Below are 72,089 nucleotides of genomic sequence, written 5' to 3'. Positions count from 1 at the left end.
GTCATTTATGTTGCATGGCAGTGGTGCGCTGAAAACAGCGAATCTACAAGCTCACAGCAGTGCTGTGACAGCACGCACCGCACTCGCTGTGCGTCGCTACGGGTCATATGTTGCATGACGGTAGTGCGCTGAAAACAGCAAATCTACAAGCTCACAGCCCTGTGGACAGACACTTAAGCCAAATGTATATGGTGCCCAGCCCAGCCCAGTGCTGCGCTACCATGACGCGCAGGACGCGCGTCGGGGAACAGATTGCCAAAGGACTCCAAAAAAAGAGAGAGGAAAAAAGGAGTCTGCTGCTCTCTGCGCACTGACCATCATTCATTACTGTCTAAAACATTGCTACAATGCAAAGTTTGTGTGAGTAGGCTACTTTAATGGCAAAACGTTGTGATGGAGAAAGACTGGCCAATAAAGGCCAGCTGGATCAGAATAACTCATTACCTGTTGCTGCCTCTTTTTATCCAGTCCGCATTTTGAAGAAGTAATCCATTATTTTGAGGTGCAAGGGGAATGCAGAAGGCTTAATCATAATGCAATACCATAATGGTTTAATGTCAGGATAGTGGAGCTGTTCAGTGGTCATGTCAGCAGTCCAGTCCAGCACCAGCTGCAGGACCTCTGCGCTAATTGGGTCGTTGACTCGTTGACTACAGACCTAGATGCGTCTTTGCTGGCATGCGGTAATTGATTATTTTGGAGAAAGATCCCCTTAGTATAAATAATAGTATCTATATTTTTTTTAAAAGGCATTCATACACTCTTGATATTTTTTAAATGAGGTTTGGTCTAATAGATCACAATGTGCTATTTTCTGGGTGTTCATAACAATTAAAAGAATAATAATAATAATTATAACATTTATTATAACATTTTGATTATTACCCCTATTATATAGTTTGAGAAAGAAAAATTTACCAAATAATGGCCCAGTGCTGGCCAGTGCCAAAATAAATAAAAGCCTGTTACCAATAGCCGCCTGGTCTCTTTTAAGCGCCCGGGGTCAGACCCCATTTTGCGGAATAAACGCCCGGGCTACTAATTGGGGATTTACGTATATATATATATATATATATATATATATATATATTTACCTCGAGAGGTAGTCTCAAGATATACTTAGATGACATATACCACCTAGATGACATATACCTATTCTTCTCTATATACCTGGAAACTACCTCTCTAGATATATATATATATATATATATATATATATATATATATATATATATATATATATATATATACCTTGACAAGGTATGAAAAAGTAGTCTCAAGATATATATATATACTTTCCAAATATATATAGATATATAGACCTGGAGAATTAGTCTTGAGGTATATATATATATATGTTACAGTATGGTTGGGTAACTCAGGACGGTAAGAGTAAGAGCGCTTGTTTTGTTGTTCACCACACACTAATCACCACCAGATGGCGACGAAAGCCCATAGACAGCCATTCACTAGTGCAGGCGCTGACGTCACTCGTTTGCGACTCTCTTTATTTACTAGCCTAGCTGGGCGGTGTTTAGCCATTAGCTTAGCCATTAGCTTAGCCATTAGCTTACTATGAGCGTTTATCGTGGGCTTGCCCAGGCCTTACGGCCTTACGGCCCTGGGTTGCATAAATATAACGATTGCATTCACCACGGCTTCGTAACTCGCGCGGCGCTCCGCCGGCCGCGCGGCCCAAGGTCCGCTGGCCTTCGCGCCGCTTGCAATGTCGTGGACAATCGAGAGGCTCCGCCTGGAGGACGTTGTTGTGGGCGACCGCTTGTTCCGCCCCGTGCGGCACCACGAGTGCTCCGTTTCTCGACCGTCCTGTTTCTCTAACAAACCGTGACATATGTATATATATATATATATATAGAGAGAGAGAGATATATAGAGTATATATCTCTATATATTTTCTCCAAGGTTTACATATTATATATATATAAATATATATATATATATATATATATATATATATATATATATATATATATATATTAAGGGTGCCGGAAAAAATCGATATGATATACAAATAGACAGATATCTCCATATATGGGCATATATGGGCATAAATGGACCCAGAACTATATCTGCAGTGATCTCCATATATGGACATAAAATGGACGCCGACAGACAGACAGATACAGATATCTGCATATATGGGCATAAATGGACACAGGCAAACAGATGGTCAAAACGGGTCCTATGACAACAGGTATAATGGGGTTTGCATTAAAGGGCGAGGCATTCATTCCCTATTTACATCGTTCCCGAGTTGGCCAGGTCGCCGACTAGACGCTGGGCCGCCCGAAACAGCTTCTAGTTCAATTAATGGGCGTGTTGGGGAAAAAAACAAAAAGTTCATAAAAATATTGTCTGATTTTCATTTTGTCCTATAAGCATGAGCAATATTGCCCAGTATTAAATGAAGTAGTTTTTTTTTTATGAATTTCAGCTAAATCAGTAAAAACGCTTAGCTGTTTCAGTGTTTAATGTGATATAGCAAAGCAGAAATGCAAACATTTACCATATATATCATATGAATTGTTTGGTATTGAGTCAAAGTCAATGTATCACGATGATTTGTTAAGTTAAAATTTATATTAGTGTTGTTTTTTTTAAACCAAATATCCCCCGGGTCAAAATGACCCAAAAAGAACGAAGGTGTAGTGAATCTGAACAGAACTTAAGGGTTAAATGCAAATGCAATACATAGGAAAAAGCTTAACATTTGCTGTATTTTGTCACAGCACAGCCTTACGTTTACTTATGCTGCCAACATTTGTATGCGTTTTTGTTTTGGTTGGGGGGTGTCTTGATGTAGCCTACAAATCACAGATGTTGGGACACTATGTGGTACTTAAATACATATTTTACACCTGACATGACCTTTTGTGCATTTATTATAGTCTTGGGGCGGCATAGCTCAGGGGTAGAGAAACCGTTATTAGAGCACGAAGGGTTCCCGAAGGGTTCCCAGTTCGAATCCGGGCTCCCCCTGAGTTAATGTCGAAGGGTCCTTGGGCAAGACTCTGAACCCCTAATTGCTCCCGGTGAGTAGGTTGGTGCCTTGCATGGTTTCCTCCGCCACCGGTGTATGAATGTGTGCGTGAATGGGTGAATGTAATGCACAATCTCTGTAAAGCGCTTTGGATAAAAGCGCTATATAAATGCACCATTTACCATTTGGGGAATTTTTCCAATTTAGGGGGGGGTGTGATAGCAGTTTGATTGATCTTCATCCATTTCTGGCCAAGGTACCTTTCATTACACAGTTGGCTGTGAGATGTGTTATGTATGAGACATAAGCTTTTAGCTAAATTTACTATGTGTATGTTTCAGTTTGCTGGGTGCCAATCACATACATTGAGGTGTTTTCTTCAACAAATTTGCTATATTTCACAATCTAAATTCACATATGAGAATACTAAGGCACCAATACTTGTTTCAGATGTTAAGTAGATGTATTTGAGAAAGATTTTGTGTTGCCAAAATCAATATAGTACATTTTACAAGCAAAAACAGGAGCGTTTTTTTGTTATTCACTTTTATATACAATTCTGGCTGGTGACAAAAGTCGTGCAGGTTTCGTTCGGAGAAGTCCACTGGGGTATTGTCTATGCAAAAATGCATTGGATGAGTAGTGCCCAGACGTGGGAACGAAATTCATTCTCTAAGCACTTTTCCTTATAACGCAATACCGCCTGCATGTCACTCACGTGTGTTTGTGACAAGATTTTCAGGCCGATTCGTCGTCTGAAAATATTCATGTATGAGAATTTTAGGTAAGAAAAAAATCATACAGCATATATTATGTACAGTATAGTGAATCCACAAAAGAGAGAGAGAGAGAGAGAGAGAGAGAGAGAGAGAGAGAGAGAGAGTGTGTGTGTGTGTGTGTGTGTGTGTGTACATGCACACGCAATAATATGGTATAACTTAGAAAATAGTACATAACTTAAATTAGTTAAGGAAAATGACAATGGTGATGAGCATAATGGGATGTAAATCAAGGAGACCAAACCACGGACTGAGGAGCAAAACATTGCTGTATTGTGCAAGAATATTTACAATATTTACAAGGTAAAAAGATACAAAACTAATTTTGACTCTCTAACTTAATTCATCTACCTATACATGTTAACCCTTTAAGACCTGAGGGCCATTCTACAAATGTCTTCTAAATCCTAACAGTTTTCTGAGCTCAGTGGTGCTCAAACTCTTTCATGTCAAGGACCCCCCAAATGATATGTATTTGGCCGTCGAACCCCCATCTCTTTTTTATCTAAATAAATCCAACAGTTTTACTGGTGTAAGAAAAGTAATAACATATTACTGTCATAAAATAAATCATATATACTGTCGTAAAAAATAAGTTACTAATAAATATCCTAGTATCCAGTAACAAACGATGCAATGTCCACACAACACTATAATGTTAATAATAATGTTAATATACGTCATAAAAAACAAGAGCAATAAAAAGTCATATTTCATCAGGAAATCCAAGATGTTGTCCAACAAATCCCAAGAAAATCATAAAACAAGTCAAGTCATCCTACAGATGTAAAGAAATAACAACCAGAAAATGTATGCTAAAGCACACTCCTTTATCTGTTATGGAGCAAACCCTGTTAGATTGAGTTTGGTCTAGTTAGGCTACAAAGTAAGTATTTGTAAAAAAATAATAAAACAGGACTTCTGAAAAGTATGACATTATAAACACAGCTACTTAAATGGAAACACTGTGCAAGTCTATCAACTAAACTCACAATCTATCAACAATGAATAAAGACAATCAAAAAATATAGGCATATTCATGAATACATACAGATTATCAGCTGTTTTTTTAAGGTGGGTGCACAAGTTAATTGACATCAACACTGATTGTGGTTTCTCTAACATTGTCTACAGTATTTGAATGTGTTACAGACAAGAGCAATGATTAAAGCCATAGTGCCATTTGGGTTGGGATCTGTTATATGTTGTCTTGTGCGCGCACTGTATTTGTATTTGTCTGCAGATTCCTGCTGCCGCTATGTGGGGGAGGGCTCCCGTCACTCTGTCGCCTCCAGCCAATCAACGTTCGGTCCGTCTGGTCCGCCGACTCCGCCTGTGCTATAAATAGCCTCATGAAGAAGCCCTCATGGCCACTGTCACTCTGTCACAAACTGCAAGGGTAGTCTAGAGACAGCGTGCCCAACGGAGTAGCCTAGCTTTTAGCCGCTTGCTATTGTCCTCTTTATTACTGAGTCATTTGTAAAGGTTGCTACTAGAGTCCACGTTTGACTGTGGTGAGTAGGGTAATGTATGGTTAGTAAGTATTTTCGCTGTTATAGGTGCACTGTGTTATCACTCAGGTAGGGGCAGGTTTACCTCACTGTGTATGTTTGGCTAGGTTCAGGTTAGAGTTGTCAGACAGGGAAGTATTTGGGGTAAGTAGTCAGTTAGGAAGATTTGGGGGTCATCTTTAGGTTAGGGATAGAACTGTATTTTTGTTTCTGTTTTAGGTGCCTGCCCAGCCCTGTCTCACCCAGTTCCACAGAGCAACCTAATTTACATTTTCTGTAACACTTATTAATTCTGGTATAATAAAACTACTTTTTGGCATTCAACAACTTGCTTTTGTTACCCCGCAAACACCCCTGGGCCCTGTGGGCGTAACAGAATGCAGTATTAAAATCATACAAAATTGCTGTTCCTCAACTATGAGGCGAACATACTAAATCTTGCGGCCTTATACTAGAAGTCGTTTTTCCGATGTCTGCCAAAAAGGTAACCATTTTTCCCCTGACAGATAGAAACTAAACAGTGGTAAATGTAGGTATTCTTAAAAAACTGATGTAATAGTATGCATTTACTCTGGGCATTATGCAGCAATTGGGGTAATAATAATAATAATAATAATACATTTTATTTATAAGGCGCCTTTCAGGGCACTCAAGGTCACCGAACAACAGTTTAAAAACAACAGTTAATACAGGAAACAATTTAAAAACAACAGTTAATACAAGAAACAACTTAAAAAATAAAATAAAAAACAACAGTTAATACAGGAAGTCACAGTTTAAAAACAAGCAAAATAGTTTGCAGCAGAGCAACTTCAGTCATATGCCTGTAAGTGTGCGTATTCCCTGTTGCTTTTCCAAGTTATGTTTTGTTGGTTTTGTTGTAGTGTTGCAATGGTGGTTTGGCTTATCCATGCTTCTGATTTCATGTTTCAATGCTGGATTTAAGACAACAGGAAGATAGGTGAGAGGTAGAAATACTTTACACATTTATAAGCATGTTATGCATCCTTAATTTGTTACGACCAAATAAACGGTTTGTCTGCGAGTAAGTCCAATGGGTAATTTATGTGGCCTTTTTGAGCTAGCTAAATTAATGTGAAAACGTACTCCATTAGACATACAGTACAACAATGTATTTATTATCGAATAGGCCCTAACGTGATTAAAAGAGACTAAAATGACCAATGCATATTGATAATTTAGCAGCAAACGGTTACATTCATTCTGAGGATACGGCATTACTTAGGCCAGTGTGAAAGGAATGACAAGTCATGGACACAATTAAAATCTCCTTTAGACAGCAGCATTCAACAGTTGTTTGCTCACAGTTCTGATGAAAATGAGATATAGGGCTGTAAATGCAAGTCAAGTAGCATCCACACTGATTTGGGTGTCACTCCAGGGTGAAACTACAACAGAGACACACCAGAGAGAAACCCTATGACCTCCATTGAGTTCAGTGTGGTCGACACCTTCTCTAAAATGTTAATGACAACAGCACAAGTCAACTCGATTTCTGTTTGTGTTATTACTGCAACTCAATCAACACACTGTACTCCTATAAACTCCACACAAAACACCACTTGACTTTGAATGTTTATTTCAAACAAAAGCATACAAAGTAATTCAAACAAGTATAAAGTATTTGTCAAATGTGAATACCACAGTCTGAAAAGTGACAATATAAACACAGCTAATTAAATGAAAACACGGAGAAAGACTATCAAAGTTTGAACATTTAGTAGAGATTGAGAGGTTTGCATTTAATAATACACCACACTTATAGGCCTATAGCACTTTTCATACCCAAAAGTCACTTTAAAAAAGAACAAATCAACATTTTAAGGTAAAACAATAAAGACTAAAACAATAAGCCTAAATCAAATCAGAAAGGTTTTGAGGGAGGCTTTGAACACAACACGGAGTGACTTACAAAGGCTGCAACTGAAAAAGCCCTGTCACCCCAGGTATGTGAATGTGTTTTTACCAAATTTGTAGGACTTCATTTGAAGTAAAAGTTTGAGTATGAAACATATTCATGCACATTCATTTGATGAACAATAACTTCACGCATATTCATTTGAACTTAAATGCCATCAGGTAAACATCCAAATGAGCATACACATTGACATTATGCTACTTTAAAGTTGATTTTACTCAACAAATCAAGACCCAATATGGGCAGAGACCATTCAGTGCTCACAGTAAATTTATGTCGATGTGTCGTTCCATTCAAATCAGTCACTTCAACATATTCTCTTGTTCCAACACATCATTTGCAAGATAAATCAAAACAACCTATATCCTGTGGCCTTAAAAAAGAACGAGTTGATCCTGTGTCAATGAAAAATGTAACCATTGTTCCTCCTTCCATACATAAACTCAAAAGTGGCAATCCGGGAGCTTGAGCAATCATATTAACCCTTACCAAAAAGTAGTAAACTTCAAGTTTACTTTTCTAAGTATACTTAAGTCAACTTTGAGTATATTTCTTAAGTATACTTTAAGTAGAAGTATACTGATATTTATGTACAAGTAGTATACTAACAAATGTACTAGTTAGTGTACTAGTTAGTATACTTACAGTATACCTACCGTACTAAAAGTAATCTGAATTGGCCCACTTTTGAGTATACTTGAGTAAACTCTAAGTTTACTTAAAGTATACATGAAGTATATACGAGTATACTTAAATTATTGTATTCATACACTAGAATTGTGCTATTCCCTTACTTAAAATAAACCATTCATATACTCAGAGGTATACTTAAGTACACTACCTATTTACTTGAATTGCACTTCTCTTATACAAGAGGTATACTATGGTCATACTTGAACTGCACTACATTTAAATTTGAAGTATACCATTTATATACGTAAAACATACTATGCGTGAACTTAATGTACACTACTCTTTTACCTGCAGTGTACTTGAATAGCACTTTTATTGTACTTGAGGTATACTAAGGTCATATGAACTGCACTACTTGTAACCTTGAAGTATACCATTTATATACTCAAACTATACTATGCATGAACTTAATGTGCACTACTCTTTTACCTCTAGTGTACTTGAATTGCACTTTTCTTATACATGAGGTATACTACGTTTATATTTGAACAGCACTTTTTTCATACTTGAAGTATACCATTTATATAGTCGGAACATACTATGCATGAACTTAATGTACACTACTCTTTTACCTGCAGTGTACTTGAATTGTACTACGTTTACATTTGAACAGTACTATTTCATACTTGAAGTATAACGGTTATATACTCAAAACATACTATGCGTGGACTTAATGGACACTACTCTTTTACTTGAATTGCACTATTCATATACTTGACGTATACTACGTTTATATTTGAATTGCATTCATTTTAAACTTGAAGTATACCATTTATATACTCAAAACATACTTGATGTACACTACTCTTTTACTTGCAGTGCACTTGAATTGCACTTTTCATTTACTTGAGGAAGACTTTGGTCATACTTGAATGGCACTTTTCTTTTACTTGAGGTATACTATGGTCATAATTGAACTGCACTACTTTTAAACTTGAAGTACACCATTTATATACTCAAAACATACTGTGTGTGAACTTAGTGTACACTACTCTGTTACTTGCAGTGCACTTGAATTGCACTTTTCATTTACGTGAGGTATACTATGGTCATCCTTGAACTGCACTACTTTTAAACTTGAACCATACCAGTTATATACGCAAAACATACTATGCGTGAACCTAACTTACACTACTCTTTACTTGCATTGCACTTGTCTTATACTTGACGTAAACTACGTTTACATTTGAACTGCACTATTTTCATACTCGAGGTATGCCATTTATATACTCAAAACATACTATGCGTGATTTTAATGTACACTACTCTTTTACTTGCAGTGCACTTGAATTGCACTCTTCTTTTACTTGAGGTATACTATGGTCATACTTGAACTGCACTACTTTTGAACTTGAACCATACCAGTTATATACTCAAAACATACTATGCGTGAACTTCATGGACACTACTCTTTTACTTGAATTGCACTATTCTTATACTTGAGGTATACTATGGTCATACTTGAACTGCACTACTTTTAAACTTGAAGTATACCATTTATATACTCAAAACATACTATGCGTGAACCTAATGTACACTACTATTTTACCTGCAATGTACTTGAATTGAACATTTCTTATACTTGAAGTATACCAGTAATATACTCAAAACATACTAGGCGTGAACTTAATGGACACTACTCTTTTACTTGCATTGTACTTGAATTGCACTTAGCTTATACTTGACATATACTATGTGTATATTTGAACTGCACTATTTCTATACTCGAAGTATACCATTTATATACTCAACACATACTGTGCGTGAACTTAATGTTCACTACTCTTTTACCTGCAGTGCACTTTAATTGCTCTTTTCTTATACTTGAGGTATACTATGGTCATACTTGAACTGCACTACTTTTAAACTTGAATCATACCATTTATATACTCAAAACATACTGTGCGTGAACTTAATGTACAATACTTTTTTACCTGCTGTGCACTTGAATTGCACTCTTCTTTTACTTGAGGTATACTATGGTCATACTTGAACTGCACTACTTTAAAACTTGAAGTATACCATTTATATACTTAACACATACTATGCGTGTACTTAACTGACACTACTCTTTTACTTGAACTGCACTTGTTTTATATTTGACGTATACTACGTTTATATTTGAACTGCACTATTTCCATACTCGAGGTATACCATTTATATACTCAACACATACTGTGCGTGAACTTAATGTTCACTACTCTTTTACCTGCAGTGCACTTTAACTGCTCTTTTCTTATACTTGAGGTATACTATGGTCATACTTGAACTGCACTACTTTTAACTTGAATCGTACCATTTATATACTCAAAACATACTGTGCGTGAACTTAATGTACACTAATCTTTTACCTGCAGTGCACTTGAATTGCACTCTTCTTTTACTTGAGGTATACTATGGTCATACTTGAACTGAACTACTTTAAAACTTGAAGTATACCATTTATATACTCAACACATACTATGCGTGTACTTAATTAAAACTACTCTTTTACTTGAACTGCACTTGTTTTATATTTGACGTATACTACGTTTATATTTGAACTGCACTATTTTCATACTCGAGGTATACCATTTATATACTCAAAACATACTATGCGTGAACTTAATGTACACTACTCTTTTACTTGCTGTGCACTTGTCTTATACTTGACGTAAACTGTGTTTATATTTGAACTGCACTATTTCCATACTCGAGGTATACCATTTATATACTCAACACATACTGTGCATGAACTTAATGTTCACTACTCTTTTACCTGCAGTGCACTTTAATTGCTCTTTTCTTATACTTGAGGTATACTATGGTCATACTTGAACTGCACTATTTTCATACTCGAAGTATACCAGTTATATACTCAAAACATACTATGCGTGAACCTAATGTACACTTAATGTGTACTTGAATTGCACTTTTCTTATACGTGAGGTATACTACTTTCATACTTGAATTGCACTATTTTATTACTTGAAGTATACCATTTATATACTCAAAACATACTATGCATGAACTTAATGTACACTACTCTTTACCTTTCAGTGTACTTGAATTGCACGTTTTTTATACTTTACGTATACTACGTTTATACTTGAACTAGACTATTTTCATGCTTGAAGTATACCATTTATATACTCAAAACATTGAATTGCACTTTTCTTATACTTGAGGTATACTATGTTTATACTTGAACTGCACTATTTTCATTGTAGCGACGGGGTGCAACTAATTAATATTCGAACACAGTTCTGCATAGGTATTAATATTAATGGTTAAAGAAAGACAGAGTGTGAAATATTATAGCTTTGGAAATGGAGGACTGTATATTCTGGAGTTGAGGTTATGCCGACCACAGGGCTCCAGTCAAAGAGCAGTAATCAATGATGACACTTGTTTTTTTATGTGGTTTTTATAAAGGAGGTAGTTGGCGGACACAAACATACACAATGATGAATGGTAGCCTATCTGAAAATATAGAAATAATACATAAGGATAAGGAGACAATAAACAATATGCAGTAGTAACCTACACAAACATAGCATATTACTGAAATGCCATGCACTCATGTGCCAGCTTAGACCCAGCATGCACTCACACACAGGTTAGACTAGGGCCTGTTAGCTTAGCCACTGAAGTTTAGCTAGCAAACACAATTACAAAAACAAACTTTTTAAACCACACACAGATCAATTCTGACACAATGAACTGTTACCACATGAACCATTATTGCTCTGCAGGACAGAACTCACTTTGTCAAGAACGCATTCTTATGTGCATATGTTTGTGTGTGGCTGCACTCATGCATGTAAACAGTTGGGGGAATGTTTGGTGTTGCTGAACTGTCTGTAGATTTCACTCTGAATGTGTAGACTTGCCGGTCCCATTATACACCTACAAATGAACAGATAAGGCACATTAGTTATGGGAGTCAACAGTAGTAATATACTTTGAATTGACAAGTAGAATACTCAAGATTTGTGAAGATAATGTAAAGCTGTTATTTGTAAAACCCTTACCTTTGTCTGTCTCCTCCTCCCAGGGTGGTGTTCGGGCAAAAGAGTTCCCTCCGGGAACACGCACACTATTTATAGTCCTGGGAGGGTGAAGCCAAGTGGGGGGTGGATAGAGGGGAGATTGAAAATGATTCTAATGCATTTAATAATGTATGGTGGGTGTACACATTTAGTGGGCATAGTGGTAATTGGAGATATGAATTAAAGGAGCATATCCATGTGCTAGTGTTTTAAGTACTTTTGTATTATTAAATGCATTAGAATCATTCTCAATCTCCCCTCTATCCACTTCCCACTTGGTTTCACCCTCACAGGACTATAAATAGGGTGTGTGTTCCCGGAGGGAACTCTTTTGCCCGAACACCACCCTGGGAGGAGGAGAACATCAGACAAAGGTATTATCATCACAGATCTTGACATTCTACTTGTCAATTCAAAGTATATTACTACTGTTGACTCCCATAACTAATGTGCTTTATCTGTTCATTTGTAGGTGTATAATGGGACCGGCAAGTCTACACATTCAGAGTGAAATCTACAGACAGTTCAGCAACACCAAACCCCATCACCACCTTTATTGTCCCCATTTAGAGCAGGCATGCCTCAGGTACCCTCTGATCAGGACCCAGGTGACACTTTAGTTGAGGCAGTTGTTTGGGCACCACTAGAACAGAGGACCCCAACTGTTTACATGCATGAGTGCAGCCACAAACAAACATATGCACATAAGAATGCGTTCTTGACAAAGTGAGTTGTTTTCTGTCCTGCAGAACAATAATGGTTCATGTGGTAACAGGTCATTGTATCAGAATTGATCTGTGTGTGGTTTAAAAAGTTTGTTTTTGTAATTGTGTTTGCTAGCTAAACTTCAGTGGCTAAGCTAACAGGCCCTAGTCTAACCTGTGTGTGAGTGCATGCTGGGTCTAAGCTGGCACATGAGTGCATGGCTCATTTCAGTAATATGCTACATTTGTGTAGGTTACTACTGCATATTGTTTATTGTCTCCTTATCCTTATGTAGTATTTCTATATTTTCAGATACCATTCATCATTGTGTATGTTTGTGTCCACCAACTACCTCCTTTATAAAAAACACATAAAACGCCATCAAGTGTCATCATTGATTACTGCTCTTTGACTGGAGCCCTGTGGTGGGCATAACCTCAACTCCAGAGTATACAGTCCTCCATTTCCAAAGCTATAATATTTCACACTGTCTTTCTTTAACCATTACAATACTTATTAATTAGTTGCACCCCGTCGCTACAATGAAAATAGTGCAGTTCAAGTATAAACATAGTATACCTCAAGTATAAGAAAAGTGCAATTCAAGTATGTTTTGAGTATATAAATGGTATACTTCAAGTATGAAAATAGTGCAGTTCAAGTATAAACGTAGTATACGTAAAGTATAAAAAAACGTGCAATTCAAGTACACTGCAAGTAAAAGAGTAGTGTCCATTAAGTTGACGCATAGTATGTTTTGAGTATATAACTGGTATGGTTCAAGTTTAAAAGTAGTGCAGTTCAAGTATGACCATAGTATACCTCAAGTAAAAGAATAGTGCAAGTAAAAGAGTAGTGTACATTAAATTCACGCATAGTATGTTTTGAGTATATAAATGGTATACTTCAAGTTTAAAATTAATGCAATTCAAATATAAACGTAGTATACGTCAAGTATAAGAATAGTGCAATTCAAGTAAAAGAGTAGTGTCCATCAAGTTCATGCATAGTATGTTCCGAGCATATAAATGGTATACTTCAAGTATGAAAAAAGTGCCGCTCAAATATAAACGTAGTATACCTCATGTATAAGAAAAGTGCAATTCAAGTACACTAGAGGTAAATGAGTAGTGCACATTAAGTTCATGCATAGTATAGTTTGAGTATATAAATGGTATACTTCAAGGTTAAAAGTAGTGCAATTCAAATATAAACGTAGTTTACGTCACGTATAAGAAAAGTGCAATTCAAGTAAAAGAGTAGTGTCCATTAAGTTCACGCATAGTACGTTAAAGTATAAACGTAGTATACCTCAAGTATAATAAAAGTGCAATTTAAGTACATTCAAAGTAAAAGAGTAGTGTACATTACGTTCACACATAGTATATTTTCAGTATATGAATGCTATACTTCAAGTATGAAAATAGGGCAGTTCAAGTATAAACATAGTATACGTCAACTATAAAAAACATGCAATTCAAGTACACTGCAAGTAAGAGAGTAGTGTACATTAAGTTCACACATAGTGTGTTTTGTGTATATAAATGGTATACCTAAAGTATAGAAAAGTGCAATTCAAGTACACTGCAAGTAAAAGAGTAGTGTACATTAAGTTCACGCATAGTATGTTTGGAGTATATAATAGTGCAGGTCAAGTATAAACGTAGTATACGTCAAGTATAAGAAAAGTGCAATTCAAGTACCCTGCAAGTAAAAGAGTAGTGTACATTAAGTTCACGCACAGTATGTTTTGAGTATATAAATGGTATACTTCAAGTATAAGAAAAGTGCAATTCAAGTGCACTGCAAGTAAAAGAGTTCTGTACAGTAAGTTAACGTAGAGTATGTTAGGAGTATTTAAATGGTATACTTCAAGTAAGAAAATAGTACAGTTCAAGTATAAACGTAGTATACCTCAAGTATAAGAAAAGTGCTATTCAAGTACACTGCTAGTAAAAGACTAGTGTACATTAAGTTCATGCATAGTATGTTTGGAGTATATAAATGGTATACCTCAAGTCTGAAAATAGTGCAGTTCAAATATAAACGTAGTATACAACAAGTATAAGAAACGTGCAATTCAAGTACAATGCAAGTAAAAGAGTAGTGTCCATTAAGTTCACGCACAGTATGGTTTGAGTATATAACTGGTATTCTTCAAGTATAAGAAAAGTGCAATTCAAGTACACTGCAAATAAAAGAGTAGTGTACATTAAGTTCACGCACAGTATGTTTAGAGTATATAACCGGTATGGTGCAAGTTTAAAAGTAGTGCAGTTGAAGTATGACCATAGTATACCTCAAGTATAAGAAAAGTGCAATTCAAGTACACTGCAAATAAAAGAGTAGTGTACATTAAGTTCACGCATAGTATGTTTGTAGTATATACATTTTGTGTAAATAAATATGGTACCCCTCAAGTATAAGAAAAGTGCAATTCAAGTACACTGCAAGTAAAAGTGTAGTGTACATTAAGTTCACGCATAGTATGTTTGGAGTATATAAATGGTATACTTCATGTATGAAAATAGTGCAGTTCAAGTATAAATCTAGTATACCTCAAGCATAAGCACTACAGGTGCACAGTGTAGGGCAACTACCTCAAGCAGCCAGTGTGAGAAATATACAAGTATACACCCACAAGCCAGATACTGTATAAGAACACAGTACTATAGAATATAGGCTGCACTTGAAATGAAGGAAAAGTATACTTAAACTTTTGCTGTGTACTCGTCAGTATAAACTAAGTATACTTTTGTTAAGTATATTCCTGATAGTACATTTTAAGTAAACAGAAAAGTATACTTACCAAAGTATTAGTTTAGACAAAGTATACTTAGTTCATAACAAGTATACTCAGAGTATACGTAAGTATACTACTTTTTGGTAAGGGAATTCCCTGTGGTTTGTTGGAGTTGTGAGATTTCATCTTCACCTGAAGTCCGGAGTCCACAGTAAGATCTGGTCACACATTGAGATCCTGGAGGAGTTGTGGAGAAATGCAAACTACAAACCCTTCTTATACTAGAGAGCCTAGGCTGGGACCATTTACTGCTTTGAATGATTGGCTAAGAGGAGAACAATACAAAGAGGAGAACAATAGAGGGTACGGTATTGATATGCGGCAATGCCTACTGAGTGGCAAAAAACTACTTTCTGGCATTGATCGATCCAAACAGAAAAGTCCTATCTTATTGCATTTATCAGGGTTAAATTCACTTTGCCACTCGATCTGCCATTCAGTTTATGCATATGCATACCCTCTATACAACACTCTCTACCAATCAACACCTTACCTACTGCCAACATGAACCTACATGTGCTCCTTCCAACCCTCCTCCCACATACATGCTCCATGAAACCTTCTCTTGAAACTGGTGACTTTCTGCCCAAAGAGAACTGAGAGCATCAATCTATAGATGGATTGATTTGTAACAATAATATGCAATTTGTATTCTTAATTCCTATAATATCATTGGCAATACATAACTAATATATCTATAGCATGCATGACCATAAGTACATGCTGAAGTATGTTTAGAGTACATACATTCATGATACTGACACAACTAGTATCTTCAATCAATTAATCCAGCGTTTCTCAGCCAGGGCACACTTTTCATAGCCAAAAGATCCCAGGGCACACTTTTCGTGTGTGTGTGTGTGTGTGTGTGTGTGTGTGTGTGTGTGTGGCTATTTTCAAAATGTTTGCCACCAGGTTTTTATTGGAAGGAGGCACATGGGAGGAAACACATCTTTATATTAAATATAAGCTTATCTCTTATATAAGAGACCAGGGAAATCACTTTAGGGAACACTTCACAAATGATGTTTGACTTTGTAAAGGTCACTGCTATTAAGTATGCATGCCCTGCTGTCATTTACATGTTAAACAAATTAACGCCCCTCTCTTATTCAGTGTAAAATACTTCATCGCATTCACTACACTAAGGCTCGGTTGTCTAAGATCTATGAGAATGTCTCACCAACCTGTGACAGATGTCAACATGCACCAGCAGACCTCATGCATTCGTTCTGGCTTTGTCCATCCCTCTCCAATTTTTGGACACAAATTTTCATCTCTCTATCCGAGATCTCAGGGGAAAATGTAGAACCTTGTCCTGTGGGGGCGTTATTTGGGGTATTCCCATCATTACCCTCCCTTCCTAAAGCTATGAAGGATGCCATGGCCTTTGTCACCCTATTGGCTAGGAGGCTTATCCTGTTAAAATGGAAATCCCCTGTCTCTCCCTCACATACGCACTGGATGAGAGATATTCTGTACTTTCTTAAATTGGAGAAAATTAGGCTTTCCTTGAATGGCTCGAGTGAAAAGTTCTCGAAAATATGGAGTCCTTTCTTCCTATATTTACATAGGATACGCTTCCCTTTCATTCCAGATTAAAGCACTGTGCGAGGTCTGGTGATGTGTTGACTCTGAAAAATGTGTGTTAGGTCGGGAGCTTTGTCGGGTATACTGTGCAATAATTCTACCTGTATGGTTAAGCGGACTGAGGTGTCTATTTTGTATGTTCATTTTATTTTATTATTATTATTATTGTTGTTATTTCCTTTTTTGTCTTGTTGTTTTTGTAAGTGTTTTTTTTTTTTTTTTCTTTGTTTCTCTTGTGTGGGGGGGAAAAATTATATATATTTCAGATGTTTCTTTGTGATAATGGGGATATATTAAGCATTTTTATAACTTTTTCTTGATTCATACAATGAATGCTTGTTAAAAAACCCAATAAACAAAAGTTAAAAAAAAAAAAAAAAAAAAATTAACGCCCTCCTGTGTGTAAGAGTGTGATCTCCACCTTGACACATTCAAGGCCATTCATCTCCACCTTGACACATTCAAGGCCATTCAAGTTCCTATAGAAACCTACTTACTACATAATTCCTCTAAATTCATTCAGAACAATACAAACTGGTGTGGTGAAGGAACAATGAAGGAACACACACACACACACACACACACACACACACACACACACACACACACACACACACAGAACATACATTGAATGGTATCTGCCCATATTGGGTCTTGATTTGTTGAGTAAACTCAATTTGAAAGTTGCGTAACGCAACATAGTCTCACTCAACACAAGTCATGTGTGTTGAAGTTTGGTTACAACAGGGCAAGTCAGTATGTGACTGCCACAAGTCACAAATGTGACTGGGGGCCAAGTAGGCCTGGGGCCAATTCTGATATCTTCACAAATTGGTACCACCCAAGGTGACCGTACATTTTTTACATGTCTCTAGTTAACATTTTGGTATGATAATCCTTTCTGAGACCCAGCTTAATTGATGTTATCAGCTGCTAGAGTCGGTCTCACAGGAGGAAAATACCCAGATTTTTGTGACTGAGGTAAGTCACTGTGTGACTTTAGGCCTGGGGCCAATTCTGATATCTTCACAAATTGGTACCACCCAATTTTACATTTTTGACTTCCTACATGTCTCTAGTTTACATTTTGGTATGATAACCCTTTCTGAGACTTTCTATACAGGAGGAAAATACCCAGAAATTTTAAGCAGAATGTGAGGGGTCTAACTAGGGATTTGTCATGATGCTGAATCCATTGCAAGCATTTGTTTTGCACAAAAAGCATTCCTTGGGCTACAAATGGCCCCAGAAAACGCCCACAAAACTGATGAAACTGATGAAAAGTGATCACTCATCACTTTTCATCACTAAACCATCATTTTCTGGGGCCATTTGTAGCCCAAGGAATGTTTTTTTGTGCAAAACAAATGCTTGCAATCGATTCAGCATCATGACAAACCCCTAGTTAGACCCCTCACATCCTACTTAAAATTTCTGGGTATTTTCCTCCTGTATAGAAAGTCTCAGAAAGGGTTATCATACCAAAATGTAAACTAGAGACATGTAGGAAGTCAAAAATGTAAAATTGGGTGGTACCAATTTGTGAAGATATCAGAATTGGCCCCAGGCCTAAAGTCACACAGTGACTTACCTCAGTCACATTTTGACTTGAAAACAGACTTTTCTGACATCTCTGTGAGAAAGTTTGGTGAAAATGTGCAGCGAAAATAAACTTGTGTCTCGCCCCAAAACTTTATTCTCAGTGGAATATGCAATATTTTACAATATTGCCAGCATTAAAATGTGTTATGATAACATTTTCACTGAGAAACCCTTGTTCAGCCTCCTTTTTTATTTTTGTAAAAAGTTCTTTAGTTGGTGGTTATATAAATCTAAATATTGTTTACACTTAATTGCAGATATTCTTTTTAGCTCATTAGGTTATCGACTCTTAAAGGTCTTATGACATCAAATTTCATTCACTTTTTTTCTGTAATCTGTAGTTTTTTTAATTACTGGGCTCAGAAAGGTGAGTTAATTTGTCTCTGAACGCATCCTCATCCAAGGGAGGGTGAGGTTGTAGGGGATGGTGTATCATCCCCTACTGTTGCTGTTGATTTACATTGTGTTTGCATCGGTCCAATGCACCATTTACCATTCACCATGTTGGTTGTTGCATTCACCCTCTCTTACAACCACACCCTCCCCTGGATGATAATGTGTACGTCCAGATTATAGAAAAAAACACTGAATGTTGAATGGTCAATTTGGTGTAATTGAGGTCAGGAAACATGACAAATCCTAATAATAATTAAAAGAAAAACACTCTTCTCTTATGGGGGTCCCTGGCATATCTTTTCAAATGGGGGACCGCTGGTCAATACGTATGAGAACTACTGATCTATCTAGCCTATATATTATCACATTTAGTGATGCATTGCTGATTCAATGTTTTGGGGGTACGCGAATTTCACCAAGTCTATGTGAATAATTAGTCCTGGAATGACATCTTTACAAGATATTTTACTGTTACCATGGCCTAGCGGTAAAGTCAAGGTACACAGTCTTGTGTAAGCTGGTTAGAATCCGGTCAAAGGAATGATTGAAATTAGCAGTGTTTCTCAACCACTGTGCCTTGGACCTTTGGTGTGCCCTTTGAAATTTGACAGTGAAGTCACAATTTAAGGACTTGTAAAACCTTTTTATGGAGCCCCATAAAACCCCCCTAAACAAGACCCTAATCCGTTCATTCACTTCAGGGCTCCGTACCTTTTGAATACCTCAAGAAAAAAAAAGAAAAAAAAAATCAAAAGTAATCAACAAACTATATAAAAACTGGTAAACATTGGCCAAATTGTAAATTAGAAAGAGGCAAACATTTTGAAAATAGCCACACACACACGCCGTATATCTAGGTGTGCCCTGGGATTTTTTGGATATGAAAAGTGTTCCCTGGCAGAAAGAAGAAAAAAAAAAGTTGAGAAACCCTGGATTAATTGATTGAAGATACTAGTTGTGTTGGTACCATACAGTAAACATACTTCAACATGTACTTATGGCCATACAGGCTATATTATTTATGTATTGATATTATAGGAATTAAGAATACAAATGACATATTGGGTCTTGATTTGTTGAGTAAAATTAACTTTTGCATAATGTCAAAGTTTATTCTCATTTTGATGTTTACCTGATGGCATTGAAGTTCATATTTCATTCAATTCATAGGCCTGTGTGTCAAGTTAATATTCATCAAATGAATATGCATGAATACGAAGTTTCATACTCAAACTTTTACTTCAAATTAAGTCCTATATATTTGGCAAACATACCTGGGTTGACAGGGCTTTTTCAGTTGCAGCCTTTGTAAGTCACTCCTTGTCACCCCTCAAAGGGGACGGGCCTCCATTCCGAAATCCCACCATTCCGAAACCCCACCATTCCGAAACACCATCATTCCGAAACACCACCATTCCGAAATTTTAATTATTTTAACTTTCACCCACTTTCACCCACCTCCACCCACTTTACTTCACCCACATTCACCCCCCCACCCACCTCCAGCACTTTCCCCCTCCTCCACTCACTTCCTCCCATCTCCACCCACTTTCACTCACCTCCACCCACTTTAACCCAGCCACCTCTACCCAATTTCACACACCTCCACCCACTTTTACCCCACCCCCCCACCCACCTCTACCCACTTTCACCCAACTCCACCCACTTTCTCCCCCATCCACCTACTTTGCCCCCCCCCCCCCCCCCCCCTCCACCCACTTTCACCTGACTCCAAGGGGCAGGAAAGTGGGTGGAGTTGGGTAAAAGTGGGTGGGCCTGGGTGAAAGTGGGTGGAGGTTGGGGAAAGTGAATAGAGCTGGGTGAAAGTAGGTGGAGGTTGATGGAGTGGATGGAGGTGGGTGAAATTGAGCGGAGGTAAGTGGGGGTGGCTGAAACTGGTTGGATGTGGGTGAAAATGTGTTGAGGTGGGTGGGGATGGGTGAAAATGGTTGGAGGTGGGGAAAATGGGTGGATGTGAGTGAAAGTAGGTGGAGGTGTGGAGGTGGGTGAAAGCGGGTGGAGTGGGTGGATGGAGGTGGGTGGGGTAGGTGAAAGTGGGTAGAGGTGGGTGGAAGTGGGTGGAGATGGGTGAAATTGGGTGGAGGTTGAGAGTGGGTGGGGGTGGGTGAAAGTGGGTGGAGGTGGGTGAAAGTGGGTGGAGGTTGGTGGGGGTGGATGGAGGTGGGTGAAAATGAAACTGCATATTCGGAATGGTGGTGTTTCTGATTTTTGGAATGGTGGGGTCTTATAGAACAATGGGAAACCCCACCATTCCGAATAATGTAAGTCAATCTTCGGAATGGTGGGGTTTCGGAATGGAGGTGTGTACCCGCCTTCAAAGCCTCCCTCAAAACCTTTCTGCTTTTTAGACTGATTTAAGGCCCATTCCCACTGGGCCAGATAACAGATAAAAAAATCTCTTTCTCCAGATATTTTTCCATTCAAAGTGGATGGTAGATACAGATAAAAAAAAATATCTATCACAGATATTTGCCACAGATACTTTTATCTGTGGCAAATATTTTTTTTATCTGTATCTACCACCCACTTTGAATGGAAAAATATCTGGAGAAAGAGATTTTTTTATCTGTTATCTGGCCCAGTGGGAATGGGCCTTTAGGCTTATTGTTTTAGTCTATGTGTAACAAAATGTTAGTTACTCTATGGAATAAATACCGACAACGCCACTCCCTATTGTGAAAAGCGGGAGAAACTTTTAAAAACAACTATATTTGGTTCTTTTCTGTGATCACTCAGGTGTTGTGTTTCCAAATAACAGATTTTTGTTAAACAACAGTGGGGGTTTATTGTCACAATATAAAGGTGCCAACAGCAACAATTAAGAAATCAAGCAATAATAAAATCCCCCAACTGGTGATATTAAAGTAGAAGGCTGATTACAGTGGTTACAATATAGGGTTGAATACAAATACAATGGCAACAGTAAAACAGCTACAAGAGATGCATCTCAATAATAAAAGCTCAACACAACATAGGAAGGGATAAAAACAGGTTCCTAAAAGTGTCGCTCTCAATAAATAATTTACTTAAAAACTAATCAAACACCGGAGTAAAACGCCTGTGTTTAAAACAAGCAATTAAGAAAATACAGCTTACCCTTAAAACCACATAAAGCAGAGGTAAGTATGACTTGTATGAGAGAGCTGAACCTGTTAAAATCTATTACAAAACTTTACAAAAAGATCAAATCCCTTCCGTGTCTGTCGTGTCTCGCTTCCAGCAGTGTCTGGTCCAAGTGTTCACAATCCTTTTGTCTAGACAGACCCCACACAGCGTGCACACCTGCAACGGAGAGCATTAACATTTTAGTTGAAGGTGTGCAGTGTGAACACATTTAACAGGATTTCCTGTTAAATATGGGCTTAATATGTCATCTGGGTCTATTGTTCTGAAGGAATTTGCTATACCTTTAGAACAGATTATGACTGATTCACACATTGGGACATGAATAGAGGGTTGTTTGTTTTACATGTAAATGGGAGCAGGTCATACAGAATGGATAGCATTGGCAGATAATTGATAAAATGCAGTCCACTTTTAAATGCCATATATTCTTTAACAATGTATGTAGCCTACAGTGTTTTTGGTCACTTCAATCATCATCACCATTGCCAGGCTTTATAACACCAACAGAAAGTGGTTGAGTATGAGCTGTTATCATTAACATTTTAGAGAAGGTGTCGACCACACTGAACCCAATGGAGGTCATAGGGGTTCTCTCTAGTCTAGTGTGTCTCTATTTTCACCCTGGAGTGACACCCAAATCAGTGTGGATGATACTTAACTTGCATTTCCAGCCCTAAATCTCAGTTGATACTTGTGCCTTAATGATTTATTCTTGATAAATCACATTTATCACACATTTTTTGGCAGATGACGTGATGTACAATCACACATATATATTTGTTTGCTTCTTCGCTATTGTTATGTCTAATTCTATTATTGCAAAAGGAAGTCGCAGCAATCTTGATTGGCACAACATTCTAAATGTCTCTCTGGATATAGATTCACATATTAGAACATGCCAACTATGTTCAATAGATGAGGTCCTACATAATAGATGGCAGCGACATTTACAGGCAGAAGACCTAATGTAGTTTACGTTTTACTTAAAATATTGTGTTCATGGTAACTTCAGTCATCATATTACATTCTCGAGACGAGTACACAGGGGAAAAACGGAAAACAGCACAACTCAACTCAGATTATTAGACGGTGAGCTAGGGGGGTTGGTCGGTATCAAGGAATTAAGGGAATTAATGCTCATAGTGATTTTTTGTGATAGTATACATGTCTAGAGTTAGAAAATATGTGATAGCCTTGCACCAGTGGTAGCTTTATGGGTGCTATCATGCATTTAATTTTATAACACTAGGCGAAAATTGCATGGGTCAATATGAAAACATACTGTTTAACCCCCCTATACAAACAGTTTCAACTAGTTCTGGTACCTCTAAGCATGCTTAAGAACATAGGAATTTATACGTCTTAAAAAGCCATAATTTTCAAGAGGGCGTCCAAGATAGCTGCCTGGAACTTAAATAGCGTTATGATACTGTTCAAATGGGTGCATCTCTCCATTCCGACATGTCTCCTTTCCTACAGACACTAACCCTATCTCTTACCCTAACCCTAATCTTAACCTCTATGGAAGTGTTGCCACTCCGACAATAAGAAGTCACTGTCGGAGTGGCGACATGTCGGAATGGAGAGCGCCCCCCTGTTCAAATATAAAAAGGTGGTGTTGGTTATCTACTCACCAGTCTGGCATAGCTGGTAGACTGCCATAAAGAGCAGGAAAGATGCTGTTGTGATGCACGTGGGTGGAGTTGACTGATGCCTTCCCCAAAATGTGCAGAAACAGTTAAGCCCCTTTTCCACTGGCCCAACACCACACCACACCGCCCACTTGTGCCAGGTTTTCCACTACAAGGACCTGGGTAGAGTGGTGTATTGTGGTGTGGTGCTAAAGTTGCAGTCGAAAAGGGGCTTTAGAGCACTGGTGTGTCTTGGTCCTAAAATATTGGGGTGTATCCGCACACACAGAAAGATCACTGCCCTCATCTCTTCAATCCCATTATTGGCTAAATGTCTCCAACATGTTGTGAATAGTAATATCCTTTACCCACATAAGATGTCATCCTGAAGAGCAAGAACATTTAGCAGAGGCTGTTGAGCATGATGTAGACCTTCAGTGCTGACGATAGATACTGAATTTTGTCATGATGAGGCAGACATCACCATGATTTCCTAAATTCCTATGTCCCTGATGGAGCCATCTCTGGAACGTCACCCTTACATCCTTACTGTGTGCCAATCAGTAGGGTGAGGGCCAGGAGGATGTGGGTGGACATTCTGATCCTGATAATGAGTTGGAGAATACAGATGTAGTTGCAAAAGATACATATTGCCATCTTATTATATAATGTTACTATTATTATTATTATTATGAATACCAATTCTATGACATGATAATGACAGTTTTCACAACACTTAATTAGTTAATTACTTAACCAAAAAGATTAGATTGAGGTTTTCTATACTAGGACAAGCGGATCAAATAGTGGCCATTTTGGATATGTTCTAACACACTTGCAATACATTTTGTTTAATGAATTTCACAATACATTTCTTTAGAATCTATGTATAAACATGGTTTAACATATTTTGGTTATTTATAAAGGAACACCTTTCATGAAAACAAAAACATCTTATGTAATGTAGTTGTTGTCACTGCCTGTAAAATATACCATTTCTAGAGATGATACTTTTAAAAACTTTTATGAAAAACAATAAACATGCATGTCTGAAATTTTTTTGGGGCCCTGGCTCAGAGTATTATGACATAATTATATAGTCACTATATGTCATTGCCTGTAGGTGGGTGCCTGTAATAAAGATCAATTCTAAATATGCTAATTTTAACCACCTTACTGGACAATATATACCGTAGTCTGAACTTTATCCCGACCATTTTTCAAAGAGATAGGATCAATAATAAGAGAGAACCATAAGTTTGAAGTAGAATGTTCCATTCGGATTTTGAAAACAGTTTTTTGGCATGTTGTTGTAAGCAGGGTTGTTAAGTAACGGATTACATGTAACGGGATTACGTAATCAGATTACAAAAAACTGGTAACTTGTAAAGTCTCAGGTTACATTTTAAAATGTGTAATCTGGATTACAGTAACGGATCTGAATGATGGGGGTTACATGCTGGATTACATTCTCCCCTTGCCCTCATCAATTTTACAAATAAGTTATAACGCCAAACAATAAAATAATCAAGTCGAATCAACGTAAAGTACTGCCACTTTGTTTAAGTAAAATTCTATTGTCCTTTTCCTAATTTCATAGGCTCAATATTCTTGTCTAGTTATCAATGGTAAAACTTGTTTTATTTAATTAAAGAGAGTTTTGCTAAAAAGTAATCCAAAAGTAACTGAAAGTAACTAGCAGTTACTTTTTAAATTGTGATAATCAGATTAGGTTACTGACTACATTTTCTTTGCAAGTAACTTGTAACTGTAGGGGATTCCTTTTTAAAAGTAACCCTAACAACCCTGGTTGTAAGCTACCACAAATGCAAGGCTTTCACATTTTTCCTATCACTATGAGACTTAATCCCCCCAAATGATACCGATGACCCCATATTTGTGGTCCTAGCTCAGTTCCTATATGGCTCGTCATGGATTTAACGTTTGACCACTTTTCAACCATCTTCATGCAATTGGTCCGCACTAATGTTCGTGAAAAAAATAGCATTAGTTGTGTGTCTCATGGAGGTCTGTAGGAAGTTCAGAAATCTGTCTACCAGTGACATCATGCTCACAGCTCGTCACAGTGCGATGCGGTTTGAACTTGTAGATCAGCAATTTTTCACAAGTCTTAAAGAACACTGTTTTGCAACATAGGGCTGACAACCTGACTTCGTTATGAAAACCGCCACATCTTGTCAGTAACTTCTGTCAGAAGGTAACGCCTCAATGTCTATAGCTGACCTATGTGGCGGCATAGCTCAGGGGTAGAGAAACCGTTATTAGAGCACGAAGGGTTCCCAGTTCGAATCCGGGCTCCCCCTGAGTTAATGTCGAAGAGTCTGAACCCCTAATTGCTCCCGGTGAGTAGGTTGGTGCCTTGCATGGTTTCCTCCGCCACCGGTGTATGAATGTGTGCGTGAATGTAATGCACAATCTATGTAAAGCGCTTTGGATAAAAGCGCTATATAAATGCACCCTTTACCTATGACATCACATTGTTGTGACATCATATTCCGTCCTTGTCCCTTATATGCACATATATGGAGATCCTTGAAGTCATCAATATCAAGCACATAGCTTGGAATGCCCATAATGTGGTTTATAACATAAGACATCTATGTCAGACGTCATATCCATATTTGGGAGGAATTTTTTTTTATTGTCCAACCTAAACAACCAACCGCAATGTTTCGATTCACACTTGCAAATGAATTCAGTCCTATTGTTTCTATATTCTATTTCTATTTCAACTCCAGATGTTCTGAGCTTGTATAACAATAATCTCTCTGTAATCATGTTATGTGACACATAGTCTTGCCCCAATTGTGTCTGCAGTCTAACTTCTTTCACACCTCCCACATGTATAACATTAAGACATTATAGCTTGTGTTTCACATGTAGTAACGTTAAGACATTATGTTTTATGATTATGTTTCACCTTCCTGATAATAATTAAGCTAATGCATAGTAATAAAACATCTTGCGCGTGTGTGTGTGTGTGTGTGTGTGTGTGTGTGTGTGTGTGTGTGTGTGTGTGTGTGTGTGTGTGTGTGTGTGTGAGAGAGAGAGAGAATTGTGTGCTATAGGGCTTTTCAGTTTGCACATGCTTTAATTCACACTCCTAATATTACATTAGGTGTAATACTTAGTCATAATATATTATTACAAAAAAATAAGTATCCCCTTTCAGTGAATCATTGTATAATATAATAAACATAATTGAAATGGATTTATTGAATACTTTAACAGTTTGGAAAAAAAAAAAAGTACAGTGGCACAGTTATACAATAATGGTCAGAATTTATTGAGAGGATCACCCCTTGAGATGCAGCATCTCATTTTAGAGAGCAAATGCTAAAAGGAAACACTACAAGCACAGGGGTCTTGTTTCCATTGTGGTCCTATGGTGCTCCACTTGGTGTCTAAAGGCCCATACACATTGAGCCGATCCCGGAGCCGAGGCTCCCCGATCAGATTTCGGGATGACCCCCGGGAAAATCGTTTGGTCGGCCCTGGAATCGGTCTTGGGCTTGAACAGTACCCCGACACGATCGGATTATGTTAATTAGCTTTTTATGACCTCGGGACTCGTCGGGAGCGCTCCCGATAATATCAAAAAAGCTTGATATTCTCGGGTCATCGGGTAGGAATCCTTTACAATTATTGTCGTCTGAATGAGCTCACGGGATTGCTTCAGATTATATGAAGCCAGCTCCTCCCTTTTTTTAGGCTGCGCAGAGTGTAGGCTATTCTGTCACCTCACAATAGAACAGCCTACACTTGTATTATTATTATTAGCCTACTTACTTTTTACTTTCTCCCTAAAATGTTGTAATCACTTGTTCAAAAACGTTATAGCCTATAGCGTTCTTTTTTTTCCCTTTTTTTCTTCTGCGCAGTCATTTGGCCACAAGGCATGCAGTGTATCACCTCACGAAAGCCTTTCCCCACGACAACACATGGGGATATATAATATCTTATTCATATAATGTAGGTCTAATACTCAAAGTCAGAGACATTCCATTGCATTCCTTTTTTTTTTTTTTTACTTTTACGCGCGGGCTGCGGGCACATCATTGCGCCTCTCGTGCTGTCAGTTTGTTCATTGGTCCTCAAAGAGGACCGCCAGTCCTTGGGGAGTTCCAGGGGGTCCCCAGCTAAATGATATTGAGGAACCTAGGCCTGTCCCTATTCTATATGCTTGGATGAGGTGGTGGGACAGTAAAAAAAAAAGCGAGAGGTTAAACTTTTTTTTCTTCTGCGACTGCACGCCCACAACGGCGAGGTTTGGACATTCATAATTGCTATTAGCTGGTAATATATTTGGCTTGGAGTTGTCAAATCATCTTTTACGGCATCACAACGGCAAGGTTTGGTTTGGCACGGCAATGTAGGCTACTAACGTTGGCTGGTAGGTATTCCATGTCGTCTCTCCACTGAAGTAGCAGTATCCAATCCAACATGTCCCGTTCGCAAAGTGAACCCTTTCATCATTATCCATCTTTGTTCAATGGTCCAAAACAGAGCTACCATGACAACAAAGTGACACGTTCTGACAACTGACAACCTATATGAATATGATCTGATCTGTAGGCTTATTGTTTAAAATAACTGAATAGGCTATAAAGTGGAGTGCAAGTGGCTCGATATTCCGACGGGGCAGTCATTTGGCGACAAGGCAGTGTATTCTATCACCTCACAAAAGCCTTTCCCCATATATATATATATATATATATAATATATTTTTTATATTTATAAAAGATAATACCGTAAATCACCATTTGAAACGCCTGTTTCAAATAAGCGCACGGTTCGTATAAGCGCCTGGGCCGTTATTTCTTATTTGCAATTAATATTATCCTTATTATGTTTTATATAAGAGCCCGGGCTATTATTTGTTTGGTTGTTTGGTATTATTTGCTATTTATTCAACTTAACTGGTCATTTATGTTGCATGGCAGTGGTGCGCTGAAAACAGCAAATCTAGAAGCTCACAGCAGTGCTGTGACAGCACGTTGCAAGTGCAACGCACCGCACTCACTGTGCGTCGCTAGGGTCATAGGCGGCGGGTGAGATATACTTGTATATCCCTTGTATATACTTACTGTTTGTTTAGATTTACTGTATATTCCTTGTATATACTTACTGTTTGGTTAGATTTACTGTTTTCTTTTCTTTTTTTCCCCCTTTTCTTTACATATCTACTGCATAGTACTGTGTTCTATTTGTCTGTCATTCAATGTTATATGAGATACTTAAATGGTTTCCTGTTGAAATAAGCTTAGTCTTTTCATGGATCTCCTTTTAGTAAACCTTGTACCAGTGAACTGTACCGTCATGAATCTGTACATTTTCCTATGCAAACTTCTAATAAAGCCTTCAATCAAAACAATCAATCAAAGCCAAACGTTTGGGGAGGCTGCACCCCGCGAACCCCCCCCCCCCCCCCCCCCCCAGTGGAGGGGGGGCGCGCCTCCACCGGCTGTGTCAGACACTGCCTCCATGCCATTTATATACAAGAATACAGCGACCCAAACAGTTACAGACCTATCTGACACAATGACAACAATCTGTAGGTCTACACAATAGACAACAGTATGCACACACATCACATCTTATGCAACCAAATTACGCACGGTGACGGCGCAGCCGCGCGCGCGCGCGCGCGCACACACACACACACACACACACACACACACACACACACACACACACAAGTATTCTGTTGATACAGGCTTTCAGCTGCGCGATAGAGAGGAGAAGTCCTAACAGTTGACCTGTAATATGCAATATGCAATATGCAATACTCACAGATGAAGTGTTCCACTTCCAGAATCAGAAAGTATCCGTGATGATGATAATATCATTGTATAGTTTCCTCGCTGGCGTAATTGTCCAATGTCGACGTCATGATTAATGCCTTTGTTTGCTTGTGCATCGCTGCCTGTCTCATTTGAAAGTGTCTGTGGTATATTTTAGTTGATACAAATTACAAAAGGTTTTGAAAGTGCGCGGTCCACTGCAGCCATCGTCACTACACTTCTCACTAAACGTAAACAAAACAACATTGTCTGTCTGTGAATGCTCTTCCTGTTGTCCTTCACAATAAAGTGTCCCCCTTTACTTCTTCCCAATGCGTGACATTTTACTCAGAAAAATAACAGGGAATAGGTGTAACAGAAGCAGCGCGATGATGGTCAGGCAGATTGACGTTCATTTGGACTGAGACTGACTGTCAGTCGGAGGCTGACGGCCGGGCCCCCGCGGTTCATATATAATTTGCAAAATACCCAGCGTAGCATTTGGGAAGGCACAGCCTACCCTGGCCTTATTGACCCGCCGCCTATGGCTAGGGTCATATGTTGCATGACGGTAGTGCGCTGAAAACTGCAAATCTACAAGCTCACAGCCCTGTGGACAGACACTTCTAAAAATGTATATGCTGCCCAGCCCAGCCCAGTCAGCCCAGTGCTACCGTCGGGGAACAGATTGCCAAAGGACTCCAAAAAAAGAGAGAGGAAAAAATAGTCTGCTGCTCTCTGCGCACTGCTGGATCAGAATAACTCATTACCTGTTGCTGCCTCTTTTTATCCAGTCCGCATTTTGAAGAAGTAATCCATTATTTTGAGGTGCAAGGGGAATGTAGAAGGCTTAATCATAATTCAGTGGAGCTGTTCAGTGGTCATGTCAGCGAGTCAGAACACCGCAGCTGCAGGACTTCTGCGCTAATTGGGTCGTTGGCTCGTTGACTACAGACCTAGATGCGTCTTTGCTGGCATGCGGTAATTGATTATTTTGGAGAAAGATTCCCTTTAGTATAAATAATAGTCCATTTGGTTACCATTTGGTCTCCATCATTAAGCTGGGGATCACCTGGAACACCCTCATTGTCAAAACATTAAACAAATGGCAATTAAACTGACGTTAGATAGCGAATATATTTGTTTAATTTCGTCATTTTAATATTATAAAATCACAACCCATTTCCTTAGAATATATGTATGTAAACATGGTTTCATCTTAAAGGAACCCTTTCTGTACATCTTGTACCCCTGTGGGTCCCGATCCACAGGTTGAGAACCATCTAGTCGCGTCTCTCATGGCACCACCCCCCCGAGATCGTGGGTGGCTAGAATCGCGAGACGTCGGTCTCATTTGTAATGGTCTGAGATATTTCACTTGGCACAGCGGGATATACCGGGCCCGAATTCAAGACAGAGGATCGCTGTCGTTTGAAATGAACACCGATAAACCCCCGGGCACGAGATCTGATCTGACCCAACATCGCGTCTCGTCTGTGGGGCCTTTTAGACTCAACGCATGGACGGCCCATAGCTATTTATGACACTTAATTGATATTTAAATGTGACAACACCCACTGTCCTGCAGCTGCCCTGGGAGATAGCCTTTGACCTCTAGTACTCTTTGAGGTTGCCTCCCCCCCCTCTCCTCACACACACACACACACACAGACACACACACACACACACACACACACACACACACACACACACACACACACACACACACACACCACCTCCTCCCTACCCCCTATTCTCCCCCCCCCCCCATCTCTCTCCTCTCTCTCCTTCTGTCTCTCTCCAATCTGTATACTGTCTATATATCTATGTAAGGAATGTACTACTGTATGCCTTATTATGAGTTCCATCATATACCATTCTGTAATGTATTGTTTCTATATGATGATTGACAATGAATCAATATACTGTATGTATATACTGTCTGACAATCGCCAGCTAATGTATGCCCAACCTGTTTGTATGATCCCTCCCACTATCTGTCCTCCTTAAGTAGTCCCCCCAGGAATCCGCGATTCCACGATCGCAGAATTTTTCGCGGAATTCGCAACCACCCGCGGATTTCTCGGCCGTTCGCGGACTTTTCTGACGTCCGCGGAATAGCGGTCGCGAGTGGCAGCAGAGCGGCGGGAGTAGTCATTACTACTATTATAAAACAATGTGTACATGGTCTGGCAAGTGGCCACTTCATACAGAGCCTGGGGGAATAGCTTAGCTTCCCTCCTGCTAGTTGCACTGACTCTGTATTGGTCCGGTCCCACATTCGTTCCTGACAGAAACTGTGTCCTGAACTATAGTTCCTCTCTGCCTCTATAATGGTCCTGGCAATAACAATGCTAATGCAGAAGAGAATAAATAAATATTACACCCATACTAGGTAGTAGGTAGGCTATCCTCTAAAATGTGGTTACTATGGGCATTGGTTAATTTGCATGACAATTAGGGATGTCACCGAATAATCGATTTTCGAATATTCGTTAGATTAATCAATATTCGATTTTAATATTTCATAATCGTTTTTTTTTTTTTTTTTTTTTTATACTATTTTTTGGCTTAGTTAGTTAGTTTCAACCAAAATATAGAATATAGGCTAACAATAGTATTAATGATAATAGTAAATGGCCATTGATTTATTATTCACACCAGCACCAACTGTAAACTGTGTAGAGTGAAGGAGCACAGCAGAGTGGCTGCCTGCTACACACTCCCCTCCCCCCTGTCTCATACACAGGTGTGATTGATTCAGGCTTGATTGTTTGGTACTTGGTGGCCATCATCAAAGAAAAGGGAAAACAGCGTCCTCTGTATTGTAAAGCATCACAGAATCTGTTCTTGAGAGATTAGGTGAACAGTACACTGGCACACTAAAAAGAAAGATGAAGAGTAGTAGTTAGGCTACCAATTACCTGAAGAGCCATGTTGTACATATGTAAATGTGCATTGAAATCCAGTAAAAAAAATAAAAAAAAAACGAAAAACAGAAGAAAAAAAAAAAAGTTTTTTTTTTTTTTTTTTTTTTTATAAAAAAATAATAATAATAATTAATTATCGATTTTCGAATAATATTCGAATATTGCTATAGAATAATCAATTTTGATAAAGGTCCATTTTTGACATCCCTAATGACAATATAGTCTTTGCAACAGAAAGTAATTATTAAAAACAATAACAATTAAAAAAAATAATAGATTTAATATTAGATTTTTATTCTCAAAAATGATTATTTGATTATTCTAACCACTAATTACAATTAATTGTAGCTATTTCATGAAGGGTTTTACTTGATTATTAGAACTATATCATTTTTAGCTTGATAACTGGTCATTTTAGGTTGTTTATTAATGTCCGCCGAATCAAGAATTGTTCACCACAGAATTCCACAGAATCAGGATTGTCCTCCGCGGAATCAGGATTTTTTCTCCGCGGATTCCTGGGGGGACTACTTAAGGAGGAGTCTACCTATGCAATATAAACTGTTTGTTTGCTGCCATTCTGGGCTCTCATCCTCGAGTGACAGTGCAGCCACGTGCTGTCGCTGGACAATGAGGCCCGGACACATAGCTATGCTTTCTCTCATTGGCAGACTTTGTCAATGAGACTGAGTATCCATTTGACAGTGTGTTCGATATTAATAAATACACCAGAAACCCGACCCAGTGCATCTTATTCAAACATCTCTCAGCACCGTGTTTGCCTCCGAAACGTACAATATGTACACTCCAAAACCGCCCTATCAGATGGTGTCAGAAGAGTGGGTTCAGCGTCTCGTCCTCCTGGGAGGAGGGGAACAAAGGAGAACCACGGACGTACTCTCCTCCCGGACCGAAACGCCTGGATTTCAACGAACTCAGGGCAACGCTATGATAACGGTGAGATGTTTTATTTTCCATACTCTAAATAGAAAAATCCTGACAATTAAGGTTCATATGATGGCGCAATTAATTTGCATTTCGCACACCAAATATACCAAGTGTGGATGGCACAATTAATTTGCAATGGAGTGGAATAAAGCCTGGAAAGGACACAATTATTAGGTTAACTGATTCAGTTTAACTCAGGCAAAGTAATGGTGTGTCCATTTCACAAGATATTACAAACGAGATAAGGTTAAATGTTTCAGTAGGCTAAAATAGTGTGGTTATCCAAATAAAGCTTTTCCATTTGCACTCCATGCCAAGGTCTTTGTGTTGGTTTAGGCCAGGTAAACCGACCACATTTCAAGACATTGTAATGTGACATGCCAGGACCATTTTTGACTTGAATGGGTCTATGGTGACAAGCGGAGGGGGCCGATGGGCCCATGGAATTGGTACATGCCCAGACACGTTTATAGACTTGGACGGTCTGTGGTGCAGGTTAGAGTTTTTGTACACTCGAGTGCATGTTTGGTATTTACACACCATAAAGTGTAGGGGTTTTGCACACCAAAGTACATGAAGTGAAAGCAAGCAGAGGGGGCCGAAGGGCCCATGGGATTGGTACATGCCAAGACTCGTTTATACTTGGACGGTCTGTGGTGAAAGTCAAGGGTTTCACCTGAGAATATCAGGTCTAACTAAATATGAATCAAATTTGGGAAAATTTAGGAATAAGATAGGAATGAGTATGGAAATAAACTGGGTTGACTTTATGGTGTAAAAATAAAAAGATAAATGGATTCAATGAATTCTCTCCTGTCTCTCTCTCTCTCTCTCCCTCCCCTGCATGAAGGGGGGGGGGGGGGGGGGGGGGTGGAGAGAGGACAGGACAGGACAGGACAGATGACGAAAAGCTATTTTTAACCTAAAGCCTGGAGATTGGAGAAACTAGGAAAGATGTTTTTCTTTGAAACCTTTATATAGCCTAAAATATGAAAAACTACCAGACATTGTTCTGTACTGACTAAAGTTAAGAATGCCCATATTAAGAAAATGGAACAAATACAATTAATGATTGAGTTGAGTCAAATATTGAAGAGGTTTAAAGTATTTATTGTATGTGTGAGTGGAGTCTCTGGACATTAGTGAGTAAGCAAACTGCAGATGTTTGCTCATGATGTGTAGGGCTTCATTTACACATAGCAAAAGTTACATAGTAATCAAATTAAGTACTTGAGTGATATACTTAGTTATTTTACTCCACTGTCCACAAAGCATAATTATGTTTTGGTAAATCTCACAAGCCAAATTCTATCTCCATCTAGGGAGAGCACCTTGGTGAGAGGTGTCCCATATGACACTTTAGGAGGCTTCTGCCCCACGGAGCCCAAGCTGTAAAAGTTCATTTTTGGTGATCATTAGAATTTCAAAGAAAGCTTTATCAACAACTGTATTTGTTTAAACGTGTGTGGGTATTAGCTATTATGCTTATGCCATCCCAATATAAAATTGTGTTGTTGATACACTGTTTGAGGATTTGTGAAGGCCAACATGTGCACAATGTTCGCGTATCATTCTGACTTATGCTCTTTAAGATTAGTCTGTACTGTAAACTTTCTTCCTTCATTTTCTTCCTCTCTGTGTGAAAGTTGTGAGTTTTGTGAGAAGTTAAGTCGCAGTAGGCCTGTATGTAAATGAGTGAGTGTGTGTGTGTGGAGAAATCTCCCACAATGCAAATGAGTGTGTGTGAGTCCTACTGTGTGAACCCCCACTTGTGTCTGTGACCTGTGTGTGACATCTGTAAAATAAGTGAGATCTGATCTGAGCGTGTGTGTGACTATCTATCTCTCTTTGTTAATTCTCTACTTTTATCACTTTCGTAAACAAGAGACAATAATCTGAAACACACTGGAATTAAAATGACCCCATTAGTTAAACGTATGAAATTATACTTTAAAAAGTAAAAGTGTGTGGAGTGATAGTTCAACAACAAGTGTGTGCACTGGAATAATATGTATAGCTAAAATGAAGGGATAAGTTTCCTTCTGTAAATACATTCTTTGAAATTCCAGGTGTTTTCGATAGACAATTACGGTCTGGATTTAACAGGGATTTTCAATGTTTTAAGTACAAGGAGTACATGGCATGAAGTTATACTTCCAAAACTAGTTCACCATATTTAGTTGATACATTTGAGATTGACCTGAAAGTTTTCCACAAGTGGTTTCATTTATATGACAGCTTCATATATTTGCTTCACAGCATTTTCAAAGGGGGGTTTCGTCTGTCAAAATCTCAAATCAAACGACACCTGTAGTTCTTTGACCAGGCTGTATTTTCAAAGACTGAATTTCTGAATTCCAATTCGGTACTTCACACACGTTATTGCCCTATACTGTATTACCCAGGACAAATTAACTTTCAACTTTCATAACTCACACTGAGCTCTCTCTATATTAGAAAATGAAAATCAAAACAATATGAAGATGATATTGATGATGACATCAATTACTACTATGAACTACTGCTGCTACAAATATTTTGTATGTAGCCTATTTATCTCTAAATATGCAACACTGCATTGGTAGTGAGTCATGAAATGAATTTATTTCCATTGAAGCCTTTGAATGTCTTTTCATGCATTATGCAAACCGCTTTGAATTGCCTTTGTGTGAAATATGCAATACAGATCAACTTACCTGGCCTTTCTACTGCTACTAGAACAAACATCCAAAGAAGAAGAGCAAGAAGACTTTTGACCCAAAAAACATAATATGTATCTTCTGAGAATATGAAGTCCTTGCCTGAACAGAGGGCTGTGGGCGCTGGCACGGGTCCGTCCCCAGCCCAGAGCAGGGGGAACAGACAAGTAGTCCATGCCCAGGGACTGCTGCTCTCTCCTGGGCTGGAGGGGCTCTGGCAGTGGGCCTGGAGTCTGCTCCTGTTCCACCTCCCTGCTAGACAGCTGACGAAACGCAGTGATGGAGATCGTTATTTAAAAGCCTCAAAACACGTTTTGGAAATGTGTGTTTGTTTGATCATATCTCAGTTTTTACTGTACTAGCACCCTACAGTATCTTATATGATTGGAAAGCCCGTCCAGTTGCCTTTACAATGGATATAATGATAAATGGGGGGCCCCCTTTTCTGGATGGGGTCCCATATGAAAATCTTGAAAGTCTTCGCATTTTCAGGGTATTATTTTAATGTTCAATCAATCTATTGTGTTTTTATATTAATGTTGTATTATCATAAATATCATGATGATGTTTTGCCAATGATCTGGAGGGTGGGGTGGGGGGAGACCTGGCACAGGTTGAGAACCGAATGAAAATCAAACGAGGCAGAGCGAGCCTCATTCCAACGGCTCACCTGCTCCAGCGACGTCTTCCTGGTCTTCTGCGGGATGCTGAGCTCATAGCCGCTGTTGGGGCCCTGAGCCTGCGCGGCGGAGGAGTCGCTCCCCTCCGCGTTGCACCCACCGTGGAGCTCCTCCGAGTAGCTCCCCCTCCGTGAGGTGCAGGGGGAGGCCAGGGGGGAGTTCCTCCGCTTCTTCCCGCCGGGGGAGGTGGGCCGCGAGGACGAGGAGGAGGGCGAGAGGCCGAAGTTGACGGCGGCCTCGTTGAGCTCGTCCTCCTCCACCAACAGCGAGTCGCAGCTGGAGGCGGGGCTGAGCCAGCCGCGAGAGGAGGGGCTGGAGGCGGGGCTGGGGCTGAGGGAGCCGGGGCCGCCGTCGCGGTAGGAGAACGGGTCCAGCAGGGGGAGGTAGAGGCGCTCGCGGTCCCAGCCGCCACCGCCACCGCCGCCTCCCGTGTCCCAGTAGCTGGAGCTGTCGGGGGCGGGGTCGTCATCGGGCGAGATGGTGGTGATCTGGATGCTGGGGCACTCTAACACACGAGAGCCCGAGACCTGAGGGACAGCGAGGTACAGAGAGAGAGAGAGACACACACACACACACGCACGCACGTACGCACGCACGCACGCACGCACGCACACACACACACACACACACACACACACACACACACACACACACACACATACACACACACACACACATACATACATTTGATGAATTTAATACACAGCAGGACCACAATGGAAACAAGACCACTTTTTGTGTTATCCTTTTAGCATCATTGTAAAATCGTACCATTGTACTATTTGCAAACTATTAATAAAGTGTTCAATCAATCAAAAACACCCACCCACACACACGCACCCATGCACACGCACACACACATTCAGAGAGAAAGACAGATAGTATGGGAAATAAATATAGGTTTTGTGTACAATCAGCTTCTGTCCTTACCTGCACGGAGCGTGCTGGCAGGCTCTCATAGGTCCCGCTGAACTCCCTCACCAGGGCCCTCCGGGGGGGGGTGGGGAATGCATCCCTGCCCGCTGATTGGCTGTAGACGAAGGGCTGGGGATGCCAATTGATTGGCCTCCATGAGTGGCAGCCAGGTGGTTGTCTGAAACCAACGGAAAGCAATTAGCGGTTTGTGGACAGACTACTGTTGACCAGTTGATTTCCAGTTATGTATCCTACCGCGTAAATCTGCTTTTGACATGCGATTATTTCAATCTCTACTTGGACTAATGCTGTCTCAGTCCCCGTATTACTATTATTAAGCTAGTTTTGCATTACATGAGTAAGTGGGCCCTGGCACTTCCCATAACCACACATTGCATATGGGCTGGAAAGGTCCTAAACTGTAACTTTTCAGGACTCAAATTCAACAATAGCATTGTGTTTTGATAGTTCTGCTACTTTTGCCACTTTTATGTGCCACTTTAGCAGGGGTCATGGTGTTATGTTTATTCTACTGTAATACTCTCTCAACATGTGCATCCTCTATACTTTATGTGTAGGATTGCATTAATTGCCAAATTCCTTGTATGTAGCTCATACTTGGCAACAAAGGCAGCGCTTCTGATTTCAAGATGACAAGGAGCTGGACGATGAACGAACAACAGCTCCAGCCAAGGTTATTACCTTTAGCTGATTCATATTCTCGTTAAACCCCATTAATTGGGTTTTTCTCTGCTTAACGCATGACCAAGGCCCCCATTAGCGAACGGTGTGCACTCACACTCACAGACATTTTTGTAAGTGTACTAAGATGGTGAAATGCTTGCTGGGTGTTCTGATTACCTCAACAACATAGGCCCAATAAATGTGCATAACAGAGCTGAGTTTGTCCCTTTGTTTTATATTAATGGACGGCGTATGAAAACATCGCACACGAGAGACCAGCAGAAAGAGCTGCCTTCAATGCATTGCCCCAATACTTCTAAAACTATAGTGCTATCTATATAGATACAAGAGTATGCAACTACCCTTGAACAATAACTATTTATTTTAAATCATGTAAACCTTGGTAATTTCGGACAGTCCCAGCAGCAAGATAAAGACCACTCAGGTCTTATTATTTTATTAGAGTAAACATTCTCAAGAAAATATATTTGGGTTTTGTCAAACAATAACCAAACGGGCAGGGACGTGATCCATGCAGACCACAATTACAACCGCAGTATTTCCCTGATGTGGTGTGGTAAGCCACTACACTTATCCGCCTTGCTGGGTCAAACAGTTTTAGAGCGTTTGTGTACGGAGTCCGATTTTAATGACTTTCAACCTGGGAGCTGTATTTTGGGCATGGCATTATAGGTGAAAGATTTCCAGAAATGTTGATGCCAATGTGTTGTGAGTTGTGTAGATCTGCTATTTTTGCACGAGAAACATCGTACGATAAACTATAAACAAGGGCTTGTGGGTAATTTCGACTACAAAAATGCATCCTCTTCTGGTGACCCATGGCCATACAACCACATTCTTCATCATTTTCCCTCTTCTAACATATTTACCAGCAACAAGCTATCACCTACTCCAAGTGATAATACTTTGCTCTGTGTGTACTGGATCTATAACCTTAAATGTAGCATTTCCTGTTTGGCAATTATGATTATTATGAGATGGCAAATGTTCTGAATGCCAGTGGTGACAGTGGCTCCCCACAACAGCTCATGTTAGTGAATGAGACTTCCTGAACGCCTGTGTGCACGTTGCACTATAAAGTTAAAACACTGCAACAAAAGTGAACTATTCCATAGACCACTTAAACCCTGTCCAAAACCGTTCTATTATTTTATGAACATTTTAAAACCCCGAAAGTAGACGATCTACAAGCTCAAAATCATGATGCGTTGTGAGCTTGTAGATCTGCTTATTAGTACTTGTATGATGAAGTAGGGCATTCATTTATGAAAAAACTAAATCTTGAAACATGGAAATACAAGATTTTCCCATCCCGACAGCGACAATATATTTTGTTGTAGCAGATCTAAAGTTCACCACGTGTTGCAACGTAAAGCATTGTGAGCTTGTACAGTATAATTTGTGTCACATGTACACCCATTTTCACCAAACGTTTGCCTATTTTCGCTGAGCATTTGTCTAATTTTCTGAATGTTCGCCTATTTTTACCAAAACGTTCGCCTATTTTTGCTAGATGATTGCCTATTTTCACAGAATGCTTTTGCCATATCATGACATGTCCAGGATAGGTATGCTAGCGGGTTCCGAGATCATGTGGTAGGCACATGCTTCTGAACCTTTTTAATTTCAAGGGCCCCCCAGCATGGTATGCATATTAGGGCCACGGACCCCCATAAAACTCTAATACGAATGTAACTGAATGGATGCATTCGGTTACATTTGTAGAGAGTTGCAGACCTGTAAGGGTCCATTTGGTTCTATCGTTTAGCTGGGGGACCCCCTGGAGCCCCCTGAAGGACCCCTGGCTTTGAGAAGCACTAGGTTAAGTGGTCCAATGAGGTAGCTTCTCTCTTGTAGTTCACAACGTTCACGTCTCGGGTGTGGCAACAAAAACTGTATGCCAGTGTGGGCGGGAAACAAACGAGTGGGTGGGTGGGTGGCTATGTGTGTGTGTGTGTGTGTGTGTGTGTGTGTGTGTGTGTGTGTGTGTGTGTGTAGACAGAAGAATGAAGGAAGGGAGGGAGAGAGAGAGTGAGAGAGAGAGAAAGAGAAGGATGATGGAGGGAGGTGTGTATTTGGTGCATGCTCAGTAAACAGAGGTTGAGCTTGCTCTCTCCAGATGGCAGCCGTTAGCTTCACTGACACGCACAGCTGATTAGAACCACATTGAGTCTGGACAGACACACACACACACACACACACATACACACACACACACACACACACACACACACACACACACACACACACACACACACACACACACACACACACCCCACATGCAAGTATGCAGTGCAGAAACGGTATAGTGTACTGTATGATGCATGCATGCATGCATACACACACACACACACACACATGTAAGTTTGAGCGCGCACACACACACGCACGCACGCACGCACGCACGCACACACACACACACACACACACACACACACACACACACACACACACACACACACACACACAATAACACGTACACAAAACAAATATACAACCTGCTTAGGCCTATACAGAAACACACACTGTACGACACAGCAGACAAGAGGCATGCAGTTGTAGGGGCTACAAAGGTTGTACATCACAGAGCATGCAACCAACAACTACACACACACACACACACACACACACACACACACACACACACACACACACACACACACACACACACACACACACACACACACATGTCCATCACATAGGCAAACAGAAGGCATTTTCCTTCACAGAGAGGGAGAGTGAAAGATTGAGAATTAAGCCCATGTAAAGTTTTATCTTATGCAGTTCTAACATACAACATATACGGGTGGGTGGGTGCGTGCATGCGTGCGTGCGTGCGTGTGTGTGGGTGGGTTTGATTGATTGATTGAAGAATGTAGAAGATTGCATAGGAAAAAGTACAGTTTCATGTTTCATGACAGTACAAATCATTGGTACAAGGTCAACTAAAAGGATATGTAATTTATACATATATATATATATATATATATATATATATATATATATATATATATATATATATATACAGTATATGTCTATATATATATATATATATATATGGCTCCCGGTTGCGGCCCGCATGGAATACAAAACACTGATGCTGACCTTCAAAGCAGCCAACGGTATGGCTCCTCCATACCTCCAAAAGCTGATCAACCCCTACACCCCCACTCGTTCACTTAGATCAGCCAACACAGGGATGCTGACCGAACCCTCGCTAAAAACTCCAGGGCAAAAATCCACTCGTCCGAGACAGTTTGCCCTCTTGGCTCCCAAGTTGTGGAATAAACTCCCTGTCGCACTTAGAACAACGGACTCACTCGCTACCTTTCGCCGTGGACTGAAAACTCACCTTTTCAGACTCCACCTAAACCCTTAGCACTACAGTAAAATCAATGACCATACATGAAGCTAGTTAACATTTGTTTGTTAGGTTTCTTTAGAACTTGATTATATTGTGTTTTTCTCTAGATAGATATCCATTTACATTGTTATATTGCTGTTAATGTACTGACCTATTATCTTGTTTATTATTGCGATGTTGTATCTGCTTATTGTAAGTCGCTTTGGATTAAAAGCGTCTGCTAAATGCCTAAACTGTAAACTGTAAACTGTATATATCCTATAGATAGATGGATAGGCTAGATAGATAGATAGATAGATAGATAGATAGATAGATAGATATTTATAGGCCTATCTAGATATAGCCTGTCTATATGTATCCTATAGATAGATAGATAGATAGATAGATAGATAGATAGATATTTATAGGCCCTATGCACACACGCACGCACACACACACACACACACACACACACACACACACACACACACACACACACACACACACACACACACACACACACACACACACACACACACACACTGTACAATACAAGTATGGCTCCATGTATGTAGCTGTAGGGCCGGCTATTAGACAACATATCTCAGGCTTCACCACCACTGACTGAAGCCCCTCGCTCTGCAACCAGTTGAGTAAAATAGGCTGTAATCCATTAGTCTAACCAGCGTTGCTGTTGGCTTCAGTGTGCGTTGGGGCTCCTTCAGGTCTGTCCGCCGCCGCCGTGCCGCTGCTGTCCAGCGGCGTGTCCTCCTCAAAAACCAACTTGAACTCGAACTCGCCCTCCTCCATCAACGTTCTCCAAAACTGCCGAAAGCGTCCCGGGTTTGTCGAGCCTTCCCTGATTGCAGTAGTCAGCAAGGGGCGGAGTGAACCCGGCGGGTGGGCGGGGTTAACGCGGCGGTTGAGCGACAGGGTTCACTCCGCCCCGCCGGGTTCACCCCGCCCCCTCCTGAGCTGGCTTGGGAGCTATGCTTGGGAGCCGCCAGCCAGGTGCGGGGTGGGCTAACGCGGCGGTTGAGCGACAGCGTTCACCCCGCCCCCTCCTGAGCTGGCTTGGGATACTTGGGCAGCTGCAGTCAGTCAGTGATACTTTATTCCACAGTCCACTTGCATGGCAGACCACTCATGTTAAACAAACGCTAGCTTCATTACGTTCAGGCCCAACGGAGAGCCTGGTGGCCCCGGGGGGGGGGGGGGGGGGGGGGCCTGGAGGTGGTCCCCGGGCGGCGGCGCTCGGAGGCACGCCAGGGACCACCGGGGACCCCCGGTGGTGGAGCGGCGCCGGCCAGAGTGGTCCACAGGCCCGGTTTTCGGGGCCTGGGGCCGGCCCTGGGGGTCCGCGGGGGTCCCCGGTGGTGTCATCGCGTGCGGGGCGGCGAGCCGGTCCCGTGGGTACCAGGCTTGAGGCCGAGGCCCAAACGGCGGTTGAGCAGGCGCCTTTAGCGTTTTCGAGCTTGGGTATCCGCTATAGATGCGGTGGACGGGCTGGGTTTGGCCGTTTCGGCCGGGTTTTTTCGGGCTGCGAGGGGGTCCGCGGGGGTCCGCGGGGGTCCCCGAGCGTGGGGGACCCCTTGGGGACCCCCTGGGAGCCGGCCCCGTCCCTGCAGGTGGCTCTGGGGCCGAGCTGTGGCCTTATATGAGATACTTTAATGGTTTCCAGTGGAAATAAGCTTATCCAAAATTCACTGAGCATTAGTGTAATTACGGTAGCGTTCACTCCGCCCCGCCGCGTTCAATGAGCCGAAGCCCCGATCCAAAATTCACTGCGCATTAAGTAGTGTAATTACGGTAGGGTTCACTCCACCCCGCCGGGTTCACTCCGCCCCTTCGGGTTCACTCCGCCCCTTGCTGACTACTGCAGTGAGGGATACTTGGAGCTGTCCACTCCTCACATTGCGCAAATATCACTCTGATTGCAGGATTGTACGTTGACTTCTGTAACTTTTTATTACAGTCAGTGTTAAGCGATGCCGTCTGTTTTAAGTCGAAATATGTGTGCAAGTAAGTTTTAAAAGTTCATTCCGTGCCCGTCCGAAATGTCCATGATAAATCAGAAACACGCTACCGGTTTTTCATTCCAGTGCTCTCGCCATCCTTTCTTCTTTCCCGTTCAGGGAAGGAGAAAAAAAAGTTTATCAAATATTTTTGTCGTCCTTTATCCTTAATTGCCTTTGGGTGGGTTTCCCAGCCCCAGTTGGTCCGTTACTCATTCCCCATAGGACCCTTGGCTTGTCAGTCATGGAATCCCCCACCCCAATCCCCCTCTCTCTCTCCCCCCTACCATGGAGGCTGCTATTAGTCAGACTTATTTTATCCCTTGCAATCTCTCATATCAGCAAGAGTAGGCTACAGTTCTAAGCTCTGTAGGCTACATATAAGTTAGATGATGTTTTATGATTCCTCGACTTGCTGCCATGTTATCTGATTATGAATATTAATAAAAAAAGAAGAAGAAGGGAACATTTGAAGGTTTTCATGTCTCCAATGCCACCAGCCTGGCATATTAGAACCTGATCAGGGCATGCTGGCCTATGTTTGCACTACTGAACTCTGGTATTGTGAGCCAACATTCATATAGGAATGGGTCCTGACTGGATCCTAAATGGATCATGTCAACTGTCAGCTGGGGGACATAGAAGGGACTATTTCCTGTGGCGTTGGTTGGACATGACATCCCCCTCTCTCTCTCTCTCTCTGGCTGTCCCTCTTCTCCTCTCTCCCTCTTTCCCCCCACCCCCTTTTCCCTAAAACTCCTCGTCCCTCCTTCTTTAAAGCCTTCCAAGTTCCCTCCCTCCCTCTCCCCCTTACCCCTCAGTCCCCCTCCCCATTCTCACTCTCCCTCACTCCTCCCCTCGCCTCCAAAGATCTGTTTCTCATTACCCTCTGTAGTCTGCTCTCTGTCTGAGTCGGGGAGACGAAAAACTTAAATAAACATACTCTCTCTCTGCCCCCCCCCCCCCCTCTCACTCCCTCTCTCTCTCTCCACTCTTTCCTCACCCCCCCTCCTCCCCCAGTTCTCACAATCATTAGGTTTTTATGCTGTACTGTATACTGGTGTGTAAGTGGGGGCACTTCTTACTCTCTCTCCCTCTCCTCCTCTTGTGTCTGCGTGGGCAGACCGTCTCAACTGGATGGTTGGTAGGCAAGAGGGTGCAGGATTGTACAGTGTTTAAGTTTCTGCTCAAGACCATACTGTATATGGTACATGAGCTAATATGACGCTCATGCCACTTTTGTTTCCCTACACACCTGCATGGTATCTCACCTTTGGTTGGTTTCTAACTCAACAAGGATATTTCAGGTAATGTGTGTCTTTGGACTCCTTCAAAGCATCTTGGTATTGTCTATACGTACAAAGTAGCAAATACTTTGTACTTTGAACTTGGTCTTGCATGATGCTGCTAGGAACATTTGTCTTCGTGGGGAAAACGGTGAGCTGCACTTCGAAATGGAAAGTTCTGGGTCTTACTTTGAACGGAAGATTTAAAGAGCTCAGGTACTCCTTGCTATGTTATTTAATTATTTAAAGGTGCTGTAGCAAGGTGATGGATGTTTGCAACACACCAGAGGAATGGCTGAAGTTTATGGATGGAGAAGAAAGTACAGAGGGAGGGGGGGAAGAATTCCTGTGGATTTGTTGCCACCATGTGGTAAAAAGGGAGAAGCAGCTCCCATTACTCTCCTTATCTGCTTCCATGGCCTGAGGCCACATATTACAGGTACAAGGGGAAAATATTGGGCAATGTGCTTTGCCTCTGAGACATCAATGTTTTGTGTCATCAGACAACAAGTCAGATTTGTGGCATAGGAGGAAGTACATATTGTACAATTCAAGGTGTGTTGGCAACATTTATAGTTTTTCTTACATTGTTATCATTGTTAAACAGTGGAATATTGGATTGATTGATTGATTGATTATTTTATTAGACAAAAATGGAGAACAGTACAAGTAAATTGAAATGTAGTACAGTACAAGTACAGTTAAACACCCTGCCTAAAAGGAACATCCCAAATAAGACTTTTTACGTTTTTAAAAAAAGGTTGGATGCCCTCTGTATACATATATTCATGGACATAATAAATAGCAAGCAAAGAAAACATACAATAATATCGCAGTTATAAAAAAACACTATGTACAGCAGGGCTACTCAACTTAAGATGGCTCAGGGGCCACTCAGCAAAATACAAAAAGTCAGAGGGCCGCAAGATAAAAATGACAGTCTAGACAATGATTTTGTAACACTGCATGAGTAGTCTAAAAAATAAGGAAATGCACTAGAAAACAGCCACATTTCCATCTGTAAGGACAAACCTCAAAGAACAAAAAGAAGAAATGATTAATGATGAAGTATAAAGAAGGAAAAAAGTCTTGTATAAAACAAGACAAAAATAGTTTCTTAGTGGTTTTGGAGAGTAACTGAAAAATTATCAGAAATTATTTGCCCACACATTAGACAAAATATATTTTTATTGGTATGACCATGGTGGGCCGCATAGACATGCTGTTGGGGGAAACAAGGGGGTGGGGGTGCTCACTTCTCGCCTGTCTATGGGAGATGTGATAATTATCTCCTTCTCTGGCCCTCTGAAAGGTGAGATATTGGATAAGAATCCAATATTCCACTGTTTATTGTGTCTAGTCTCCGCTGCTGTGTCCAGCAAAGACATTTTGACCTGAGCTGTACATCTAGGAATGAAAACCAGCATTAGTGTGAGTTCTGTGAGTTAATGTGAGTTTTACTTCACATTCTGCGGAGCATGCCACACCAACCTTTTGCTGATTGTAATTGTAAGAGTGAGTGACATATAAAACCTCTCGAATCTTGAGTTCCAAACCACTGTATTACTGTTGCCAAAGAGAGTAGCCGTTTCTTACCACTCATCTGACCATGACCTATGTCTGAAAAATGTCAGCTGATGCATGTTTGCAGTAGCTTTGTCAACAGCAAGCTATCAGATTACCTCTCCTTGGACTGATAACATCTGATCATATCGTTGTTGGTTGGAAGACCAGCTATGATTTGATCAGTTGTTGTTCAGTATAACATCTAGGTTTTGGCCTGTATGGTAACTGCTCTTATCAGAGCTGTGAAAACTGCTGTGCATGCTGTGTCTTTGGGTGGGTTGGTGTATTATAAATCAATAAAGACACAGTATGTGCCAGAAGGCAAAGGTCAAATCTGTTTAAAAGTCCTATTGTTGTTTCCAGGTGCCCTCGAACCAGGCACTTAAAACTCATCTGCTCTGGCAGAGTTGCTCACAGGCCAACAGAGTTAGATAGATAGATAGATAGATAGATAGATAGATAGATAGATAGATAGATAGATAGATAGATAGATATGTAGTTGTATGTGAAAGAGGAGCAGGGCATTGAATCATTCCAAAATCATCCCAGGATGAATAAGGGAAAAACACAACCTCTCACCTTTACTTTAGTGTTTTAAGTTGGACCGTGTTGTCTTACTCATGTCTACCTCTTGCCCCACCCCGGAAGACAGTATTGCTTAAGTGTCTGTTGGACCTGTGTGAACTGGTAGCAGGTCTTTGAGTAAATCTTTCGGCACGTTCTGCATGTGCATGTTTGCACTTGTGCGTTCAGTGTCCTCAACAGTGAATGTATATATTACGCAATGTTTGATAATCATTGCCCCTTGTGTGTAGTAGTATAGTGTGTAAGTATAGCCCTATTTGTGTTATGAACCATCTGTGTGCGTTCAGCATCCTCAACAGTGAATGTATATATTACGCAATATGTGTGTAAAGTATGCTATGTAGCCCTATTTGTGTTATGAACCATCTGTAATTGCCTGGGGGACAAGAAAAATGCACTTCCTAATTCATGGGAAGGGGAATATTTGAAGCAAATGTTTGTATATTTATTCTTTTATGTGGCCATCAAACTGATTTTATGGCATAAACACTGAGGATATAATTGTCCAAGTGTGTGTGTGTGTGTGTGTGTGTGTGTGTGTGTGTGTGTGTGTGTGTGTGTGTGTGTGTGTGTGTGTGTGTGTGTGTGTGTGTGTGTGTGTGTGTGTGTGTGTGTGTGTGAGAGAGAGAGAGAGAGTGAGAGAGAGAGAGAGAGATAATAAGGAATTGAAGAAAACAGAGAGAGAGACAGAGAGAGAGAGACAGAGAGAGAGAGAGAGAGAGAGAGAGAGAGAGAGAGAGAGAGAGAGAGGGAGAGAGATCCGGGGAGGGGAGAGGTGGAACATAAGGACAGGCACACCTCCATTCACAGCATGTTGCAGCCTGTGGGGCAGCACTTCACTCACTTTACTGCACACTGTTTAGGTAAGTAAACATACTCTCATAAAAAAATGGGCTTAAGAAAACTGTGAGAAGAATGGTATAAACAGTAAGACCAGAATAGAATGTTTAGACTGGAGAGGCAGGCTGTTGGATATTGAAGACTCAGATTTAACACATACTGTAGAGATAGTCAGTGAGGGCACACCCAGAGCTATATGACATTCATCGCATACTCGGCTGCTTGACAAAGGTGAGATAATGATTTTCTCCGCTACATTTTCTTCTCTTGAAAGTCACTGCTTGTATTTACATTAACTGCATTTCAGGGTTCCTTATATATTCCTCAGATGTTGTGATGTTGGGTTGTCAGAGACTTCACTGTTTTTTTTGTGACTTCACAGAAATCACTGTTTTGTTTTTCTCTATATCCTTTGAAAGACCTGAACAAATAGTTTTTTGTATGTTCCAGACAAGCAAAGCTGGCATTTCTATTTTGTGTACTTACATGAAGCACAAATTAAGTATGATGTTCCACTCATAATTTAGTGTTTTAGTTGGAGGGTGCTCTTTTTGTATTTCTGCTTTTGGTCATTCAGGCTCATTCAGGAATTGCATTGCAATAATGGTATTTTATATAGCTTCTGCAAACAGGGAAAAACATCCTCAAAACTCTGAAACTCAAAAGCTAAATCTATTCTTAAGGCCCAACATGTTATATTGGGGATACAAAGCTTTTCTTTCGACAACATTTTGGTGAGCTTGTTCAATCTGAAGATGGCTTCTTAATGTGAATCCAACTCTTCTTTGACTCATTACAGTATGTTTACTTATTCACTCTTATTTAAAGGCATCCTGGGAAATAAAGAGTGGGCTTTTGGACATGCGAGTCAGGATATTGGGATTCAGCTATGACATGAGGAACTAATGTCGTTTTCTCACACAAGGAATTTACTTCCACAATAATGGAGCAAACTGTTTGAGAGGTTACCTGAGTTCAAGTTCAAAACCATAGTTCAAGTTCAAGACCTTAAGAAAAAGAAAGCTAAGATGTGCACATCCACGCCCTGTGCTGGGCAGATGCTGTGCGAAAAGTATAGACTAAACAAATTTATGAATAAAATAAATACATTTGTCCAATCTTTATGGTTAATACAATATAACTTACAATTGTGGTGGTTGTATTTGATCTCCCTGCTCTTCTATTGAGACATTTTGATTGTGTCAAAGGTCATGTCTCACCTATAGACACAGGATCTGACACACATTTTGCAGGCAGGCTCTAGCTCAATGGTAAAAATGTCAGCACTTGCGCAGGAAACCGGGTTCGAATCTGGGGTAGAAGAGGAAAATTACATAGTGCTGCTTTATAGAAAAATGCATTTATTTCACCCTAAAGGGCTCACATGCCCTTGATCAGACTGAGCCTGATAAAGGGTGTTTGAGTCCAAAACGTCACAGCACTGTTAGCTGTAGGCTATAGAGTGCAATTAATGTATTTTTCTTTAAGTAAAGCTTGAGAAAGAGACACAGGGAGGGAGATGACATGGAAAGGAAAACTCCTTTTACATTCAGTGAATGGATGACTGTGTCGAAATGTGTTTTGTTTCTTTATGACAGAGCGTACTTCTAATATTTGACGTGTTTTATCATGTCTTCTTAGAATCTTGCCAATACACTGTGGCTCAGTGTAAATGTTTGGAGGTCTACGTATTACTGGTGTTTTTTCTGTTATTGTGTGCCTTGACTGTGGAATGGAATTTCCCCCTGGGGACAGTAATGTATAGTCTAAAGTAACTGTGTAAAGAAAAGTAATCTAGAAACAAAATAATGGCAATCTTTTGCATTATTTTGCTCAAACAGTAATGTCAGCTTTGTACCCAGAACTGTAGCTGTGACATACCTCCAGCATACTATCATATATATCATATCAGCTATCACAGAATTCATATTACTGAAACACTATCTTGAAATGTGTCTAAGGCTCTTTTATCATTTATTTTTAGTACAGTAAAATTATACAGATAATAGGATCACAGAGTTGATACAAATTCAGTATTCTCATTGAAGTTCAAATTCAATCAATAAGTCTCATGCAAGCTAACTTAACTTCTTGGTGTAATCTTTAGTACCTAGAGATCAACGTGGGGAGGCTATGGAGAAAGCACAAAATCAGATAGCAAAGTCTGAAGAAGGTTAAAATATCAGCTAACTTGATTGGGGCCATTAAACTAAAAAAAAAGAAATATATATATATATATATATAAATCTCAGAGAAATTTAGTATTTTGACAGGTTTACTGAATGGTGTAGGTCTGACCATTGTGAAAAGGCGTGGCCTGATTCAGTCAAGTATTTGCATTGTTCATCTGATTACTTTAATGCTAACTGCTTCTCCTCCCTCCCTCTCTTTTAACCACATTAAAAACATCTAGGCACATCTGGCATCTATATTTTGGGCATCTTATAAAAGAAGATCTGCAAGCTCAATATACATCGCATCGCAGCTTGTTGTGGGATTGTAGATTGACCTTTTCCCCCTACAATTTTGAAGTGGTTAAACTAAGGACCACTTCACCCATTTTCAACCTATCTTCGTATATGGTCTTCATTTTAAGATGGCACCATCTCTGTCTACTCAATCTCAGAGGAGGACTGTGGACAGTTCAGGAACCTGCCTACCAGTGACAGACATCATTGGTATAGGGTTGGTCATTTCAAACAAGATTTCAAACTTAAAACAACAACAACAACAGACATTTATTGATGCAAGAACAATGTTTATTTCAGTTATGTTCGAGAGAGAGAAAGGCTGTAGTTTCTATTAGCTTGGAGACCGAACCGGTCATGAACCGGGTTCTGAACTGTCCATAGCCCATCAATGAGATATAGAGTGATTAGACGGAAATTGTGCCATCTTATAATGAGCATTAGTGAGGAGACCAATTACAGTATATGAAGATATGGTTGAAAATGGCTGAAGTGCTTGTTTAACATCAAGGCCGGATCTCTGTTAATGCTCTCTGTAATTGCTCATGGTGTATTGTTACACAAGATGGAGTTAATGAGAAGGATGAGAGGATGATAATTATCATAATGCAGTGATGAGCTATGCTATGGTTAAAAAGAATACCCAAAGTCAAATGTATTTATACAAAACATTTCATTCTTGAAAAAAGAAAAATGACAACAACAATAGGCAAAGTAAACATGCCAAAAATATAAGCTAGGAATGTAGAAGTTATTAACACAGAATAAGATAATAAGATAATTCAAACCTATGATAAGAATGTATGCAATTTAACAAAAGGACACACTTTGAACCAAACTAAAAGCTTCTGTATGTTTTGAGTCTGCTTTTAAAAGAAGCCAATGTAGCAGACCTTAATTTGAGTTTCATTAGTAGGACCATAATGACAGAGGGAACCATAACCTGATTTAGAATGTATTCAGGTTTAATGCCTTTATCTGGTGATCTGTTCTAAGGGATCTGTTCAGTGAGCATGTCAACAACGTAGTAAGAAAAGCTTTTAATAGTGTAAATATATTTGCAAAGAAGAAGCACCGACTAAATTCCACTGACATGACCCCAAATAAGGCCCCACTCAGTGCTCTGCACAAAAGCTAGAAAATTATTTTCCTAGAGTTATACAGTATCTATCTCCACTGTTCCTTCTCCGTTTCCTGACCTTGTCTTGAAGAACTCCATTCCTGTTACACTTGTTCTTTCCCCCTCTTGCACACTCATTGTAGGAAATTGTGTTAAGGCAGCAGGACTGTGATCAGCAAGATGCCTCATGTCATTTTGGATGTGACACTGTGTTGAGAGATTGTGAGCTTGTGATACAGTGTACCGTATATATTGCTGATACATTACACAGTTGCATGCAGAACACACACATGATATGTGTTGGCTTCAGGAACTGAGTAGAAATAAGTGACTGTTGGAGAATTTGGGGATTGTCTTCAAAATGTATTGTGAGATTTATTGGCACATTCCAGTTGTGCTATTGTTGTTTAGACTTCCCTTGCTCTGTAGTTGATCCTCTAATTTTCAGCCTCATAGTTAATCCTATTCTATTTTATATTCTAGTTTACTATACTAAAGCTCAAACATGATTACATTTGCTTATAGGAGATGTATTTATGTTATTAGGTTAATGATACTCATCAAGGAGAATGTAATGTTAATCTAGGGAGTTTTGCTTGCTCATCAACTAATTGCATTATGTTAAAAGGATGGCAAATGTCCAGTGCTCTGCTTCTATAACTCCTAGAATCCGGGAAAAGCATAAGAGTGTCATGCAAATGTATAGGAAACTTGGCTGTACAGGTTCTGTTTCTGGTCCACATTTGACCGTCATTTGTCTCCCTTCCCCAGAACCGGATGTCATTTTAACATGAACAAACAAAATCCTCCCCTACCACTCTTCAACGGCACAAACCCGGAGGACGACAGCCTGGTGAGCAATGACTTCACAACGGCCTTGGGTGCCATCATCCTGGGCTTGGTCTTCCTCCTGGGGGTCCCTGGCAACCTCTTCATCATCTGGAGCATCCTGGCACGCGCGCGCCGGCGCTCTATCACCACCATCCTCATCCTCAACCTGGCGTGCGCGGACGGCTTTCTCATGGCCCTCACCATCTTCTTCATCATCTACCTGGCCAAGCAGTCGTGGGTCTTTGGCGACGGCATGTGCAAAGGCGTGTTCTACCTCTGCAACGCCAACATGTACGCCTCCATCTTTCTCATCACCGTGATGAGCCTGCACAGGCTGGTGGCCATTGTGTGGCCGTGTAAATTGCCCATCCTCGCCAGCAAAAGGATCGTGGTGAGGGTGATCTGTGGGCTGTGGGTGCTGGTCATGTTCATGTCCATCCCCGCCCTGGTGTTTCGGGATGAGAGAATGGATGTGGATGAGAGGAACAAAACCAGGCTGGTGTGCGCCTTCAATCACTTCGAGAAACCTACATATGTAAGTGCATAGTTGGGTCTCAATCACCCTGAACCTACACATGTAAGTGCATAGTGGGGTCTTGGACACAGGTTTTCAAAGTGGCGGCTGCCAAGGGGCACTTAATAGAACGGAGAGGAAAATGAAAATACAAAAATGTCTTCCAAAAAGTTAAACATTTGAGAAAATAGCAGCTCTACAAGTCACTATGCAACACACTGTGAGCTTGCATTTTGGCTATTTCAGTTTTTTAACGCCATTTCGCAATAGGGGCCGGGGGGCCCAAGTACAACCAGAGGCTATATGGTTACCTTGGGGTGCTTGACATGGAAACGTTTGGAACCCCTGGCCTAGGGCATAATTATGTCCTCATTATGTCATGAAACTATTCCATGCAGCATCAAATACGGTGAGCCTAAACCCTGGCATTAAACGTGCCATCACTTGTGAGTTGTGATAGAAAATATTTGTGATGTGCATGTTTCTCTCTCGTGTCTTTTCATGCTCTTGAGGTTTATGACTAAAAGACAGATCCAGTCTTGTTCTGAGGAGCCAAACTATTCACAAGGCAATTATTTGGAGTGAGGACAACACATGTTTATCCTGTTTTACCTGTGCACATACTGTAGGTGAGGTTCCAATACTTCTTTGAGACGGTGTCTGGGTTCATACTGCCGTACACGGCCATAGTGACCAGCTACATCCTGATTCTACGACGTCTGAGAAAGACCAAGTTTCGTCGCAAGGTTCGCAGTGAGAAGCTCATCCTGGCCATTGTGGTGACGTTTGGCGTATTTTGGCTGCCCTATCATGTGATCAACATGGTGCAGGTGTGTGGTTGTATGCTTGTTGTATAAATTACATGTGTGTGTGTGTGTGGGGGGGGGGGGGGGGCTTTTCTCCTTTCTACACCAAATTTCTTGGCTGAATGTTGGCCTATTATGTCCAGAATTGGGCATGTCATAATAATTGGGCATGTCATAATAGTTGGTTAACCTTTAAGGCCAGCTTGAGGTTCATTTGGGTCTGGAAGCAACACTAAAAAATAATAATAAAAAATAACAAACGAAACCCAGTGGAGCGGTATTTAAGCTATACCCTGTGTGTGTGAGAATTGCGTGTGTGTGCGTGTGTGTGTGTGTGTGTGTGTGAGTGGCCCTGTCTGCTCAACAACACTTGAAGGTACCCAGTAGTATTGCAACTGTTTGTACTGCATAAATAGGGACATGATCTACATGATGACATAGACATACTAAGTCAAACGTGGGAAGCGGTTATCACCGCTCCAAAAAATAAAAAAAACATCTTCCCACCTGAATGAATATTGTCTGCTTCCGTCCTATAGGTGGCAGCAGAGTGGTACAAAGTGGATTCACCAGTAAGGGAAAAGTGAGTATCAGCTGTCCCATGCCTTTATTGTCATGAGAAATTAACATTCACATTTACACATGAAAGTTGTTTGTGTATGTTAGCATACATAGCATATTTAGTTAGTATTTTAGAAATATAAATTTTAAAATCTTAGAATATAAAGTATAACAACTTTTCCACAAGCATGAACTATAATCTGCTGATTCAGATGGCATACTGCATACCATAATAGGCCAAACTGATAAACGTGAAAGAGCTCCCAGAGGGATTTTAGAGCAACAATTAGATATTCCCTGTTGACTGTAAACTATCAAAAGGGCCAGTTTACAATTCACACAGAATACAACTTCAATATGATTAATATGCATGTAGGTAGCACATTTTGTACACTAAAATGAAATGAGGCATTTAACAGTATGTAAATGTGCATAAATAATAAAAGAAAGTAGTTATCAGTAGTATCACTCAGTAAGGCAATATCACTCAGTTGTCAGGGATGTCAAAGGGGACATACGGACATAGTGACCTTTTCATTCTCTCCCCCTTCAGGTTGGAACACATTTGGAAGTCCAGTCGTGCCGTGACCTCAGCTTTGGCCTTCATCAGTAGCTGTGCCAAACCCGTTCTTTATACTTTCGCTGGGAAGTCCTATATCAGGCAGAATGGCTTGGAATTCATGGCTCGCCTCTTTGAGGGCACATCAATGGACAACACAGGGACAAAAAAGGGCGCTCATAGCAGTGCAGCAGACACCAGTATGGGACTTAGAAATGCAGAGTCTACTGTTACTGTAAGCAACGGTGCCAGTGCTGTGCAGAACAACCTAACCCAATAAGAACCTTTGTGACCCCAACAGAGCACTCTACGTTCAGTGAAATGACATGGAGCATAAGATGATGCTGGTTAAAACCAAGCCTCGTCAACCTAGCTGAGCCCGATGTGAATTTAAAGATATATAGTATATATACAGTTGTATTGTAAATAGTGTATATTATACCCACCATAAGTGTATTCTAGGCACAACTTTGATTGATTGAAGACTTTATTAGAAGTTTGCATAGGGAAAAGGTACAGTTTCATGACGGTACAGTTAGGTCTACTAAAAGGATGGCTTATTTCCACAGGAAACCATTGAAGTATCTCATATAACATTGAATGACAGATGGATACAAAACTAAGGTCAATGTTAAATGAAATAAATCTGATTTGTATATTTCAGAAAGCTCTGCAATTTTTTGAGAAACAAACTCCACTATGCTGTAAATGCAATTTCGTTCTACATTGTAATTTTCTTGTGTTCATACTGTATTTAAACTATACATATCATTTCCATGTCGAGACTGGATTGGTTTATTTTTTACATTTTTATATTAAAAGATAAATTCCATTTTGAAAATCTTAGTGTCTTTATTGGGAATTGCTCTTCATTTCCTATAGCAACATCCTTGGAATACAAATCGGTTAACATTTAAGATTGGTTTTGTAGCCAACATTGTTCAAAACAGAGTGAAGAGGATAACCGCATCATGTGACTGAGGTCCAATTATTTGCAGACAGTAAACCAGAACAGTGGGCAGCTGGCATTTCTGGGAACGCGCATATTTTGTATCCAGTTAAAATTTTATAAATGTAGCCTATATATTAATTTTGTAACGATACATTTAATAGGGATAAGATACGCATCACGATACATGGACGACATTTGTTCTTTCATGGCAATACGATTCAATTTAAAATTGATAGTAACTATTTAGCAAAGAAATTAAATCTGTGTTAAACATGACAATGGTGCAGGTTTAAGGGACTTATGGATGTAAATAACTAAAAACCGAGAATCTCCAGCAAATATGGACTGAATTATATTTCAACACAGTAGCCTAATTAACACCTCTTGTTTTCTTAAAATTGCTACATACGATGCACAAATACCTAGTTTCCATACAAGCGATTACTTGCATTGCAAAACAATTATACCGATTTGAATTGTAAAACGATAAAGCTTAACGGTACGATATTTTGTTTGCACATAATTATATACATATATTATATACACACACACACTGTATGCCATCGTTGCAAATTAAAATCGATTTTTAGATTCAGTTAGGCCTACTAACACCCCCAATAAATGTATATAATATAAAAATGACTTTTATCCAGTGATTTTGGGGATAAAGTCAAATGGCTGATTTATATTGAGGTGCCCACAAGGTTTGAGTGACCACTGGACCTGTATCCAGTCAGAGTGTGACCTAAGGATTTCAACTCCAATGTTCATGCAACCTCCAGACAGTAGCCTACATCAAGAAACATTAATTCAACTTAAACATTTCAGAAATTGTATATTGACAGCACAGCACACACAAGACTTGATACAATTCTTGTTTATTCAGTTATTGAAAATGCGTTGTCCAATACTTCCATATTCTTGTTTAGCAGTTATTAAAAATGTGTTGTGTGTGTCCAATACTTTCATACAAATCCAGTCATCAAGTGATGTCTCCAAATCCCCAATACCTAGAGCAGCAAGAGAAAAGGCATGTTTTAATAATGGTCAGCCAAGTAGTTTCATGTCGCAGTGTTTGCAAAAATAGTTCAAGAGTCAAATTCAACCCAAAGCTTATCTGAATGTCACAATAAGCTTACCGTTAGGTACAATGATCCAGGCACTCCACAATCTATTGGGGAGAAAAACAAAAAACAAAACAAAACAACAACATTAAACTTACTTCAATGTGACAAACCTGCAACTGTGCAACATGGTGGAGGAGGAAGTCAAACCCATCAGTGCAATAAATAATGTAATCATGAGGTTCAGGTGAAACACGGACTGCAGATCATCATGTTAGGTTTGACTAAAACAAATGGTTGATGAATTGAGTTAAACTAATTATACCACACATTATCTTATGTTCTAACGCTACACCTGCTTGTAATAGACGCACAGGCACAAACACAGAGCTCCCCGCGTGTCTAGTCGATGTTACATGGTTAGCTAAACGCGCTAGGCACACACCATCAACAATCGGTTTGCCAATGTTAATGTGGATCACAGTTATATATAAAGGTATGGATCCGCCCGTATAGCCTACCAATTAACTCTATGAGCTAATACGATACATTATACAGACAGATGGCAACATTTTGTAGCCTACATTAAAGAACACTGCCTGCCATCAGGCCATGATGTGACGTTCGGTAAATCAAGCGCCATAGAAACATTAATGACTTAAAGGGGTTATGACTTAAGTTATTTGGGGAGAAATGATTCAACGCAAACAAAACGCAGAAATAAATCTAGTGATCTAATAAGCATGTTCTTACCAGTTACAGTAACGTCAAACAGGAGCACATGGGTGTCCATCAAGCGTCCATGCGGTCCACCGCATGCTGTGGACAGACAGTGAAAGAGGACACATAATGAGGCTGCGGCTGAATTTATCTCTTTATCAAAACCACGTGTTTGTTGTCCTCCTCCCGTTTCCGGTTCTGGCGCCTTACAGTGCCACGCCAAAATAAATAAAGTTTATACATATTTACTTAATTACTTTTGTAAATAAATAACTCCAAGCCTATATGAAAACAGAGAAAGTAGATCTGGATGTTATAGAAGAACAGATGAAAACAAGCTGGAAACTAATTTTCCAGTGCATTTATATTAGAAAATAATAATAATAATTATACTTTGATAACTCGGGCAATCAACGTGACAAAGTTCCTCACATACACTATATGGACGGTACGTGACATTTGTTCGATCACCTGTTATTATGTGCCTGTGGGCTATGGTTTATTATGTGCCATGTTAATGTGTGGGATTTTTCTGTTCCCTCACCAAGATGGCGAAGAACACCGTCTGGTTTGGAATGGATTTCCTACAGACGTTTCAGCTACGGAAACACATAAGGTCCAAATCAGACATGCAGTTTCAGTAGAACAGAGGACAGTCTGGACATTCTGTACAATATATTGGACCTATTATAACGTTATAACCGGGACGTCTGTGGTCATGCGGGTACTAATAGGTATGTGATGTGAATGTGATTCTTGCTGTTTGATAACCTGTGCTTCATCAGTCCCAAACTCAGCGTGCAGGAAAGGTCAGTGTGTGTTTGGTAACAGCTGATTTTATACTTGGTTGCGCGCTGTGTCGCGCGCCGAATATATGGCAGATCTACAAGCTCCCAACGCGTCGCTGCGCGATGCTTTGAGAGTTTTTAGATCTGCTATTTTCACAAAATCACCTCTCGCAGTGTCACAAAGACTCACACACTGACACTGACACACTGCCTTTTTGTGACAAAATAATGTTCATAGAACCAGCTTTATTGTCACCACTGGCACTGTCACATCACAGGTAGAACTAAAACATTGGGAGGGGACTGAATTCGTTTTCGTGCCATAGTTCTATAATCGTTTTGTAGGGAAGAAGAGGGGGGAGGGGGAGGGGGAGGGGGGGGGGGGGGGGCGCAAGGGGGAGAAATCAATCAAAGAAAATAAACAAATTATCTACACATTTACATAGTACCTGAGATATGGGGGGGGGGGGGCAGTTAAGATCTAGTATTAACTATCTATTAACTATCTACAATATCACTGTGAGCTTCAGCTGCAACTTGCAACTATATATTTTTAATATGTTTAAGAGTTGCAACACCAACCGTTGACAGCCCTGTAGATCTGCTATTTCTGGCAGAGAGATTTGGTGTAGGAAACTAAACAGACCAAGTAGCCTACAGTCAACTCAGGTTCATTTCACTATAGAGGGGTTTCAGGGTTAATAAAAAAAAAAAAAAAAAAATCAGTACACTCAGAAATAAGTGCAGGTGAGAAAGGAAACCCATATAAGGCTTATACCAGATTACCAGTGTCAGTGTGCTACACACATGTCATGTGTACTGTACTGTACATACTAGTTTAAAGTGAGGGTGAGTTGTTGTTGGACGTTGGACGTCACAGTCAGTGGGTGGCACTCCACCACTTAAGTAGCAAAACATGCTGACTGACTTAAAAGTGTATTGTAGAATCATAGCTTTTGTCTGCCTTCTAAGATTTGCATTGTGCTGTTGTCCTTAGTAGGGCAGTTTGTCAGCATGGCTTTTGCCGCAAAGCCATCATTATGGTGTTTTGTGTTTTACATGGTGAATGAAGTGATTCTGATTAGTGGTTGGTTCAACTTGGTTGACATTGTGCCTTTGTTTCTGCAGGGTGAGTTGGAGTCTGGGGGCCTCCCACCATGTGAGGGCGCTGTCAACCTGGCAGGAGAGAACCTTATGAACCCTCTTAGATGGTGAGATGCTAACCCATATAGATATAAAAACCTAGATACCTCATTCACCGCTGCAGTTCATTGGAGCGACCTGTAAAAACGGGATTGCGGAAGTGCTGAAGGCACGCTGCCACTCAAAGTGACTATTACACTAATCACAGCGCGTCTTTTCTGGGAATTGTCAGAATCTAGGGTGCGTTCGAATAAACAAACAACCAGACGGCACACCAGTCCTATGTCCGAATGCACCCCGGGTTAGGAAAAGCCCCCACCTTTCTCTGATTGGACTACCTAGATCATGCTGGGCTTACCGAACTTCAGTTTATGTGATGCATGCATGCTTGCCCTCCCGCCCGCTCCTGCGATACAGACGCGTCAGAGCCGGAGTAGGCGTCTAACTTTCTATAGCTAATAGTTAGAATTTTGAAAACTGTCACATGTGTTTTCTTGCACTTACATGCAGGGCGCATATCATGTAGTTATAAGCAGTTTGGGGCTGCTATTTGTTTGATGTAGCCTAAATGGGGTATTTTTCATATATTTTTTGGTTTGTTTGTGATAAGGCCTATTGATACTTGACACTAAATACAGATACAGCAGTGTACGGACTTGGCATCTCCGTCTGAAATTGAGGTTCATAGTTTATACCCATTGTTTTGTTGCCCTATCCTGCCCTCTAGTGGCTGAAATTGGTTGAACCTCCATTGAAACATTAAGTATGACATGTATTGTATTATGAGCAATGCCGCTTGTGAACATGTACAGTATGTAAATTCACATCCATTATGAACAGGACAGGGGTGTACATGGGCCATTAGTTGAATCTAGGCTCTTTCAACTTGGTGAGGTGAATTATAGTTTAGAGTTTCTCATCGCCTTTACTTGGTCTTGTTGTTTTCAGGTGGAATGAGAGTTATAAGAAGGATCTGTTCTCCAGTCGCATCGACACCACGAGGACCCTGGCACAAGCCATCGCAGCTTCACCCAACCCCCCACACTCCTGGGTACTGGTAACAGGCGTAGGTAGGTCACTGTCAAAATAGCATCATTCATGGATGGTGTATACAGTACAGTATCTGACACATGTTTAGTTGTACGGTATCTTATATGCTGTACTTAGTCTTAATCTACTCTTGTGAGTGTCCATATAATGGAACAAATCTGGTTCCATCTGTACCCTCACTGTCAGAAAAACTATTATGTTATGTTTATGATCTATTCAACAATGTTTTTATACTAAGCTGCTCTCTGTTTTTGCTGAATTGATGATGCAGACAGTAGTTTATCTAAGCTTCTTTTGACCCACAGCCTGCTACAAGCCCAGTCCTACAGCTCAGTATACAGAAGACAGTGAATGGACGCCCTTTGACCTTCTGTCGAAATTGGTAAAGGAATGGGAAGCAGCAGGGTGTCTTCCAGAGAATATATCCAAGTCTACTAAACAAGTGGTCATCAGACCTGGTAGGAACTGCACACTTCTAAGTGTACTAAACAAGTGGTCATCAGACCTGGTAGGAACTGCACACTTCTAAGTGTATACTAAAACAAGTGGTCATCAGACCTGGTAGGAAGTGCACACTTCCAAGTGTATTGTTGTACAACATTTCCAGTGCTTTGCTACATCATAAGCTTGTAATTATAAAATGGACAGTTCCAGTCCGTGATTATGATTGGCTGAGCTGTGTTCAAAACTGTTGTGAAATGCTCTATAAACACACAACTGTGACAGCTTTACATCAGTATTATGACACCAAACCAATGGTTTAAAAACGACAGATATGTTACATGGTTACACAGATATTTCTGATACAATTTTAAGCTAGAAATAAGCCCAATTTTGATTACTTTATATTCAGGACATTCCATGCAGTTCTAGTGGGTAGCAAGCAACCACCTTGTTTATGCAGGAAATCAGGGATGACATTTCTTGTAGAAATGATTATTGGTGAATGTTGAAATTGTTGTTAAAACGTGTATTAATTGGGATATGTCTTTGATATTCATGTTGTCATAGTTGGTGGTAACCTTTTTTTTAAAGCACTAATGCCATGGTTTACAGAGGAACAGGGTGCACTCTCTGTGTCATCAGTGTGTGTGTGTGTGTGTGTGTGTGTGTGCGTGCGTGCGTGCGTGCGTGTGCCATTACCTGACATTTTCTGTTTATCCCACCTATTGCCAGGAGCCGTGCTGGGTCGGGATGGCGGCGCCATGAAGCAAATGCTGCTGCCCTTTTGGCTTGGCCTCGGAGGCACCCTGGGATCTGGGAGACAACCTTTTCCGTGGATTCATGTCACTGACCTAGCAGGAATCATCTCCCATGCCCTGGAGCCCTCACCCGACACGCCCTCCCCAGACCCTCAAATTCTCAACGGAGTTGCCCCCGCGCTGAACACCAACCACGAATTCACCAAAGAGCTGGGCCGCGTCCTGAGGCGGCCCACCATCTTCCCCGTGCCGAGCTTTGCCATGAATGCTCTCATGGGCTCTGAGAGAGCCGTGGTCCTCACGCAGGGCCAGAAAGTAGTGCCCAAGAAGACTCTGGAGTCTGGGTTTCAGTACAGATACCCAGATCTGACCTCGGCCCTTAAAGAAATTGTTGGGAGTTAACAGAAAAAGGAGAGATGTTAAAGTGCAGTTTGATTTGTGTGACATCATTTTAATCAGTATGATACCGTCGATGTCGGGCGGAAACCTTGTATGTCCTGAACCGTCACTTGAATAGTGAAAATGGCCGATGTTGACTCACGATGTGTCACAATGCTAATTTCACAACTTTTGCTTGACACTCTTGTACGACAAATTAGGAAATTAAGTGACAGAAAACATAAAAAGTTGAAATATGGAGTTACAAGGATTCTGCCCAACATCGACAATATGCAGTATTTGCCCCATGTATGTAATGATTCCGAATATTTGCAGAGCAATTAGTTAATATCACTACATTACATAACTTTATACTGTAACATCATTTGTTCTGAGGACCACATATAACACCAGGCAATTTTTTTTTAAAATTTTAATTTTAGAGATTAGTACTGCAATGTTGAATCTGATCCATGTTCCTTCCAATTTTTTAATATGAGTGTTTCTTTGAAGAGCTTCACTTGCCCATGTCTATAATACATTATAAACATACTTTAATGCATTATAATCTGCCACGTCATAATTACTTATAAGCATATACTGGCATTGCTTTATAACAGTAATCATGTTATAAAGCTTTTTATAATGACTGATATGGTCAAGTATCAACACATTATTGCTGGTCATTTTTATAATGCATTATAATCACTATTATAATGCATTATAATGTTTTTATAAGTCACTATTCAGTGGTAGTAGTCATTAGGTGCTTTACAGTGGAAAAATAGCATTAGTGCCGAGCTGCAATGACATAAAACTACCTCAACAGTCAGTCAGTGGTCCTGTGGGATAGGGTTGTTCGATATGGCCAAAAAATAAAATCTCGATTATTTTCTCTGAAATCCCGATTTTCGATTTCGATTTCGATTTTTTGTTAAAAGAATAATACATTGTTTCAACTATTTTGTTTTCATTTAAAAAATGCAAGGAAATGATTTTTTTTTTCATTATTGTTTCATTTTTTGATTTTTTTTATATAGCCAAATAGCAAAATGCAATAAAACAATAAGGGTATTAATAATAATAACTTTAGTTGTGCAACAATCACATACAACTTAGCGTCCTTAGTGTTTCATTATCAATAGTGAGTGACAAAACAGCCAAAACAAGCCAGCTCTTGGAGGCTGGTGAGGCATTTTGGTAGGCATTTCGCCTACCAAAATGTAATTCCTGGCTACGCCCCTGCCCTGCACCACTCATGCACGGAGATGTTGACTGATTGTAAACGGAGGCGAAGCGCTTCGCTTCCCGACGCAAAATTAACACAGTGACAGGGACAGTAGGACTAGGAGTAGACTACAGTCAGTAGGTGGGTAACACAGAATTAATAAGCTTCTTTCAAACTACAACAAGTAAGTAAGTTTACCAGCTCAGCAGCGTTTTGTTCTGTTTGCTGCTTGAACCATCGCGAGTGAGCGGTGGTGAACTCTGCTCAGTCTGACGTGCGCTAAACGCGCATCAAAGAAATTACACATCAGATAGAAAGTAGTATTAATTTGGTGTCGGACCTTGTCGTCCTGCTTTAGGAGGACGGGGCTGTGTACTTTTTGCGCGTGCAAGGCTCCAATGAGTAAGAATTTCCCTAATTAAAGTGAAAATCGATTTTACGATTTCCATTTTTTTAAATCTTCCAAAGGAAAAAAACCGGGTTACGATTAAAAATCGATTAATCGAACAACCCTACTGTGGGATTCTTTTAGGAACTCTTTTTTTCTTTCTCATGATGCAAAAACAGATGCATTTCGGCATATACAATAAACCATTATTTATGTAGCACCTTTCTAGAAAATGATTTATTTTACAAAGTACTTTACAAATAAAATAACACCAGTAAGACGAACTAAGGGCGGGCACATGGCGCGTATCCGCCTGGGTGACAGCAGACTGCTGGGAGAGCGCTGACGCTTTGGCATGAGATCAACAGGTCAGCTATATGCTGAGCTTGGATGAGGTGTCTGTCGCCCACTGCGACGCACTCACACGATCCGGAGGTTTTTATAGTAAATGCAACCTATGGTCGCACTCGCAACTATATAGCCTACAGTAATACAGTAGGCCTACAACAGAGTCCTGTAAATTCAAGTTATCTCTGAGTGAGTGAGGTCCAGTGGTGGAGAGTGACCCTAGTAGGCCTACATTACTCAATTACTCTGTAATAAAGTATAATCCATTATCATGTTTTATAAGTCACTATTCAGTGTCTGGGCCGGATCTAGGCATAGGCAAGGGGGGGCAATGCCCCCCTAAATTAGCCTAGTAAACTGACTCCTGCCTCGAATGAAGGCAGGAAGAGAGACTGGTTTACGAGGCTACCCCTAAATGCCCTGTCTGCCCCACCAAACATGATGGCATGCAAAAATCTAACATTTCAAAAAATATTAAACTATTTGAAATGTAATGCTACAACTAGGTAGATGGATAGATAAACTGATAAGATATTAGAGAGAGAGAGAGAGATAGGTGTAAGTGTTACGGATGAATTTTACTAGCTTACACAATATATGTTTGGAGTATGGTTCTCTCACTTAAGGCCCATACACATTGAGCCGATCCCGGAGCCGAGGCTCCCCGATCAGATTTCGGGATGACCCCCCGGGAAAATCGTTTGGTCGGCCCCGGAATCGGTCTTGGGCTTGAACAGTACCCCGACACGATCGGATTATGTTAATTAGCTTTTTATGACCTCGGGACTCGTCGGGAGCGCTCCCGATAATATCAAAAAAGCTTGATATTCTCGGGTCATCGGGTAGGAATCCTTTACAATTATTGTCGTCTGAATGAGCTCACGGGATTGCTTCAGATTATATGAAGCCAGCTCCTCCCTTTTTTTAGGCTGCGCAGAGTGTAGGCTATTCTGTCACCTCACAATAGAACAGCCTACACTTTTATTATTATTATTAGCCTACTTACTTTTTACTTTAGCCTTCTTTCTCCCTAAAATGTTGTAATCACTTGTTCAAAAACGTTATAGCCTATAGCGTTCTTTTTTTTTCCTTTTTTTCTTCTGCGCAGTCATTTGGCCACAAGGCATGCAGTGTATCACCTCACGAAAGCCTTTCCCCATGACAACACATGGGGATATATAATATCTTATTCATATAATGTAGGTCTAATACTCAAAGTCAGAGACATTCCATTGCATTCCTTTTTTTTTTTTTTACTTTGACGCGCGGGCTGCGGGCACATCATTGCGCCTCTCGTGCTGTCAGTTTGTTCATTGGTCCTCAAAGAGGACCGCCAGTCCTTGGGGAGTTCCAGGGGGTCCCCAGCTAAATGATATTGAGGAACCTAGGCCTGTCCCTATTCTATATGCTTGGATGAGGTGGTGGGACAGTAAAAAAAAAAGCGAGAGGTTAAACTTTTTTTTTTTCTGCGACTGCACGCCCACAACGGCGAGGTTTGGACATTCATAATTGCTATTAGCTGGTAATATATTTGGCTTGGAGTTGTCAAATCATCTTTTACGGCATCACAACGGCAAGGTTTGGTTTGGCACGGCAATGTAGGCTACTAACGTTGGCTGGTAGGTATTCCATGTCGTCTCTCCACTGAAGTAGCAGTATCCAATCCAACATGTCCCGTTCGCAAAGTGAACCCTTTCATCATTATCCATCTTTGTTCAATGGTCCAAAACAGAGCTACCATGACAACAAAGTGACACGTTCTGACAACTGACAACCTATATGAATATGATCTGATCTGTAGGCTTATTGTTTAAAATAACTGAATAGGCTATAAAGTGGAGTGCAAGTGGCTAAATCTCGATATTCCGACGGGGCAGTCATTTGGCGACAAGGCAGTGTATTCTATCACCTCACAAAAGCCTTTCCCCATATATATATATATAATATATTTTTTATATTTATAAAAGATAATACCGTAAATCACCATTTGAAACGCCTGTTTCAAATAAGCGCACGGTTTGTATAAGCGCCTGGGCCGTTATTTCTTATTTGCAATTAATATTATCCTTATTATGTTTTATATAAGAGCCCGGGCTATTATTTGTTTGGTTGTTTGGTATTATTTGCTATTTATTCAACTTAACTGGTCATTTATGTTGCATGGCAGTGGTGCGCTGAAAACAGCAAATCTAGAAGCTCACAGCAGTGCTGTGACAGCACGTTGGAAGTGCAACGCACCGCACTCACTGTGCGTCGCTAGGGTCATAGGCGGCGGGTGAGATATACTTGTATATCCCTTGTATATACTTACTGTTTGTTTAGATTTACTGTATATTCCTTGTATATACTTACTGTTTGGTTAGATTTACTGTTTTCTTTTCTTTTTTTTCCCCCTTTTCTTTACATATCTACTGCATAGTACTGTGTTCTATTTGTCTGTCATTCAATGTTATATGAGATACTTAAATGGTTTCCTGTTGAAATAAGCTTAGTCTTTTCATGGATCTCCTTTTAGTAGACCTTGTACCAGTGAACTGTACCGTCATGAATCTGTACATTTTCCTATGCAAACTTCTAATAAAGCCTTCAATCAAAACAATCAATCAAAGCCAAACGTTTGGGGAGGCTGCACCCCGCGAACCCCCCCCCCCCCCCCCCCCCCGGGGCGCAAGTATTCTGTTGATACAGGCTTTCAGCGATAGAGAGGAGAAGTCCTAACAGTTGACCTGTTCAGGCAATATGCAATACTCACAGATGAAGTGTTCCACTTCCAGAATCAGAAAGTATCCGTGATGATGATAATATCATTGTATAGTTTCCTCGCTGGCGTAATTGTCCAATGTCGACGTCATGATTAATGCCTTTGTTTGCTTGTGCATCGCTGCCTGTCTCATTTGAAAGTGTCTGTGGTATATTTTAGTTGATACAAATTACAAAAGGTTTTGAAAGTGCGCGGTCCACTGCAGCCATCGTCACTACACTTCTCACTAAACGTAAACAAAACAACATTGTCTGTCTGTGAATGCTCTTCCTGTTGTCCTTCACAATAAAGTGTCCCCCTTTACTTCTTCCCAATGCGTGACATTTTACTCAGAAAAATAACAGGGAATAGGTGTAACAGAGGCAGCGCGATGATGGTCAGGCAGATTGACGTTCATTTGGACTGAGACTGACTGTCAGTCGGCGGCCGGGCCCCCGCGGTTCATATAGGTCTATAATTTGCAAAATACCCAGCGTAGCATTTGGGAAGGCACAGCCTACCCTGGCCTTATTGACCCGCCGCCTATGGCTAGGGTCATATGTTGCATGACGGTAGTGCGCTGAAAACTGCAAATCTACAAGCTCACAGCCCTGTGGACAGACACTTCTAAAAATGTATATGCTGCCCAGCCCAGCCCAGTGCTACCGTCGGGGAACAGATTGCCAAAGGACTCCAAAAAAAGAGAGAGGAAAAAAGAGTCTGCTGCTCTCTGCGCACTGCTGGATCAGAATAACTCATTACCTGTTGCTGCCTCTTTTTATCCAGTCCGCATTTTGAAGAAGTAATCCATTATTTTGAGGTGCAAAGGGAATGTAGAAGGCTTAATCATAATTCAGTGGAGCTGTTCAGTGGTCATGTCAGCGAGTCAGAACACTGCAGCTGCAGGACTTCTGCGCTAATTGGGTCGTTGGCTCGTTGACTACAGACCTAGATGCGTCTTTGCTGGCATGCGGTAATTGATTATTTTGGAGAAAGATTCCCTTTAGTATAAATAATAGTCCATTTGGTTACCATTTGGTCTCCATCATTAAGCTGGGGATCACCTGGAACACCCTCATTGTCAAAACATTAAACAAATGGCAATTAAACTGACGTTAGATAGCGAATATATTTGTTTAATTTCGTCATTTTAATATTATAAAATCACAACCCATTTCCTTAGAATATATGTATGTAAACATGGTTTCATCTTAAAGGAACCCTTTCTGTACATCTTGTACCCCTGTGGGTCCCGATCCACAGGTTGAGAACCATCTAGTCGCGTCTCTCATGGCACCACCCCCCCCGAGATCGTGGGTGGCTAGAATCGCGAGACGTCGGTCTCATTTGTAATGGTCTGAGATATTTCACTTGGCACAGCGGGATATACCGGGCCCGAATTCAAGACAGAGGATCGCTGTCGTTTGAAATGAACACCGATAAACCCCCGGGCACGAGATCTGATCTGACCCAACATCGCGTCTCGTCTGTGGGGCCTTTAATGGAGCAAAGCAAGATGAAATTATAACACCAGATATGTAAAATTCTAGAAACACAAATAGTACCATGTATGATCTGTAGGGTAATTCATAGTATGAGTGAATAACACCAACATCATTTGCCAGACATATGACTGCAGGGTCTGACATTAAGGTTTATTTTCTAAAACATGATTATCAACTATTATGATTATACTAGGAGGAAGATTTTTTCTATGTTTTTTATGTGTCCACATCCACCAGTTCATTAAGTATGCCTGGTTGTCATGGTGGGTGGTGACCCAGCTGAAGTTAGCCACACCCACAGTGTTGGGTGAATGGTAATTAGGGGAGGGGTTGATTCTATGATGTAATTGTATCTGTGATTTTGGACCGGCACTTTAGACCCACAAGGTGGCAGCCTCCAGAACAAAAAAACAAACAAAAAAACGAATACAAAAGGAATACATAATTGCTCATAGCAACCACACCAGGGAGTCTAATGAAATACTGTCAACCTCCTAGACACATGAAAAACATAAACAGTACAAAACTATGGCACCACCTCTTTAACCCTTAAGTTCTGTTCAGATTCACTACACCTTCGTTCTGTTCGGGTCATTTTGACCCGGTGGATATTTGGTTTAAAAAAAACAACACTAATATAAATTTTAACTTAACAAATCATCATGATACATTGACTTTGACTCAATACCAAACAATTCATATGATATATTTGGTAAATGTTTGCATTTCTGCTTTGCTATATCACATTAAACACTGAAAGAGCTAGGCGTTTTTACTGATTTAGCTGAAATCCATGTAAAAAAAACTACTTCATTTAATACTGGGCAATATTGCTCATGCTTATAGGAAGGGGGGGAGGGTTCGGAATGGGGCTTCGGAAGGGGGGTGTTAGAAGTGGGGGTGACTGTGTGTCTGTGTTTTTGCATAATACTGTGTATTTCTGTGCTTCCGGGTCAAAATGACCCGAACAGCACTTAAGGTTCAAAAAATATGAGGGGGGTGTAGCATGGGTGTAGTGCAAAACATTTTTTTTTACATGTTCATCTCAGAAGAATCTTTAAGGCCAGTGAGTTTCAGGTGGAAACATTTTTAACTTCTACCTTTTTTTTCCAAATGAAAATGTAAAACGGGTCAAAATGACCCGAACAGCACTTAAGGGTTAAAGAATGCACACGCAAGGCAATTAAATAAAAAACAATGAAAATCAAAGGTTGTCTTGTGTGTAACTGTTGTTTTAAGACATGATTCATTTAATGTTGTTGTGGCAGTCACTTTGAAGACAAGGATGGTTAAGTGCATTTCATCAACCTATTAAGCTCCTATACACTTGCACTAAACCTAAAGCAGTGAAAGATGAGCCTGGTAATCGTGCATTGTCGTGCATAAATAATGTTTTGGGGTGAGCATTCGGCACAAGTGCCAATCAAAGTGACTGCACAGGCCAATCACAGGGCATCTTTTCCGGGACTTGGCAAAACACATAAAAGCATAACATCTGTTTAGCAGGGTGTGATGGATTGTGTGGGGCAAGGATGACATGGATATGTTTGTAATGACAACTTCTAACACATTCATGAAAAGAAAATCACTTTTGACCATAACAAATCCTGTGTATAAGCGATAGGCGTATAGGCTCCACTCTATGCTATGAGCTGCTGGGGAAACTGGACAACAGGGGCATTTCTGCCTAATAGACCCCATGGACAGTCTTTTTGGATCAATATATATATGATTTAGGGAGGAGTTGTCCTTTAAGCTAAATAAATAAGAGGATCAACGGAAATGGTTACCGTTGACAACAGAATGAGGAAATTAAGACACAAATTAACTGGAGAATAACTCCAAAACGAGTCCTAAGAGTGATAAATATCCATAAGTGGTCAACACGTCCAACATGCAGTGTAAGTAACCACATATGCACTTTCTTGCATAACATACATTTATTATTATTTTCCATAAGAAATGCCAACCAGATGCACCTGCTGGTCAGAAGGCGGCGCCACTGTCCCCCCCCCCCCCCCCCCTAAAAGACTCTCTTACTGTAGATTGTTTACTATGAACTTTTGCAAAGTTGTATACGTTGTCATCTTGTTTGGGTTCTTTAATTGTTTACGCTGGTGATATCACTGATCATTATTGTTAATGACTCAACTGACACGTCTACCTCATTTTTCTTAAAATGTTGCATTTTAGTTTTATTCTTTATGTAATTTTTATTTTGAAATGAAGAAAGTCTGCAAGAACAGGATGTAGACCAGTATGTATACTTTAACGCGACTTTGCCACAAGGGGGATCAGATGAATAAAAACAACGTCCATGTTCCTACCCAATAGTTTATTTTGTTTTTATTTTCTACATTATATAGTTTGCTTACTTATGGTGTCCTGTGTGGATCCAGTTACCAAGTTTATAGTCATTGTGAACATCTATCTGTCAATCTATTTTTTAGAATCTATTGAAAAGCCTATGTATCTTAATTCATTAGTGAATTAATTAATTCAATATGTGTGTTTAGATTGGTATATACATAACAGTTCATAATTCTTGGAGTAAAATGTATATTTCATGTTGAGGTGATCCGAACCTCCCCACCCAGCTTCGAACCCGGGTCTCCCACGTGAAAGTCCAATATCTTAACCATCACGCCAAAGGGATATTCCTATGGAACGAGGGCAGATACTAGACTTTTGAGGCTTCAGGCTGGGGCTGCGACTCTCTCTGACACACATGCATAATTCAAATACCTACACTTCATGTTTGATGAAAAAATTATCGATACAAAGAGCAACATTCATTATTGTTGTTAATAATTTCATTGATTAAGATTAGCCATTTCATGTTATTTGCACTCTAAAAGGTCATTTTGGTTTAAAAAACAATTCATGACTCGCAGACACATTGTCAACTGTTATTGATTCTAAAGTATTTTTTTGAATTATTATAGAGCATTAAGCTTTGTTACAGTATAGTTTTGTCAGATACATTTGTCAGCAGCCATTATTTGTAATATTTGTACTTTCTTGTGTGGATACGCTCATGTGTCTTCAGGGCACCTAACTGATTGAAACCCTTGTTACAGCGTTTACACTGGAGATGTTTCTCTTGTGTGGATACACTTGTGTTTTAGATGACCTGACCGATTGAAACTCTTGTCACAATGTTTACAGTGGAAAGGTTTTTCTCCAGGGTGGATACGCTGGTGTGTCTTTAGTGTGTAGAGTAATGTCTGAAACTCTTGTTGCAGAATTTACAATGGAAAGGTATTTCTACTGTGTGGATACGCTCATGTCTACAGGGTACCTGACTCATTGGAACTCATGTTACCCAGTTTATACTGGAAAGGTTTTTCTCCTGTATGGATACGCTCATGTGACTTTAGACTACCTAACCGACTGAAGCTCTTGTCACAATGTTTACAGTGGAAAGGTTTTTCTCCTGTGTGGCTACGCTCATGTGACTTTAGATTACCTATATCATTGAAACTCTTGTCACAATGTTTACAGTGGAAAGGTTTTTGTCCAGTGTGGATACTCTGGTGTGTCTTCAGGGCACTAACTAATTGAAACTCTTGTCACAATG

The 72,089-nt window shown here is 40.2% G+C and overlaps 2 protein-coding genes, 1 long non-coding RNA gene and 1 pseudogene across 4 annotated transcripts; 2 read left to right on the top strand and 2 right to left on the bottom strand.

Moving 5' to 3' along the window:
• Nucleotides 1-33,393: 33,393 nt before the first annotated feature.
• Nucleotides 33,394-42,662, bottom strand: LOC308298138 (nuclear factor of activated T-cells, cytoplasmic 4-like; annotated as a pseudogene). The gene is made up of 5 exons: nucleotides 42,536-42,662; nucleotides 37,820-37,982; nucleotides 36,880-37,416; nucleotides 36,312-36,472; nucleotides 33,394-33,481 (listed from the first exon to the last, which is right to left on the bottom strand). The product of its transcript is annotated as a nuclear factor of activated T-cells, cytoplasmic 4-like (transcript).
• A 9,860-nt stretch (nucleotides 42,663-52,522) lies between these two features.
• ltb4r2b (leukotriene B4 receptor 2b) lies at nucleotides 52,523-55,283 on the top strand (the record flags this gene model as incomplete). The annotated part of the gene is made up of 4 exons (XM_080741694.1): nucleotides 52,523-53,098; nucleotides 53,707-53,907; nucleotides 54,423-54,466; nucleotides 54,998-55,283. 4 exons carry the CDS (start codon nucleotides 52,523-52,525, stop codon nucleotides 55,281-55,283), a joined length of 1,107 nt encoding a protein of 368 aa, XP_080597820.1.
• Nucleotides 55,284-56,839: 1,556 nt separating this feature from the next.
• On the bottom strand, nucleotides 56,840-57,846 carry LOC308298262. Its single transcript, XR_013962692.1, has 3 exons — nucleotides 57,773-57,846; nucleotides 57,095-57,126; nucleotides 56,840-56,965 (listed from the first exon to the last, which is right to left on the bottom strand). It is a non-coding gene; the product is annotated as an uncharacterized lncRNA (long non-coding RNA).
• Nucleotides 57,847-58,287: 441 nt separating this feature from the next.
• On the top strand, nucleotides 58,288-62,881 carry sdr39u1 (short chain dehydrogenase/reductase family 39U, member 1; the record flags this gene model as incomplete). The annotated part of the gene is made up of 5 exons (XM_080741693.1): nucleotides 58,288-58,302; nucleotides 59,656-59,738; nucleotides 60,619-60,740; nucleotides 61,026-61,178; nucleotides 61,897-62,881. The coding sequence occupies 5 exons, from the start codon at nucleotides 58,288-58,290 to the stop codon at nucleotides 62,322-62,324; spliced, it is 801 nt and encodes a 266-aa protein (XP_080597819.1). The 3' UTR covers nucleotides 62,325-62,881.
• Nucleotides 62,882-72,089: the final 9,208 nt, after the last annotated feature.

The sequence above is a fragment of the Nannobrachium achirus genome (genome assembly GCF_963921795.1).
Source record: "Nannobrachium achirus genome assembly, chromosome: 14".
NCBI lineage: Eukaryota > Metazoa > Chordata > Actinopteri > Myctophiformes > Myctophidae > Nannobrachium > Nannobrachium achirus.
The sequence above is the reverse complement of the archived record's forward strand: the minus strand, read 5'-3'. Positions and strand labels throughout refer to the sequence as shown.